The sequence below is a fragment of the Tursiops truncatus genome, chromosome 4 (assembly GCF_011762595.2).
Source record: "Tursiops truncatus isolate mTurTru1 chromosome 4, mTurTru1.mat.Y, whole genome shotgun sequence".
NCBI lineage: Eukaryota > Metazoa > Chordata > Mammalia > Artiodactyla > Delphinidae > Tursiops > Tursiops truncatus.
The window spans coordinates 56,200,934-56,273,022 of NC_047037.1; the positions used below are offsets into that span (position 1 = coordinate 56,200,934).

At 38.2% G+C, this 72,089-nt stretch overlaps 1 protein-coding gene across 5 annotated transcripts; it reads right to left on the minus strand.

Moving 5' to 3' along the window:
* Nucleotides 1–24,806: 24,806 nt before the first annotated feature.
* ZMAT3 (zinc finger matrin-type 3) lies at nucleotides 24,807–57,494 on the minus strand. Of its 5 annotated transcripts, none has more exons than XM_019946248.3 (7): nucleotides 56,687–56,911; nucleotides 56,422–56,511; nucleotides 52,850–53,176; nucleotides 37,227–37,346; nucleotides 34,349–34,515; nucleotides 34,132–34,232; nucleotides 24,807–32,200 (listed from the first exon to the last, which is right to left on the minus strand). In XM_019946248.3, the coding sequence occupies exons 3-7, from the start codon at nucleotides 53,117–53,119 to the stop codon at nucleotides 31,989–31,991; spliced, it is 870 nt and encodes a 289-aa protein (XP_019801807.1). In that variant the 5' UTR covers nucleotides 53,120–53,176; nucleotides 56,422–56,511; nucleotides 56,687–56,911; the 3' UTR covers nucleotides 24,807–31,988. The 5 variants fall into 5 exon arrangements, 4 of the variants coding, with proteins under 4 accessions (XP_019801807.1, XP_004313955.1, XP_004313954.1 ...); XM_004313907.4 differs by having other exon boundaries at nucleotides 24,807–32,197; nucleotides 56,687–56,909; XM_004313906.4 differs by lacking the exon at nucleotides 56,422–56,511 and having other exon boundaries at nucleotides 56,687–56,912.
* Nucleotides 57,495–72,089: the final 14,595 nt, after the last annotated feature.

Sequence of the window (72,089 nt, forward strand, 5' to 3'; positions counted from 1 at the left end):
CAAGCCTGTTCTAGCTTTTACTTCTCGGCTGCAGGCCTCAAGTTCATCCAGGGGTTTGTGAAGAATTCTTGAGCATGTGCAAAGCCTTGGGCATGTAAGCCATCTTCTAGACCACCAAGAATAAGTGGGAGTTTACCAAGACCCACTGTGAACTGCCTCATTCTCTTTATCTCCCTAGTAATTTTCTCACTAGTCTGTTGGTTTCTTGTTTATTCCAACTAGGAGCACAACATCAGGCTAGCTGCGTCATTAACCTTCCCTGTTTATTTGCCATTTCTGACAATAATTGAGGGCATGGGGTTTCCCACTCTCCTCTTCAAATCAAGTCAGGCCCCTCTAGTGGCTAACCTGCTCTTTTTCATGGTTTGCTCCACCCTGACCAAACTATCACATGCTAGAACTGTGGGAGGTGGAATGGAAGCAGCCCAGGTTAATACAGCACAGACTCATTGCTTGTACCCGAGGTTCAGCAGTTGTTGTAAAATAAATACTTATCAATTTGTTGTATGCCCTAAGTCAATTTACAGATCTCTGAAATGGTTGTTTTTGGTAGTGTTATCCAGTTTTATCATTGCTTTCTGAGAAGAGGATTTGCTATGCTCCTTACTCTACTGCTCTAATCTCTCAATATTAACTAAAAATAGAGCCATTGGGCTTCCCTCTTGGGGCACTGATTAAGAATCCAGCTGCCAGTGCAGGGGACACGGGTTTGAGCCCTGGTCCAGGAAGATCCCACATGCCTCAGAGCAACTAAGCCTGTGCACCACAGCTACTGAAGCCCGCGTACCTAGAGCCTGTGCTCTGCAACAAGAGAAGCCACCGCAATGAGAAGCCCACACACAACAGCGAAAAGTAGCCCCCGCTCGTCACAACTAGAGAAAGCCCATGCGTAGCAATGAAGATCCAAAGCAGCCATAAATAAATAAATAGATAGATAGATAAATAAATACATGTTAATTAATTTAAAAAAAATAGAGCCATTGCCACATTGCAACTGTACTCTCAGTAGTGAAAGGCGAGAGGCAGAGAAGTCTCCAGAAATGCTCTCTCTGCACAGTTGGGATGGGACTAGACGGAGCAGGAACAGACAATAGTTTCTTTTTCCCTTCAAGCATATTTATTGTCTACATTTCTCAATATCTCAATAGTAAAAGAAAAGAGTATTATTGCCTAAGCCTATATTTTATAGATGAAAGGAAGAGTTCAAGATCTAGATAAAATAATCCATCCATCAAGATGCAAATTGCTACAGCAATTGCAGGTTACTCTGTATACATAGTCAAAAAATTCTCACCTATTGTCATTGTCCAGGGACCATACTGATGCATTTTAAATATTTATGAAGGTTTGTTTTAGTTTTATAGATCTATAAACCTGTTATTATGAAGTTTCCATAGCTCTTCTTTCTGACTAGGAAGCCAAATCATTGAAAACCACTCCTATTTATAATATAGTCCAGTTAAAAGGTGATAAATGCAATCGTTCATTATTGACTTTGGGGCTATTAAGGTACAAAGTAACTGGATCTATTTTTCCATCTATTCTTTCACCTGCACATGCCCATAAACATAACTGCAAGATAGTCTTTATTTCAGAGGCTACAAACTAGTAAACTCTGGCTGAAACAGAGGTTTTATTTAGCTCTTATAATACATTTTAAAATATCGAGCTAATAATTAAAAATCCTCATATTTCACATAAAAAATGAGCACCTGCTTTTATTTTGAAAAAAGGGCAAGCAGTCTCCAATATGTTGCAACCTCCACCTGTCCCGGTAGTTTCCCTGACATCGAGAACCAAAATCAGCTGCCATCAATCACTTCACTTGCGTTATTTTTCTTTTTATGGTAGAGAAATATTTTTTGTAAAAATGTCTTTATTAAAAATGGGAAGACAGGGCTTCCCTGGTGGCGCAGTGGTTGAGAGTCCGCCTGCCGATGCAGGGGACACGGGTTCGTGCCATGGTCTGGGAAGATCCCACGTGCCGCGGAGCGGCTGGGCCCGTGAGCCATGGCCGCTGAGCCTGCGCATCCGGAGCCTGTGCTCCGCAACGGGAGACGCCACAACAGTGAGAGGCCCGCGTACCGCAAAAAAAAAAAAAAAAAAAGGGAAGACAAAATAGAAACTAAGAGGGCTATTTGATTATCCTTCACCCAGTTCTCTTCACTTAATGCCCTTTGTCTAACCCCTATAGGCATTTGAATTTGTGATCTTCCCTTTTTGTTCCTAGATTAAAACCAAATAATCTCTTGAAATAAAAATAATTCAAGATTGTGGGGTTCTTGCTTATCAGGTTGGCCTACGCCAGAAGGTAGTCCAGAAGCTGTCCAAAAATCAATTGATTGCATAGTATAGTGGTTACATGCCTAGATCCTAGAGCCAGATTATTTGAGTGCAAATCCTGACTTTGCCACTATAGATTTTGTGACCTTGGGCAAATTACTTAAAGTCTCTGGGATTCAAGTTGTCCTGCCTGTAAAATGGGGAAAATAATAGCATCCACCTTGTAAGGTCATTTGAGGGTGAAATTAAGTGCTCAGAACTGTGCCTCGTAAGAGGTAAATGCTATATACATCTTTGCTATTATTCTTATAGAAAAGCAACCACCCCTATAAGCACTCCCACATTGTCGAGTGTCAGTGGGAACAATCATGCTTTGTAAAACTAATCTATCCCCAGGACACATATAAACATTTTAATGAAATTATGTCTACACAATTAAAATTGGTTAGAGAACAAAGCAATTATCTAATAAATTGAACTAATGTAGACAGTTAATTTGCCTGGATAATTAATTCAGGTCTTATTTTTTTTAACCTTTCAAAGCAACTAGTAGAGCTTGGATCCTGAAATGTCTAAATATCTACATCAAATCTCCAAATTACTCACTTTGCCTACATATTCCTAGTTGGTTATTTTTTTAAGTAACTTGTTTAAAAATAATAACAATTATGTCTTCAATAAAAAGTTGAAGTTCTACAAATATTAATTTCTCATCTAAGTACAATTCCCTTGAGCTCCCTACTCTACCTCTGAATTTTTCCTTTCTGAAAGGAGGTGCTTACAACTCAACTTCCTTCCCATTGTCCTCAGAACCACTGCTTGGACGGTTAGAGATTTATGGTAATCTGAGGCAAGGAAAGGAAAGAAAGTAAAAATGTACCTAATTCAAAGGAATGCACAAAGCATCATTTATAATTTAACAAAAATAGATCAAAGGCAGCTGTTAGATTCCAATACATGCATTCCATTAATGCAGTAAGGGGAAAATATAAGGGCATGAATACCACTGAATAACACAGAGTGAGTCTTAATTATCTGTCCTGGAAGCAACCTATTCGCTTAAACATTGCCCAGCAATACAGGGAGATCCCTGCACTTCAGCCCTAACTAGAGCCCTAACTATGAAATCTGTAGTCCCAGGAAGGACCCATCCTAGGCCATTCTGATTTCCAAAGGCTCTACTTTCAACTTCAGAATAATTTATGATGTCCACTGGAGACTCCGAGGGCAAAACTAGACATTATGTTGGTGGATTTGATCAACCAAATCAAAATAGCTACATCAAAATGTAAAAGATTTTTTTTAAATTACCAATTAATGTGTGCTACAAACATTCCTCATCTTTACCCCAATCCTGGAGCTCAGGGATAGAGGGTCAGCTTCAGGAATGATATGTCTCACATGACAAGGAATTTTTTTTCTTGCAAGTTTAATGGTTCTCAGAAAATGACCAACTTGGGTGTTCTAGATGCTCTCATAGAAATAGAGAGGACACTACCAAGGGCCAGTTTTAAGTTTCAAATGGGGCCACTGATGAAGATGTTAATAAAGCAATGAATACCAGGTTCTGACCATACAATAAGTATTTTAAAAGTCCAGGGGTCAAATCTGGAGCTAACTTCCTACTCCATCTGTCCAACAGCTCTTCCCTGCTTTCAAACTCACTTTGCCCTCACTAAATTAATTATTTCATAAAACTGAATTAAGCACTGCCAGGTGAAACAATTTGGACTCCTGGAAAAGAGGCAAAATATATTTTTCTGCAAAGTGTTCACCTAGAGAATCAAACTACCCGCAACACTATAAAACACAGACAAACAATATATATGCATGAGCAGAGCAATTTAAGGGTCCCATGTATTTTTGGATCAATGCAAGCTTTGGACCAAGCAAGACTGAGTGAAAAGAACAGTGAACTAAAAGGTAAAAGAATGGGCTGTAATCCTGAATGCTTACACAACACGCACTGCCTGTGTAACCCTGCATGGAACATTGTTCCTCTCTAACACCAGTGAGTGAAGTGACCAGATTAGATAGAAAAGTTCCCTTTTAAGGAAATTAATTTTACAATTTTCTATGAAAGTAACTTATCATGTGTTTTCTAATTATTTTCTTTTCTGAGATGTTTTTATATTCTCACTTTTTGCCTTGTTTTACATTACATTTCATTATTTTGTGGTTCTGTTAGCTTGATAATTTATACTTTCCAAAAGTAGCCTTTTAGTGAATGCCTTAGATTCTACACATACCTCTGACTTTTTAAAAAAAAATTATAGATGATCTGAAGTTTTCTTTCATATTGAAGTACCCCAGCAAGTGTGCTGCTAAAAATAATTTTCAATTTTTCCAAAAGACATTACTATTTTCAAATAATATTTATAAATGATATATAGAAGTGGTTAAAGTTTGTTTCTTTAGATATCCAATTGTTGCAGTACCATCTTTGAAATCACTTTTATCCCTCTATTAAAGTACCTTGGCACATTTGTTGAAAATAAATTGAACATGTATGCATGAAAAAAAAAAAGAAAAAACAAGAAAAGTTCCCTTTCGGCTCTGACTAGAACTTAATACGAAGAATACCAAAGACCTTCAAAAGGCTTGTTGCTGTATTCCATAATGGTATGGTTTAAATTATTAGGAAAATCCTGAGCTTTTCAGTTCAGTGGTGTTTCTTATAACAGGCTTTGTCCAGGATATCATAAACTGAGCCTTTAAATACACACAGAACGTAGAGTAAAGAACCAATTAGTGTAAAGTAGAATTAAACATGGAAACTTCCTAGGGGCATAATCTGTGAAAGAAAGTAGACAGTATGTTTAAAACTACAAATCTCCCCCAGAATAAAAATACACAGACACGCATTTTGCATACAATTTTAGAAGACTCACTGACCCTTAGAAAGTTTTGAGAAAAACTGGAATCTGAACATGAGAAATTAAGGGGACAGAGGAGGGTGACCTAATGAGGGCTACCTAGCCAGTGTGGGAGAAGGGTATTATGTGATACTTTGCTTAAAGTCTAAATGCATTGTAGTTGACAGCTACTTTATAATATAAAAAGTTTATTATGACTAGTTCAGCTAGAAGGCAAATACGGCATTTTTAGTCACATTCCAGCTTTTGAAAACATTAACATAATATTTTCATTCATTCATCCCAAAAAGGAAATGCTGTTCATTTTCATTCAAAGACCAGTTTCCTTTTCATTCTTAAAAAAAATAAATAAATCTGACAAAAGGCATGATGAGGTGCCCTCTTCTGTTTCTAAACAGTTAATGCAGGGTTATTGAATCCAAGCAATTTTTGGAGGATTTCATATTAAACTGTGAACACAGCAGGATTTTAAAATCCTACTCTATTGACCTCCAGCAATTGGAATATCTCCTTATGCAGCAGAAGTTCCTCTCTGCCAATTAAAGAGTCCTCATTCCTCTCTCTGTGTAATAGTATACCCTGTTCCTGTCTGAGAAGAAAATAAAATTAACCTTGGGCTGGAGGCCATGTGCCTGATTTCCCTGGGTGAGTGAATGAGCTCACCAAATGTATAAATAATGTGCCCAAGTCCCCTTGTTGCTCAGTTTTTTTATATTCACTGCCCACAGCCTTGAGCACAATTCCAAACTGTTAATGTGTTAAATATTTTCATCAGGGCTTGATTCCAGTTGCTGAAAAACCAATAAGATAACAGTAAACCCAGAAGGGCAGCCCAAACTTCCTGTTCTTTGTTGGCAGAGTTTTGCTGTGCAACTTGCAAAGTTTGACAAATTATGCAAAGAACCAAATGTAAAAGGAGAGTTCCGAGATCCACATCGAGGTGCTGGAGCACAGTTTTAGTGGAACTGCTTCTGGGCCGCTGCCAGTAGCATCTGGGCAGGAAGGAAATGCAAATTAAAAGGAAAAATTAGGCCATTTTAGAGCAAAGCCATTTTTCAGCAAACGCTCAGTGCTAACACTAAAGAATAAAGAAGGCATTATGTAGTTTTAAATTGAATTGATGGATTCTTTTCCTGGGTTCTTCTAAATTGCTTCTTTCCCTCTTCCCTGGAGGCACTGAGGGGTTTTGATAAGAGCAGCGGGCTGTTCTCATCCTTGGTACTTCATACAACCTCTTCTCATCTCATTCAACTACAGAAAGTGAGTTTGTCCTTATGTAAGATGTGTAACCTTTGCCAACATCAAAGCTATTCGCTTTTTTTTTTTTTTGTCTTTTAATCATCTTCAAAACTAAACAAATAACTCTAATCTAGAAAACTAGACTTTGGAATCAGAAGTGAATTTTAGACACCTCTCTACTACTTACCAGTCCTTTGAACTTTTAAGATTCAGAAATAGATGTTTCCTGTTACACTATCAAGTGGCTGTTAAGATAAAATGAGATTATATATGGAAGTTCACTTTAACACTATTCTTTGCCCTTTATATTTATTAACTCATTTAATCCTCGCAACAGATTTACAAAGTGAAGACTATTTTATTCCTATGTTACAGATAAGAAAACTGAGATAGAGAAATTAAGTATTTTGCCTGAGTCCTCCCAGCTACTGATGTCAGAATCTCTGACACTCAGACCCAGGTAGTCTGGCTCCAGAGCTCAGACTTTTTACAACTACGCACACCGCCTTCCAGTATGGATGTCAAGGGTTGTCATTCATTCATTTGTTCAGCAGATATTTATTGGCCATCTACCATGTGCCACACACTCTTTGATTATAAATGAAAAATGATCAAATCAATAAGATTTTTATTACTTTTCATTTTCACTTTCTTCACCCTACAGAAAATGAACAAAACGCAGAAGGAGAAGAAGAAAGAACCCATCACTGAGACCCTTTTCAAGATAGTCTCATAGAACCTTACGATGCTACTGTTCCGAGGAGAGGACCCCTCTGTGGCGCAAACTCAGTTACTGCTGATAAGAGGGTCTAGGGGTGGGGGAGACAATGGGGCACAGCAGACAGCCTCCCTCTCCACAGCAGGTGCGGAGGGGGGAAGGCCACAAAAGCACAGGCAAGCTAAATTGGGACGAGGATTTCCTGCTCACTGAACAGCAGAATCACTAAGCAGCAAACCCCAGAGCCCCACTAATCTTCAGCCTGCTTCGTTAGGTTCTAGAAGATCCAGGGAGACAACGTGAACTGTGAACACACTTGCTGGACGGAAAGCGCTTACGGTGTTAGATGTAATGACCAGGTGACCTGTAGAGAGTGACCCCCACCTCAGCAAGGACTCCAAAATTGGTAGCTCTCTACAGGAGACATAGAGGTAGTATTTAATTTGTAAAATGAGGGAAAGGAGATTCAAGTCCCAGAATTTACTTATAATCATCTAGAAAAAAAAATCATTAGAAAAAGGATAATTAATAGTTTTAACGCTAATAAGGCTTTCTCTTCCAAAGTAATCAAGAACATCAAATAAGTTTAACTTCATTAGTCAATCACCTTCCCCTGTAGTAAGTTATCATGGCTATTATTTACCCTACTTTTAAGAAAGGGAAAATTTAAATGATCAAGAATAAATAGGATTGTGATATTGTGACATAATAAGAGATAGATATTTGGACTTCATCCCTGATTACTGGCACAGAGTTTCTAAAACCCTTCTAATTTCCTAAGTCATAGGGGTGAGAGGAGTGTCTTTTGCTGTTCATAATAAGCCCCTTTCAACCCCACCTGAGTTTATGCTAATGAGGTGACACTCAGCAGACTGCTAGATAGTTTCAGGATGGGGCTGGTAACCAGAGTAACCAATAGTGTGATTAGAAGGTTGGAACTTTCAGCCCCACCCCTGACCTCCAAGGCAAAGAGAGGGACTGGAAATTGAGTAATCACCAATGGCCAATGTTTCAATCAGTCATACCTACACAATAGAACCTCCATAGAAACCCTAACCAACAGCGTTTAGAGAGCTTCTGGGTTGGTGAATGCATTCATGTGCCAAGAAGGGGGCATATCCCAAATTCCATGAGGACAGAAGCCCCTGCGCCCTTTCAATCTCACCCTGTATACTTCTTCATCTGGCTGTTCATTTGCATCCTGCAAAATATCCTTTATAATAAACCAGTAATAGTAAGTAAAATGTTCTCCTTAGTCCTCTGAGCTGTTATAGCAAATTATCGAGCCTGAGGAGGGGCTCAGGGGAACCTCCAATTTGTAGCCAAGTCAGAGAGAAGTCTGGGTTACCTGGGGGCCCACTACGTGCAATTGGCTTCTGAAGTGAGGGGTAGTGTTATGGGACTGAGTCCTTAACCTCAGGGTTTTCTAACTCTGGGTAGTTATTGTCACATTGAGTTAAATTGTAGGACAGACCTATTGGAGTCCACAGAGAATTGGAGAATTGCTTGGTGTGGAAAACCTACACATTTGGTGTCAGAATTGTTGGTAGTAAAAACAGATAATAGCAGAGACATTCAGGCATTCCTACAGGAAGTTACAAAATGTCACCTGCCAGGAAAAAGATTCCCCTATCAGGGAACGTACACACTTTCTTCACTTGAAAATGTCGATTCCTTTTTGAAAATTCTGGCTAAGCATGGGCTCTGTCCTCTCCCATAATCTGCCCTTCTGATGAATAGTAACAGTATTAACTTGGAAAGTGCAACATCCCTCTCTCACCATGCTTTTTGCCCCATCTTCTAGGACACTTGGAAAGAGGAGGATCTTGGAGACCATTGTTGTCAATCAGTTCTCTATCACACTACACAGACACACACACACACACACACACACACACACACACGGAGTGTGTGAGTGCATATACACCATCCTGACCCTGAACAAGCTGGTAATCTTCAAAGACACAGGTGGAATGAGTAAGAGGTGCACTAAGTTCACAGAGGCCAGTCAAGCAGTCCAAGGGTAATCCTGGGCCTCAGAGTTCAGACATTTACTCAAAACAACACATCAAACTTATCTCAGAAAAGTGGAAGAGTAGACAGAAATAACCACAGATATTATTCAAAAGCAAACTGAGGGGTTAATGGTGTGGGGGATTATAAATTGGAGAAGAAGAGTGAGGCTTCATCGTCAGTGGTGCTTTTCTGCTGAGTAGGGCTGTCATTTAAGAAGCAGAAGGAAAACAGAAAGCATCCATGACACTGTGATGCCTGGAAACTTTTCAAATTCAGCTTTAGATAGAGGTTTGGGGTCCGAAGGAGGCTCAACGTATCAAGAGGGATTTAGGTCTCATCTTTAAAAAGCACCTGAAAAGAGAGAGCAGTTAACACACTGGTAACCAAGGGTTAACAAGAGAAGATGTGAATTCTGTAGATTTTTGGAACACACGTTCTTCCAAAGGCAGAAGAACCAATTAAATGACATAGGATCACAGATTCTTTGAAAATGTTTTAGAGATGTAGACCCTTGTTCCATTCCACAGGATTCTGTAGCCTTTGACTGAAAATTTTTGTTTGTTCATTGGGATGAAATTTGCCTCCATATAACTCACATTTACTGATCCTAGGAGTAGTGAGAATAAGTCTCTGTGACAATTCTTAAAAAATGAAGGCAGTTATCAATCCCTCTCCAAACCTGCTCTTCTCCAAACCAAATAGCTACAGTTCCCTTTGAAAGTCAGATGACATGGCTCCTAGGGTCTCTCAAAACCCTAGGAGCTCTGTTTTGGCGTCAAACTTCAGCGACCTAATAATCACCTGGAATGCTTGTAAAGATGAGAGGAAGCCTGCCAGCCACACCCCACCCCCATGTTCTGTTGTAGTCAAATATCTAGAATGGGACCTGAATCAGAATGTTTAGGGCTCCCTTCCTGATGCAGGTGGCCTAGGACCCACACTTGAGAAACTGCTAGTATATTCTTGCCACATTAAAGTGTGATGTCACAAACTGGATGTGGCACTTCAAACTCCCTCCTACTAATCCAAGGTCGAGTGAAACAATAACCCTCTCTGATCTGGACACACAAGCCTATTTTCAAAGCCTCACCTCTCTTGGATAAAATATTTTGTCAATTCTGTCCTTTGGGAATATAACTACAGAGCACACTAACTTTAATGTCTAAGTGAATATGTTTTATATGACCCAAATCATAACTGTGAAAGTTGTATTTGGAGTTTTATTATGATGGGAGCAGATATAATTCAAAAACAGATATAATTCAAAAACAGTCTTTTAAGTCCTGACCCTGGTCCTGCCTGACAAGAAAGATCCTGACAGCCTAGGAATATTCTTACACATTGATCTCTTTTTAGTTGAAACGTTTTTACTATTATTATAGTCTTTGGAGAATTATTTACTATTCTAAAACTCAATCATTTTATGTGCCTATTCTTACTTTTGATCAGAGACCACCCTGTCAGTACTCTTCATAAGTCCCCAGTGTCATAGGATCTGTGGACAATTATAAGAGCTCCTTCTAGGAAAAACAAAAGACAGAACAGACTCCATTTTCATTTGGGGTTAAATGGGTGGAGACACAATGTCCTACCCAGCAGCATAGTGAAGTGGAAAGTAGCAACTCCAGGTTCAAGTATGAATCAGGAACAAGGCATGAAGCAATGTCCTGGCCCGACATCTGATATGCCCAATAGGAGTGAGGCCTCCGCGTGACCAGAGACAAGTCCCCATATCAGATTTCGGGTGTGACAAGAGAATAGAGGCTTCCCTTGTCCCTGATCTAAACAGAGAAACTTTGAAAGAAACTAATTTAAGAGCCAGACTGGTTCAGACACACCAAAAGAATAATGTTTGTGAAAATAAAACAGAAGATACCAATCATCAATGTTTACATAATAGTTCAGAGAGATGCCATCAGCCAGTTTCCTCTACTAGTAACAATGTATATAACTACAGTACAATATCAAAATCAAGAAATTAACATGGGTACAATCCACAGATCTTATTCAGATTTCACCTGCTTTATATGTGCTCCTTTGTATATGTTTCTATGTGGGTATATGGTTCTCTGCAATTTTATCACATATGGAGATTCATGTAATATTATAATATTATGATATATTATCATGATATTATGATACCATATCATACCATAATAATATTATCAAGCTTTAAATCAGAACATGATTTATTTTTTAAGCTTCCATGTTGTTGGTGAAGTTATTGAACTAGTATTGTAATGAAGTTCAACCTCACTATTAATCAAAGAAATCCTGTGTAAAATTTTAAAATACTCTTTTTTCCTTTTAAATCAGCAAATTTTCCTAACTGATAATATTCAGCGTTAGAGTATAGTAAGTCTGGCGTGCTCATGGTCTGCTTCTAGGAGTCAAAATCAGTACAACTGTTCTGGAAACAAATATATATCGAGGGCCTTTTAATTTTTTTCCGCCTTCTGATCTAGCAACTCCCCTTCTAGAAATATATCCTAAGAAAATAATCAGAGAATTGGACAGTTATCAGGAAAATATGTTTACTTAATGTTATCTACACTAGTGAAAAACTGAAAACAGACTAAATGTCACAAAAAGGCCATTGAAGCAATGCTATGTTATACAACAATTAAAAGTGGTGCTTTTCAGGGACTTATAGCCTAAAGAGAATCCCTATAATAAAATATTAAGTAGAAATAGTAGCTATAGCTCATACCTCACATTAGTTTTGTGGAGATGTATTTTTAAAGCGCTGGGCTTCTGCTTCTGGGAAGGTGGGGAGGATGTACTTTTCTCTAGTCCTCCTGCTAAGTAAAATGTTATATGTAAGACAATCATAGGAATAATCAGAAAGGTGGAGAAAGGAAGGCCCAATGGCTAGGGACCTCAAGATGCAAGGAATGATATGGTCGTGAGTACCCTGGATTTTCTGTTTGCCTCATATATCTCAGACTTGTACAATAGCTAAGGAAGCCAGCTACTCAATAAATAAATGCAGATATTTAAAAAGCTCTGACAGGGGTGGGATAGGGAGGGTGGGAGGGAGGGAGACGCAAGAGGGAAGAGAGGTGGGAACATATGTATATGTATAACTGATTCACTTTGTTATAAAGCAGAAACTAACACACCATTGTAAAGCAATTATACCCCAATAAAGCTGTTAAAAAAAAAAAAAAAAGCTCCGACAAAAGCCTGCTGTCTCTAGCCAAAGGACTAGGAGAGGGGGAGCCAAGCAAGATAGTAAATGTTCAGACAGAAACAGCTATACTCTAGGCAAATACCACAGAAAAACCTGTGGTTCCCAACCCCACCCATGCCAGCCAAGGCTGAGTGGGGAGCTAGACTTCCACCCTCACCAGGCACCCCAACACCCCTGCCAGGGTTGCATCTGAGAAGGCCAAGTAGAGAACCTGGACTTGCATTCCCATCAGCCAGTAATGAGCCCCCACTCTAGCAGTATCATGGGAGGTCACATGGGAGCCTGGACTTCCATCTCCACTTAGTGCCCCCTGACATCCCCAGTGGCATGGATCAGAGGAGGCCTACTGATGAGTCAGGATCCTCACCACTGCCCAGCAGTGCGGAGGCCACTGGGTGTCAGTTGAGGCTGTCTGGGGAGCAATAACAAGGCACTCCAACCCCTTCCAGCCAGGCAGGTGTCAGTGGAGGCCAAATGGGGAGCCAGAATTCCCACCCCTGAAAGGCAGTAATAAAGAGCCTCCTCTTCAATGTCAATAGAGGCCAAGTGGGAAACCTGAACTTCCAGCCTCACTTGGCTGTCTCAGTGTTCTGCTGCCATTTCCCTGCTGGAGCAGGGCTTCACGAATCCAGCTGATACAGTAGGTTTAATTAAGATCCAAGGTCTCATAACAAAATGCTACCCAAATGTCCAGATTTTGTTAGAAAGTCATCTGTCATACTAAGAAACAGGAAGATCTCAAATGGAATAAAAAAGACAATTAATAGATGCCGACATTGAGATGACAGAATTATCTGACAAACATTTTAAATTATCTATCACAAAAATGTTCAATGAGCAATAATTAACACACTTGAAACAAATGAAAAAAATTGAAAGCCTCAACAAAGAAATAGAAGATATAAAGAAGAGTGAAATGGAAATTTTAGAAATGAAAAATACAGTAACCAAAATAAAAAACTCAGTGAATGGGCTCAGGAGCAGAATGAAAGGGACCGAGGAAAGAATCAGTGAAATAGAAGATAGAATGATAGAAATCACCCAACCTGAACAACCAGAAAGAAATACATACTTTTAAGAAATGAACATAGCCTCAGGGACTCGTGGGATGATAACAACAGATTGAACATTTGTGTCATCAGAATTCTAAAAAGGGAGGAGAAAGAGGAAGGGGCTGAGAAAGGACTCAAAGAAATAATGGTGAAAACTTCCCAAATTTGGCAGAAAACATAAACCTACAGATTCAGTTTGGGAGAAAATCCCAAATAAGGAAATCCAAAGAAATTCATACCAAAACACATTATAGTCAAACCTCTGAAAATGAAAGACAAAGAAAAACTCTTAAAAGCAGTAAGAGAGAAATGACATGCCATCCATAGGAACGAACTATTTGAATGAAAGTGTATTGCTTATTCGAAACCACAGAGGCCAGAAGGAAGTGGCACAACATTTTTCAAGTGCTGGAAGAAAGAACTGTCAACTCGGAATCCTATATCTAGCAAAAATAACCTTTAGGAAGGAAGAGAAAGACAGTACATTCCCAGATGAATGAAAACTATGAGAATCTGTCACCAGCATACCTACCCTAAAAGAATAGCTAAAGAAAGTTCTCTAAACAAAAAGGAAATGATAATAGTAGGAACCTTGGAAATACAAGGACCAAAAATATGGGTAAATACAATAGACTTTCCTTCTGCTCTTCAGTTTTCTAAATTATGTTTGAGAGTTGAAGCAAAAAATATTACACTGTCTGACATGGTTCTAAATGTATGTGGAGGAAATAGTTAAGACAATTATAAGGAAGCAAGGGTAAAGGAAAGTAACAGGGGTAAGGTTTCTACACTTCATTTGAAATAGTAAAAGGACAATACTAGCAAATGGTAACATTAGGTATACATAATGTAATACCTAGAGCAACCATTTAAAATGTTATACAAACAGATATCACCAAAACACTATAGATAAATTAAAATGAAGTCTAAACAATGTTCAAGTAACACCCAGGAGGGTAGGAAAAAGAAAACAGAAACAAAAAGCAGAGAGAACAGAAAACAAAAAATAAAATGGCAGTTTTAAGTCCTAACATATCAATAATTACATGGAAATGGTTTAAATACAATAATTAAAAGGCACCAGTTGGCAGAGTGGATTAAAAATCATGACATAACTATATGATGTCTATGAGAAACTCACTTTATTTTCTTTTTTTTACTTTTTCTTTTTTTATTGGGCTATAGTTGTTTTACGTTGTGTTAAGAAACTCATCTTAAACATAGCAATATAAGCATGTTGAAAGTAAAAGGATGGAAAAAGGTATACCATGAAAACATTCATTTAAAAAGCAGTAGTGGCTATATGAATTTCAGATAAGTCTTCAGAGCAAAGAAAATTACTAGAGACATTATATGATAATAAAGGGGTCAATCCACCAAGCAGATATAGCAGTCCTAAATTTAGATACACCAAATAATAAAGTTCAAAATATGTGATGCAAAAATGATGAAACTGAAAGGAGAAATAGACAAATTCACAATAGTTAAAGACTTCAACACTCCTTTCTCAACAATTACCAGAACAACTAGATAGAAAATCAGCAAGGATATAGAACTCAAAAACTTATCAATCAACATGATCTACTCATTCATAGAATATTCCATGCAACAGCAGAATACATATTTTTTTCAAGTTCCCAAAGAATATATTCCAAAATAAACCATATTCTGGGCCATAAAACAAACCTCGACAAATTTTTAAAAATTGAAATCAGGCAGGGAATTCCCCAACAGTCCAGTGGTTAGCAGTCCACGCTTTCACTGCCAAGGGTGTGGGTTTGATCCCTGGTCAGGGAACTAAGATCCCACAAGCCATGCAGCACAGCCAAAAAAATCAAGCATCATTCTTTGACCACAGGGTAATCAAACTAGAAATCAAAAATAGGAAAATCTCCAAACACTTGGAAGTTAAGCAATACGCTCCTCACTCTTAAATAATCCACGTCAAAGAGGAAGTCTCAAGGGAAATTTTTAAAAATATATTAAACTGAACAAAGTGAAAACACAACACATTAGCACTATAGCTGTGCTGAAAGTGAAATTTACAGTGTTAAATGCATAATTAGATACAAAGAAAAATCTCGAATTGATAATACAAGCACTTGCCTCAACAGTCTAGAAAAAGAAGAGCAAAATCAACTCAAAGCAAGCCTAAGGAAGGAAATACTAAAGAGAAGAGAAGAAATCAGTGAAATTGAAAACAGAAAAACAATAGAGAAAAATCAATCGAATGCAGAAGTAATTCTCTGAAAAGATCAATAAAACCAACAAAATCTCTAGCAAGACTGACAAAGATTAAAAAGAGAAAAGACACATATTACAAATAAAATGGAGCTAGCACTACAGATTCTGCAGCCAACAAAAGGATGATAAGGGAATACTATGCATTTGAAATAGTACATGTAACAAACATTGACAGTTTAGGCAAACTCAACCAAGTATCGAGATTTTGCTAGGTTACTCATTTTAATAATAATTCCAGCAATAAGTTAATTGAAGCTTGAAAACAATACCTTCTTTTCATTTTCTTATCTTTTAAAACAAAAACATTCCCTCTAAACCACTGTGGGTACTGCCCCCCAATCAGGTTCACCGTAGGTACCTGCTCAAAATGCAGATTTCTGGGTTCAAGCCAGACCCCTGAAGGTGGGGCTAAGGAACCAGCACCCCAGGGATTCTAGTGCACACTGAAGCTTGAGAACTCCAGCCTCACCTCAAGAAGCCCTGAGGTGAAAACAGCCTGATTGTTTTCAGAATATTACCTTTTGTTCTTCATTCTTGTTCTATCTTTTGTTACCATCCCATGAGTGAAAAATAATTGCCGTAACTAAAGGACTTTTAGTCTTGCTTCATAAAGCAAAGATGATGATGCAAACAAGATTTTCACAAAATTAAATATGGAAAAACCAGCCTCAATGGGCAAATGCAATTTCCCTTTCCCACATTTTTTTTCCCATTACTTTACCCATATATGCATCCACACTTTTGGTTGTTTGGTTTGTTTACTTCGATTTAGGCTCCTGACTAAATTTGTTAAACGTAGTTGAGTGTTGCATCCCTGAATCAGGCATATCGTCCTCCCATCACTCCATGCAGCTATATTCCTGCCTGTGTTGTGGTGAATCAGTTGTGCATGTCTTCACAGGATGGTTATGAGACAATGGAAAGATTCCCACAGACATCAAGCATGTAACGTTTATTTAATGGTAAGGATGTGAAAACTTTGAAGATGGTTGTGTAAAGCAGGCAATAACACAAATAGAAGCAAATACATTCCACGGGGAGATTCATGGCTGTGGATAAACCACCCTTCTGGGCATGAGAATTTGCTGGGCAGGAGACATCTTTTCCACTCTCATGGAGACTGGTGCCCCTCTGTTCTGGAAACCACCCGGACTATGCCAGACTACCAAACACCCCCAAATCCTTCCTAGGTGTTTACAGCAATGCTGGGGAAAGCAAAGGTACTTTTTCCAGAAGCATGTTCCCCCATGTTCTGGACAGTCTGTCCATTCCTGTATCATTTCCAAAATATGTCAGAGCCTCAAGCACTGTGGTTTCTAGAAATGCCACAAGGAAAACCAACAACAGAGGAATGATGCCATTTGGCAAAAGTAGAAGTTTAGTTGCCAAGAACTTGACAATGTTCTAAGAGGCAGGCACAGTGTTACTCATATTTTAGGAGCTTTTGAAAAACAAGACCAAGCCCAATTTATTCTTCCTTCTTTTTCACTTTCTAGTGAAATTCAAACAAGGTCACCACCTCCTACAATCACACTGGCTGGCTTTGTCTCCTGCTCCACTGGGAAAATTTAGGTCAACTAACATCACCCATCTCAGCTTTCTTTTCCCTAAGTATGTATTTTCTACATTAGCTTCCCTTAAGAAACCATGAGACATAGTGGAGAGCATGAACTTTGAAACCAGATTACCTGGCAATCTGACTATGTACCAGCTGTGTGATCTTGGGTAGTTACTTAACCTTTCTGTGTCTCAATTTTCTAATCTTTAAAATGGGGATAATAATAATACATACCTCACAGGATACAAGAGTCCTTGTGAGGAAGAAAGGCTTACACTTGTTAAATATTTTGAAAACACTCAGAACGTGCCAGGCACATAGTAGATAGTTTTTTGGCTATCATTACTCCTATCTCAGAGAATGAAGAATCCTTCACCTTTTAGAGGTAAGCACCTGCATCTGTACCCCTGATGCCCTTCCCATCATCTCCAACAAGAGCGGGCTCCATCAGTGTCTTCTCCCTCTATCTGCAATCTCTCCCTCTCTCCTAGTTCTTTCTCCTCAGCCTTTAAAGATGCTGGAGTGTGGAGGAGTTAGGTAAGGGTCCACAGAAGAATCTAAACTGAAGCTGGCCTTGAAGGCTGAGTAGGAATTTGCTGATGGAAGGAGAGGAGCAGGGAATCGGCATAGGGCTGCAGGAGTGGGGTTTCAAGCAAAGCAAACAGCACTAGCAAAGGGCTTTGATGTTGCCTGGAGTGCCTGAGGACTTACTCCGGGTGGTCATGGTGTAGAATACCTGGAGTGAGTCGCTAAAGGAGAGTCTCTAGGGCACGGTCACAACTGCAAAGACCTGCAGAACCAGGAAGGTAAACTGAACGAGTCAAGTGGGCTGGTTAAGAAAATTGGGAATGGAGGAGGTCTTAGCCTTGGTGCCCACCAAGCAGAGCCTGCGACAGGGGCTTAAGTACAAGCAGTTTATCTTAAGGAGGTCTTCCCAAAGAATGAGAGTGAGGGACTGGAAAGAGTGAAAACGAGGAGAGAAAACCAATCCAAGAGTGAAGGTGATCTGGTTACTGCGGTGGAAAACTGCAGCTCCGTTCCACTGGGGACTCTCCAGGAGCTATGGAGAATTACTACATGGAACACAGCTTGGAATTATCCCCCCAAGACATAAAAATAGGGAGCATTTATCAGCTGGCTCTTGATCCTCATTACCAAAGGGCTGCCACATAGGTTATTAACACCTTGACGCTCACAGGTTTGCACCTATAACAGAAAGGTTAGAGTTCCTTCCTGCTTTCCATCCTGCAGCAGCAGAGGAGCTGCGGGGCAGAGAGCAGGCTTGTAGTTCCAGAAGCCCCAGAGGAGTCCAATAAAGGGTGGAGGCCCGGCTGTTTTTGCAAAGTGGAGAGCTCATGCCCCATCCAAAAAGTGTAGCCACAGCTCACACATCATCTTCTGACTTACACAGAAATGCTGCCCAATATGGCCAGAAATCCAAATTTTTATGGTAAATCCATTGGCTTTAGTCTCTTAGGAACTAATTCTAATTTTTCTAAAACACTGTGGGGCTAGAGAAAATATATCTGCAAGATGAGTTCAGTCTTAGGCTGCTGGTTTGTGAGCTCTACTTTAAAAAGACTTTGATTTAATTATATGACAACAGGGAAGCAGTGAAGGTTTTAAAGGCAAAGAATGACACGGCCAGATTTGACTTAGGCTCCTTCCTCAGATGCTTGGCTCTTACTCTTCAGGGCATCAGTCTATGAATTCCAAAAGTGGCAACCACCTGTGATAGGGCAATTACAAGGTAGCACATAAATCTCTCTTGAAATCCAGCACAGGCCACAGTTTTTCTAACTGGTAGTGACTCTGTAGAGTCCTTGAACCCAAAGATGAATTCCTGTTTTCCTCGCCAGCTACCAAGTGATAAAATGGTGATCACACGCAAAGAAACACGAAGCTGCTCATTTTCTTTCCTGGTCCACTAAGAAGGACTTGGCAGGAGGGCATGTGGATGAAATATATGGCGGCATCAGGCAACAGCCATTCTGAGAGTGCCCATCTGCAGAACACAATGAGCATTTCCTAAGGCCTTTGCTTATGAACCCATTGGGTGGATACCGTGCTCCAGTAATCAAAGAGAATTCCTAAGGAACAAATTTCATCATCCTCATACACAGGTGGAGGAAGGGAACAAAGGAAAAACAGCATCACACTCAGCAAACGAAAATCCCCCAGGCTGCTGACTGCGAGCCACTGGCACTAGAGGAAAGCGACAGTAGGTCCTCACACAGAAATAGAGGCACAGTTCTTGTCCCAGGGAAAGGCTTTGCCTTATAGTTTTAACCATCCAAAACAGGAAACATACAACTAAGGTGTCGCTGCTTGCCTTTTAAAATACAATTCTGCTACAGCAGTGAACTCTTCAGCTGTGGTCACTTGTTTTAATTCTCTAGCGTGTATTTTTCAGCTGTAACGGGGGTGAATAAATTCATATCTAGTGTCACACATGGAAGAATTTAGCAAATCTGGGCTAGAGATGAGAACATATGGTTAAATAAGAAGCACTATAACAGACACTAAAAGTAAAGGGCTTAGAAAACTTCTCCAGTAAAACATAAAAGCTACATACTTAGAGATACAGTGAAATAGGTTTGGAAGGATGCACATTATGCTGGTAGTACGAGTTACCTCTAGGAAGGGAAAAGTGGGGTTGGGGAAACGGGGATTTTAAGGAGCATTTTCCCTTTTCAAAAGTGTTGGAATATTTGACAGTGAAAATATTTGTATGTCTACTTACGTGATTAAACATGAACTTAAGTAATGGGAAAAAACAAATTTTTGAGAAAGTTCCTTCAGGTCACATAAATACACTTCAAAATAGCTGATCCAGTTGTGATTTAATGCTCTGTTCTACAACTTATTTGCAAAAATGCAGCGTAACTGGATAGGTGAATTCCCAAGACTCCACTGAAGGTCAGAAATTTTTCCAATTTTAGTGTTGGGCAGAAAAGCCCACATCACTAAAGGGACAACGTCCCAAGTTCTATTTCTTTGGGAAGCGGCAGTTTTTATGCACTCAAATCCTATGCCCTGTCCAGTAAGTGGGTGGCAGCTTCCCCCAGGAAGAGCCCCAGACTGGATGCTGAAAACAGAGTGCTTCACAGCCCGCTGAACACAAAGCACAGAACCTCAGCATCCTGCAGTGCGATCTTCCTTAGGACTAACGTATTCTGACTTTCTGTCAAACTGCACTTTTTCACTCAAAATTCCAAAGTTTTCTTAAGTGGAAAGGAAATTTTGCAACAAATTTTAAGAGAGATAACATTAACAAAGTGCTCTTTCGAAGATTATCTGATATATAGTTAGTGCCTTACAAGTGTGAGTTAAGCAAATTAAGCTCTATGGACTAAGAACTAATTGTACTTAAAATAGGACAAAGCATTTGCTCAAGTGTTTTGAAAATTTCCTGCAATACAAATTCCATCATAATATCTACCTGCCTGCTCTAGCCCCTTGTTGGTAAAACTGTCCTTTCGAAAGAGCCATCCCAGTAAAAGCCCAGCGACACACACAACGCAGCCACGGCTGTTTTGGTCCAAGCAGTCATTCTAAATCTTGGCTACATATTATAATCACCTAAGAAGCTTTAGAAGTCTCTGGAGACTCAGGCACGTCCTAGAGCAATTAAATCAAAATCTCTGGGGAATGACCCAGGCATAAGTTTGCTGTTATTGTTATTGCTGTTGGCTTTAAGTCCCCAGGGGATTCAACTGTGGGACTGTTTGAGGACAACTGATCAAACTTTAATATGCCTACAAATCCCCTGGGCATCTTGCATAAAGATAGGTTCTAATTCAGGAGGTCTGGAGTGGAGTCTGGGATGCTGCATTTGTAACAAGTTCTGAGGTGATGAAGCAAGGAACCAGTTTCTAGAATCTGTTGAGATAAATTTATAAAATCCATTGCAGTATTGTTTCTAAAAAGGAAATATTGAAAAACCACCTAGACGTTCATCAACAGAAGGATGAATTCAGACAGTGGGACACTATATAGTATTTAAAATCAATAAATTATAGCTAAATGTATATCGATAAATCTCAAAAACAATGATGAGAAAAAAGAAAAATACAGATATCTGTATATTGTGATGCCATTTATATTAATTTTGAAAGCATAAACAATATTATATATTGTTTATGATACATGTGATATTAATATAGTAATGTACGTGGAATAATAAATACCAAGTTCAAGATGTGGGTTTATCTGGGGAGAGATGAGATTAGAATTGGAAAAATGTGCACAGTGGGCTTCAGCTGAACCTGTACTTCAAACTACCAGAATAAAATATGGCAAAATGTTAAGATTTGATAGTGCTGGCAAGCTTTGTGATGAGTATATGTATATCTGTTTGGTTTTCCTCTATATTGCATATATGAAATAATTCATAATTTTTAAAAGTTTAAAATTTTTGTACACCCATGTTCATAGCAGCATTATTCACAATAGCCAAAAGGTAGAAGCAGCCCAAATGTCCATCAACATTTGTCCAAATGTCCAGATGAATGGATAAACAAAATGCAGTATATACATACAATGAAATATTATTTGGCCTATACAGGAAAGGAATTCTGACACATGCTACAACTTGGATGAACCTTTGAGGACATCATGCTAAATGAAATAAGACAATCACAAGAAGACAAATACTGTATGATTCCACTTACATGCGGTACCTAGAATAGTCAAATTCATAAAGACAGAAAGTAGAATGATGGTTGCCATGCTCGGGGTGGGGTGGGGGGTGGGAAAGAGCATTTTTTAATGAGTTACATAGTTTCAGTTTAGGAAGAAGAAAACAGTTCTGGAGTTGGAGGGTGATGATGGTTGTACAACAGTGTGAATATACTTAATGCCACTGAACTGTAGACTTAAAAATGGTTAAAATGATACATTTTGTTATGTATATTTTACTACGATTTTTAAAGGTTTTTAAACTTAAACAAATCACAAGAATATATACATCCATCAGTAGAGGACCAACAAAAGAAATTTTGGAAATTATACAAGGGAACACCACACTGTCAAAAAGAATGAGATCCACATGTGTTGGTATAGAATGACTGCCAAGGCACATTGGTCACTGGAAAAAGTGTATGAAATGCCACCATTCATATTGCATAGAATATCTCTGGGAAAATAGCTAATAAACTGGTAACTGTGATCACCTCTGGGGAAGGAAACAGGGAAGCGTGAGATCAAGACTTATCTATTCAAAAAACTCAGTTAACTGAGTTTTAAATGATCAATTCTCTAAACTATCCATACTACTAAGAGGGATGAAAATAAATAACTAGAATTCACACCTAATACCCCAATTCTGAGTAACTGAATGTTAGAGAGGTTAAGTGACATGCCCAACAGCACACAGGTAACAGAACTGGAACCAGTTATCTTAGTATGTACTTTTCTAAACGTTTGAAATATTTAATAAAAGACTTAAAAATGTCTCTTTATGTACTGCTAGCTTACTGAGGCAGAAAACATTATGTTCTCCAAAATAAATTATGTTTGAGAAAACCTCAGTATTACCTAGTTTAGTTTGTATATTGTCAGCATGATTTACACGTCTGTTAACATTTGTCCCTGTATATAATTTTTAAATTTTCAACAATCTTCTTTGATGAAAGATTTTTCTAGTCCTTTCCTTCTAGTTTGGGACTTTTGTTGACCATCATTTTAATGTAGTTTCCATGCTTGTTGTTCACATACCCAAAAATGTATGGATAATGGATTCTTTAAAGCAAAAATAGACATTTTTAAAACATCACAAAAAAATCATAGACACATATGCCTATATATACAGACATATACATACATATGTATCCTGAATCCAGATCTGCCACTTTTCCCACTCTGCACACTTTAGCAGATAAAACTGTAAAAGAATACACTCCTCAATATCTCCCAAAGACATATCTGCCTTTGCTTTATTTACGGATGAAAAGTCCTTTCCACCACTAGGTGTTTTTTAGCCAAAGATCCTGCTTCAAAGGTAGTGTACCAACCACATTCCAACTGCTAACTGCAAGATTTAAAGAGTCCACAGGGTGGCACTATATACCTTTCGTCAAAGTCCATAACCTGGTAAACCGTTTCCAGAAAACAAGGATAGAGAAGAGCCTCTATCATCAGCAAAGATTAAAAAATTGAGGCTAATATGAAAGACATCTTGTTCCTGTCTGGAGGGATGGCTGCCAGCCAAAACACATTTGAAGCTCCAATTACATACTTAAAAACTTATCCAAAATGCCAAGCAGAAGTTATAGACTGCCTGTGGGGGAGCATATTTCTTCCAGTGGCAAATTTCCGTCTGTTCCTTTGGACATACTTCACTACAAGTATTTGATCATCTTAAACATATTTCCATCTTTCCATCTACTCCCCCCAATACACATCTCTCTCTCTCTGTCTCACACACACACACACACACACACACACACACACACTATGGAGTGTATTTTCAGGTGACTTTTGTTTTCTGATACAGGGTAAGAACTCATAATCACATCTCTATTAAATAATATTTATACTTCAAAATAGTTACCTGTCTTTATCTTTTTCTAAGTTCCCAATTTTCAACAGTTTATGAATGTCTCACTAATAGGAATAAAACTTGGTGGGTTAAGTTTCAACTCAGATGATAAAAATCTTAAAACTTATCACAAAAAGATCTATTTATGATCTTAACAATCTTGTATCAATTTATAACAGACTGGGAAAGTTCAGTGTTAGTCTTTGCCATACAGGCAATTTTAAAAGATAACACCCCATGCTTGACCTTGAATAGATTTTCAGCAAACACATAAGCCTCAGAAATGCCTGAAGAAAGAAAATCTGACAAGCTCAAGTGGTTTAAAACTCTGTTTTTATGCCCATTATCGTGGCTTTCTTTTAAGCTAAAAATCTCCTGTAGATGATTTAATAAAATGTGACGATGCCTTGAGTATTTTACAACACACAGACAGATTCAATGCAATCTGTTCACTTCATTCAGAAACATTTTTTCTGTGCAGACACAAGAATTTTTCCCACGACAGTAAGCGTATGTGTCTTGCATCCCAATTAAAAAAACCACAACAGCACCTTCCAGGCCTATAATCTTCTTTTTAAAATAAGCATTCAAGTTCAAAAGCACGTTGCATACAGTTAACCAGGGTGCTTAAAAGACCATACCCCAGTAATATATTGTTTATATAAGCTGATTATATTTGCAAGAGTATTTTATATGTGAAATACACGAAACATTAACGGGCATATACGCCTTTTAATATGTGTTTATTTCCAGAAGCAGCAGTTATGGTCCCGCTAAGCAACTTTTCTCAGAATTTGAAGGAAAGATAAACTTCAAAATACATCAATAAAATTGAGAACTCGCTCCAGTCCCAGGTGAACTCCAGTGATGGGGGAAAGGGGTAGGTAGTGTGGGCAGCTGGGTCAATACTACTACAAGCCCAAGTAGCTGACAATACTCTGCATGAGTTCAAGAAGCAGGTGGTAGAGTACATGCAGACTGATGAATCCACAGCCATCAACCATCTGCATCAAAAATAACACCTCAGCACCTCAGTGCTGACAATGTACCTTCTTTCCTTGATCTCCAACTCATAAGCAAATGATGTGCAGACAAGACTCAGAAACTCTTTTATTAAATTGAACGCAAAATGACTGTTATAATAATGTCAAGCCTTTATCAGAAATCAATACATAAGTGAGTATACACAGCCAAAATGAGCCATCAACATAAGCAGTGTAAATTTTAAATAACTTTCAGATTTCTCTATCCAATATGCTGAAGAAAATAAAACCAAAAGAGCAATTTCAGTTTCACAATTCACAGTTGAGTGGTTTTAATCCCATGACACTTTTGTCATTTATGTAGCCTCAGAACACAAACAGATTTCCAAAGTGGTGACTGGCACATAGCATATACAGCATATACAGATGTTAAACCCCTGTATGACATTTAGGGAAAATTGTAGGAAACAATCCCAATTTCATACAGTGTTGGCTGGCATTTTTTAGCTATATCCTTTACCAGAGACCTTGTCCTAGTGAAACAGTAAAAGCAGTTTTAAAAGTTTGCCATGCCATTAAATGAAGGGTTCTAAAGCCTCCTTGGTTTTCCACGATTTTATTCTCTAATTTAAAACAATGACTGCGCTAAAATGCAACATTAACAGTGAAAGCAAAATCAGTTTTGCTTCTGGATCTAGAGCATACATCCAAGAGAGGCAACTTATTGTCCTAGCAGATACATGAAATGCTTTAGAGCAGAGTCTGACATACTCTAGTAAGGCATTTCAAAGCAGACACACCATACCCAAAGTAAATTATTACGGCAGCCGAGGATACCACAAGGTGAACACCAATTAATACAGAATAACATGAAATTCTTACAAAACGACACACTAATTTACAAAACCACAGAAATATGCTCAAGTACCAAAAGAAGGCAAAACAATGACCAGCCACTCTAAAAGAGTTTTGTTCCCATAAATGCCAGATTTTTCAGAGTAGAAATAAACTGCTTTATATGTGCTTTGCCCTAGGGTAATATCGTTCATCCAGACACATGGGGTTACTTTTCCTTAAAAAAATATATCATGTAGAGAATATACATATAATCAGCGATATAGAACATTTATTTTCACTAGTGAGGGGGTCACTTAAGCACTTACATAGAAAGAGTTATGAATGAATCAAGAAAGTTATATAATGCAAAAGGAAATCTGATAAAACCTGTATTGTTAGTGAGATTTTTAGCAGTTGCATTGACTTAATGAGGAACTCTGACCATGGAAAAATCTTGAAGCTCAAAGAACTGTGAAATGTCTAAAAGTGAAAGTCTAATTAGTAAAAATACATATTTTCATTTTAAGGGCCCCAAAGGAAGTGTTATTTTGAAAGCCATGAATTTTATCAAGCAAGCACAAGAACATGCATCAGGAATACTGACGTTTCAGTTCTGACTTACCCGCTGAATCTTCATGACCTGCAATAAGTCACTTAAATTCTTCCGATTTTGTCCACAAAAAAATTGGCATAAAAATAAAGGCATATGTCAAAACTTTTTCCTAAACAGTACTAGAGTAAAGCTGAAGATGGTTACTAAGGCTCACAATTTCAACAACTCATCGTACAGTACAATCATTTTTAATCCTGCTAATTATGGCTAAGAGAAAGCACGGGCAATTACAATTCTCAGGGAAGTCAAAGGCTTTAGATAAATTAATGGTTCCACTTTCTAAACTACTCAATCTGTTCCTGTAGAGTTGATTAAAACAGCTAATAGTCTATGGGGTTGACTCTTTACTCCTCTCTACTTTCTGGTAGAACATGTGAAAGTAGTAAAAGAAGTGATACCACGGAGAAAAGCAGCAGTAGATTGAAATGAGGTATAGCTGATTTAATAAACCCCAATCAGTAACTTACAGTTTTCTAAAGAAGCTGCATAGTTCAGCAAAAATACATCATAAGAGGAGGGGTAAAGAAAAAGTTCTTGTCATGAAGCTTTAAAATGTATGACAATTAGCATTTAAAACGACCAACACCAGAAAACTTCAGTTTGAAAAGGAGTCGTCTTCCCTCACTCTAAGCACATACAGAAACTGAAAGTGGTAGGCTAAAGTCCACAGGAGAAAAGGACATATGTTAATTGGCTCAGGTTTTCAACTTCATACACAGCTTTTTAAAAGATGTTAATATGCAGACAAATATTAAACTACAGTTAATGCCACCTATGCTAAAGTGTTTAAGGGAAATGTCTGAAATTTACATTAAAATGTGTATTTTTTTAAAACTCCATTGTTTGATGGATAAATAGAGGGATAGACAGATATGCAGTAATACAAGTACTGGAAAATGTTGATGGTAGAATCTAGTGGTAGTGTATCGTAAAATTCTTCAACTCTATGTTTAAAAATTTTCATAATAAAATGTCAAGAAAAATGTTAATATTTCTACAATAAAATTAATTTAGCAGTGTGTTTTAAAGACTCAAAGTACTCAGGCAATTTAAAATTTTGAATTAATTGAAGCAAGGAAAATTTTGCTTTAAAACACCTTGAACCTGATTTGTGAAGATGCCTGTTTTTAATGTAGAGACGAACTAGCACAATTAATAAGTATTGTGAAGACAGTCTCTTCACACACTTCATTTGCAAATACATAATTCTATCCTCTCTACAGTATTAGATAAGTTTGAAAAAGACACTGGAATAAAGTTTTTCCAGACTTCAATATCAAGCTCTCCCAATCCACCACACTACTATTCACTAAATATAAATGTAACACAGATCAAGGCGAAAAACAAAAATCAATGACTGTTGCCAGCCTGGGACAACTGGATTCATTTTCAGGATGTATGGTTCCTGATCAATAATGATACAGTCTTACTCAATATCAAATTGAGATTGCATAAATAAAAAAAAAAGATGTAGAATGCGCATAAAGCTTTGTTATTCCAAGCTCCTGTTTTATGAATCGTGATTAATGGCAATAATTCTATCATCTCTTCTCTCTGTGAAATGCTAAAACTTGCTAAAGGCACTCATATTCTGGGCTTATCAAAGACAGGGTCACATGGTACCATAAGCCGGTTTTTTTTGGTAGCTACCCAGAAAGGGAGTTGATAAATGATCCTCCCATTCATAACAAGAAGGCAAAGTCAAACAGCTATCAGTAGAAATATCATATGAGAAGCTATTTACACAGCTATTTGTCCATTCAGTTAGATTGACAGTAATAGCTCACAATGGCAGGGGTCCACCACCAAAAAACTAAAGCAACAACAAAACATTCTTTATGATGCCTGAAGCTCCTGAAGGGAGATTTTGCTGGTTAAATAAAAAAAGTTGGTAAGGTGGAGTATTTTTAAAATACCTGTTCAAAAGCCTGCATTAAACTTTTGCCTATACTGACAAAACATTTCTCTATCTCTAAAGCAGCTCTATTGTCTTTAGTACATGTCCCAACAAGTTTTTTTAGAAGGTACTTCCAGCCTTCCAGTTCTGACATTGAGGAAACAAAACAGATTAGCTTCCAAATCCATCACTCCTAGGCCTCTCTGTAGAGGATATTATGCAGAACAGTTACCTGTCTCCCCTGACACAAGCAAGACTCGTTTCACATGGGTCACTGGATAGTCCTCAAACTGTCGTTGCTCATAATCCCAGCCAATTCAGGAGTGAAGGAATCATTAATCCCACCACTAATCTATCTACAGAGGAAGATTTAACCAGATATAGATATATACATATATCCTTTTATCCTTGTTCAAAGTGTAGATAGTGTAGCTACAAGCAAGCACACCAGTACTGGAGAACAGCTCTGTAAAATAAAGTGGAAGATCTCATGCTTTCCTTTTAGTTGTTTAAGTAAGAGGGACATGGGGATGATCTCTGATAGCCATGGTTCTTCATTTAATCTCAGGGTTTCAAAAACTCTAAATGGTTTTCTAAGTTTACCAACTAATGAAAAGGGGCAATAGGGAGGAGAAGTTGGAGGCAGAACTTTTTCTAAATGAATCGTATAAAACAAGTATTCACCTTGCGGAATTCCGTGCAATAAGAAACAAGCAGACGAACATCATAAACAACATGCACGTATTTACAAGTTGTAGTACGTGATACACAAAGACAAGACCAACACAGTGTTTTCAGTGTGGGGTCCAAAGGATAACATGGCACACTCGGTTCTGTAGCTGAACATTTTTGAAAAAACACTTCGAAGGCATAAGCAATCCAATCTTTTAATTGGAACACCAAAATTTTTCCTTCACAACTTCTTGCCCTCAATATCTTAGAAGAGTTTCTAATTGTTATCTTCGAACACTGATTTTTGAATGACAACTTACACAAAGATATTCACAGAGAAAAGAGACGTTGATGCTCTGAGTTCTTCTTGCAGATGATTACTGGAATCTACTTACTTGACTAAAGGTTTTCCATTGGTTAGGCCTCTGTCTGTCCTTATATACAGAATATAAAAAGATACTAACATGATTCCTGGGGAGCACAGAGTGCAAATTCTAAAGCACAATAAAGAGCAGGACTCGATTTCACTAAATGAAACCAAATGAGATCACGTATCACTGACTGCAGTAGTAACAACAGCCTTCTTTGACAGGGGGGAAAAACCCACTGTCTGTAAGGAATGCATGAGTATGAGAAATTGTACCATGAAGGGATGTATTTATTTAGGCATTTCCTTTCTGACACCTTTGTCACACTTTGTTTCACCTATGGAACACAGGAGAATATTGCAAGGTAACAAGCTCAAAACATAACCTACTGTCACAGAGATGTGTGATTTTTTTTGGACGTGTATGTAACCTTTATAAATGATCATAGAAGTTATTTATCAACTTCCTAGAGTTTGGAAATTAAGGAGCAAACCCAGCTATTGTAGGCAATATGGTATTTAAAGTGTCATATAAAACAAACACATCACTCTTTTTTAGTGCAAAGAAATATAACAAGTAAGAATTAACACTACAAATCTAACTTTTTTCTTTAAAAGAAAATGAGTTTATGGATTCATAACATCCATTAAGGGCACTGAGATGAGAAACCTGAATATGCAAGGCCAGGAAAAACATTAAGGCCTTAAGTCCACTGCTGTTATATATATATAATGAAATTGTTACGTGGGGAGAGTAGAGGGAATCCTTCCTTTAATTTTATCTGCAAAGGAAAAACCGAAAGTGGATGAATGCCACTTTTATAAAATGTAAATTTTTATCCACAATCTTTTACTGTTATCTAAGGATTCAATGAAATCTTCTCTATGGTATCACATAAAGCTATATGTACATAGTTTTATACATATATGTGTGTGTATACATATAAATACATATATATACACACACACATACCTATACATGTGTATACATATATATAGTCACACATACAGAGAGGGGAAAAAATGAGATCTTTAAATAATCACAGAACCATGTGGCCAGAACTGTCATATTAAAATCTACCAAAAAATTATACTTAGCAGCAAAATGAGTAACCTACTGACCAATAAGATAAGCTCTAAATTGCCCTAAAATAATCAATTATACTTTATAGATTACTACAAAAAGGGTTATTATACTAAGAGTCACAGGTCTACATAGAACCTCAACAGAATATTATTTCATTCTTTTGTTTCTGGGAGAAAATAAAATTACTAAGCAATTTTACTTTTAAAAAAACCACCACTTCAACAGAAGGGCAACTTGGTGGTGTACCAGAGGTTAATCACAAAACTTAATTTTAAATATGGGTCTAGTATTTAAAAATTGTTCAGAAGTACTAAAGGAGAGGAATGATGATTATAATTTTCCTTCTTCTCATCTCCTTGCCTACAGAATTTTCAAGGAAAAATAGGAGTTTTATTTTTAATTAATAATATAAGCAATCAAAAGTGAATTTACCATAGTACACAGATACTGCTCAATATAAACTACCTGGTGAACATGGCCTTTCAAAAGAAGTATTGATGAGCACCAGTCTTATCCATGTAAATATAGTAAATATGTAAAATATGGTTAATGAAAGTTCGTAGAATCCTCCATTATTTAATCTAGATATAACACTAGAGCTTCTCATTTTAAAAACAAAGAACAAAAATAATAATGCTGTTGAAATTATCAGATATGAAAGTAATCCATAATATATTTTTATTATCTTCAAGGAAGCTAGATTATAAAGAATAATACCAAAGTTCAGGTATTTTTCTATTGGAAATGATGATACTAAAATTTGATTAACTTTTTAAAACAATTCTTCTCTATCTCAGAAATAGTAAAGGTGTGGTATTTTTCAGGACAGTCAACAAACTAGCAAGACAAAGAAGAATGTAAGTAAAACATGAGGATCTGTTTACCTAAAAAATCTACCAAAACAAACATCAAGGGATCTGAACTTACAGTTGAGACCATCATATAAGTACATGTTATTATCATCAAGTAACTCTAAATTGAAATATCAAACACATTTCATTTCCTAAAACTAACTGAAAAAAACGTATACTTTTTTTAAGTCACATCTATTCTAAACTCATTGGATATTCAAATGTGAGGCTTGGAAAACCCACAACATAGCTGGGGCATGAAAATGAGCTTATTGGATAAGCTAATTCAACTGGGGGAAGAAAAGAGGTGGGAAGAAGGTGAATTTAAATTTGTGAAATTCACAACTGGAAATGAAGTTTCACTGTTTGGAAGTACACAAGCACATTAGAACTGTCTGAATCCAAGAAAACCTGCATTTCAATCATTGGAGGACATGATAAAGAGAAAAACTGTCCTGGGAAGGACTCTAATGCAGTTTTACATAGTATATCCTACTGACAATGCATTGAGTTGAGATGGTGATTCCAAAGAAGCCTTGGGAAACTAAAATCTTTGCTTACCTGTTTTTACTATGATCTGAAGCAAGAACTCAATAAAATTATTTATTTAGCAGTACGTAACACTAAAATTGCAGAAAAAGATGAAGTTTTTAAATAGCTAAAGCTCTAAGTGGTCAGGCTACTAGTTGACCAGAACTTGGTCAAGATAAAAAGTTATTTCTCATGGGATAGGTAGGTCACAGGCTTTAAGCAGCTCAACACAACTGACCTGAAAAAGCATCATGACTTAAGCATGTTCTCTTCCTTCCCCAGTTTTGACACCTTGTGGTACCACTGCAGGTTAGGTGTATTAACATTAAGCAGAGGAATGTACTCATATCAAAAGAACCACAAAGCAGAACATGTTGACAGAAGGCAAACAACAGGCAGGACAAGCTGCTCTATCTGAATATGACAATCACTATACATATCCCAGATTCTCCATCTCATTCCTGTACCGCTGTTCAGACACCTTGCTTTTATGTTGCTTGCTCTCTAAATGCTGCCGGAATTCCATTTCTTCGCCGGCCCCAACATTACACATGGAGCAGTAAAACTGGCCACTTGGAGTAACGCACATGGCCAGATCACGTGGAATTCTCTGCCGAGAGCGGGGGTTGAAGTAAGGACCTGCTAAAGCAAGAGGCAAAAGTAATGTACTCACTTCAGCATACTAAGTGAATGGTGGTCTGACCAATTATCACCGTAATTTGTAATTCTAAGCTCAAAGTATAAAATTCACAGATTCCTAGCTTTAAAAGAATGTAAAGTTAATGGGTGTTTTAAATTACAATTTTATACAGGTTCAACCTAAAAAGCTAAAATGATTCCTCCAACTATCGTCAGAAATGTTACTGTAGAGCCAGACCCAAACTCTAAATGGCAATGTCTCTGAAAAGTAAATATAATTTAAAAAATACTTTCGTTTCCAAGAATTATATAAAAATCTGTATAATTATGCTAATTCTTTAATCCAAAAATTCTAAGAATTATACTAAGAAAATGTTGAGAATTTTTGCATAGAGATTTATGAGCAAGGACATTTATTTCATCAGAGTTTATAAAAGCTTTTTTGGGAGGGTGAGGGGAAAGGAAAGATCCAAAAATATAACTCGAAAAATCATGGTAATGAATGCAATGAAAAACTATACAGTCACTAAAAACAAGGTTATAGAAAACTCTTTAGTAACAATATTTGATTATAATATGCTATTAAGTAAAATAAAAATATCACAAAATATGATTACATTTCCATTTTACAGAAGTAACATACACGAAGAATTGGAATGATGTATACAAAAATGGTGGAATTATTGATAATTTTTTTCTTTATGTAACTGACTTCTTAAGTTGGACCATTAGCTCAATCATTTTCTGCTTTTCCTTTCTACTATAATAATAAACATTTAAGGCTTTTCTCAAAATGTTACTTTAACTGCATGCTACAAATATTGATGTATTTTTATTACTATCTGGGTCTAAGAATTCTCCATCACCAGTATGATTTCTTCTTTGGCCCACGAGTTATTTAGAAATGTTTAAAAACTTCCAAACACATAAAAATTTTGTTTGCTTTTTTATATTTTTATTATTGACATCTCATTTAATTGTACTCTGATCAGAGAACATAAGTCTAAACCACCTTCTATCCTAAAGTTTTTTTAATCTAATATTAAGAGACCTACCTCAGCTTCCTTCATTTCAGCTGAATATTTTTTACCTAATCTTAAAATCTTTGTCTTTTAACTGGGACTTTAGTAAGTTTACATTTATTGCAATTACTGATATATGTGTAGATTTTCATTAATCTTATTACATTGTGCTTTCTATATGTCCCTTTTTTCTATGCTTCTCTTGCCTTTCCAATTAGCTTTTTGTTGTTGTTGTTTGTTTTACTGTTCACATGAGTGACCTCTGCTCATATATGTATGCATTGGAGGCTGGGGTAGGGAAAGGATGAGGGACTGCTCAGTCCTACTCCCCCTACTGAAGGTAATCAGAAAATGCAGGAAATATTCCTAAAAACTAGTAATTCTGAACTGAAGGTATATATCAGAATCACTGAGGAAGCATTTTCAAAACACACATATGGCTGAGTACCACTCTAAATTTACTGATTGAAAATCTCTAAGTCATGGTTCAGCCATGTGTATTTTATAAAAACTCCCCAGATAATCTGAGTCACTATCCTGGTTGAACACCACTGCTATAATTTTTATTTTCCCCAATAAATGGGGATTTAATATGGTGCAACTTTAAACCAAACAGCCCATTTTTATGACGCATTTAAATGTCTCAGCTGACAAATACCAGAAGAAACATAAAGGTACTATAAGAGACCTTAAAACATAGACTTGGTTTAAAATCAAAACAAATAATACTCTAAATAGGAAATAAATAAATAAGACCTGAAATAAACACCAGCTTGAAAAACCACTAGACCAATTCCACAAAACAACAGCTAACCCCAAATTCTCAGGGCTATCTATTACCATTAAAGGAAATAAAAATAGAGGAGACCATTTGCAGAATGTAGTGAAGGTATGTGGAAATCCACAGAATACCTGAATTATTCTGTACTGCATACATATTTCTCCTATTAGGCATCATCTTATATTCATTCCCTTCTTTCCGGGTCCGCCGTTGACCAATCTCTGAGGATTCTCTGGAGAAGAGAAATTTTAAGAGTGAGACTTCTAAACAAGGATCCCTTTCAACTCTTTTCTCTCTAGAGACAGTCTCACATAACACGCTGGCCTAAGAGAAAACAGCAATACCTACGAGAATGAGTTACTCTGAGCTTCCGCCAGCCGCAGCCTCTTGGCATGATTCTTCCCTTGATAGTGAGCCTGGGCCACAGCCGGAGAACTGAAGGAGGCATCACAGAGCTTACAGTAATCATTCTCTGTGGCCAGAATCACTCTGCCTCCTGGCTTAAAGGAGCTCATCTGACAGCAAAGACACGAGAAACAAGGTTTAAAAATGTGCACTTTATTCTCTTCTTCTCCTCAAAGTTCCTTCCTTCTAAGAGTTGAAAAATAACCGAACGTTATGGCATGACCACGAACACTCAGCTTTATAAGGACAGGAAATAATTCATTCCAGAAAGAAAAAAAGAAAAAATGGCTGGGAGACAATCGTGGTTTTGCATTACAATCACCTGTGTACCAAACTGATGAATGCCTCATTGCTATCTCCATTGAAGAAATTTTAGAAAAGAAGTTTAAAAACCCAATATGGAAGATTTAGGGCAGTACAGGTAAGGCTTAAAATCACATTACCAGAAAGAACAAAGTCCTCCCAGAATCCATCAACAAGTATTTACTGAATGCCTACTGTTTATAGGGCTTGCTACCTAATGCAAAAGTGATATACATACATGTATTTAAAAAATGAGCCCCTGTCCTCAGAGTCTATAAATTAGCTACAGATATAATATAATTAGGGGGGAAATAACCAGCAGATCCAGACAATTGTATTCAGGTTGGGAAACAATGAGTTAAGGGAAACCTAAGACAGTGCCTGGAAAACAGTATGAACTCAGTAAGTATTGCTGGGTTAACAAAACATGACACATTAGATTTTGGCTAAAGAAGAATAAAATATACAATAAAGAATCTGGAAAGCATATCATATCAGGACCAGCTGAAGGAAATAGCACTGTTTCACCTGGAAGGGAAGATTTTTCTGGGGACAGGATAACTGTTTTCAAAAATCACAAAGGGCTATGCTATGAAAGAAGCCTAAGGCTGTTTGCCCAGGAGGGTGGAGCCAGTTGAAAACAGTCCCTAACAGGAAGCAGCTGTCCATTTTTAGAGCAGCCTTCAGGTATTAGCACTGTGACAACTGCTCAGCCTGAAGATCTCTCTGGGTATTTTCCTGTCCTCTGATTCTCTTTTTAACATATCTCATTTTCCCCACAAACTCATGAGGACATGAATAGCTGATATTGCTATCCACACAGTAAGTACTGAAAAACTGACACTCAGAAAAGTAAAATTATACCATGGTGTTTAGGAGTAGAGGTCTAAGGTCAAGAGAAATCATTTGCTCCACCACTTTATAAAATTTGTAACACGATGGACAAGTTACTTAGTTTACCTGGGCTTTTAATAAACTTCCGGGTGAAACCAATGCTGCTGGCTCATGGATCATACTTTGAGAAATAAGGTCAATACCTCTGACTTGTTGCAAGCATTAAAAGAAGTCAGGACCCAGGCCAAGAATGAGGCAAGAGAGGCACTTGCCATGGGCACACAATTTAAGGGAGCATCAAAAAACTCAGCAATCAGGATTAAAAATACTTAATGGGGAGTTTCCCTTGTGGCACAGCAGTTAAGAATCCGCCTGCCACTGCAGGGGACATGGGTTCGAGCCCTAGTCCCGGAAGATCACACATGCCGTGGAGCAGCTAAGCCTGAGCACCACAACTACTGAGCCTGTGCTCTAGAGCCCACGAGCCTCAACTACTGAGCCCACGAGCCACAGCTACTGAAGCCCGCGTGCCTAGAGCCGTGCTCTGCAATGAGAGGCCACCGCAATGAGAAGCCTGCACACCGCAACAAAGAGTAGATCCCGCTCGCCGCAACTAGAGAAAGCCCGCGTGCGGCAACGAAGACCCAACGCAGCCAAAAATAAATAAATAGAATAAAAGAAAAATACTTAATGGAATATTTTTATCAATCAAACTTATTGCAAAAAAATCAATGAGGAACAAAACAAAAATCAAACTTTTAAATAAAGACAGGATCAGCAACAGTGCCATGCCAAGCCACATTGCTGCCTAAGGCAAAAGGAAAATTAATAACACTTATCCTGTCTTTAAGTTTTTGACATTTTGTTCACCATTGACTTTTTCACGTTCATTTTGAATTTTTTAAATATCACATCTTGATTACTTGATTACTCAGTATTTTGGCTCCCTCTTAAATTCTGTGCCTAAGTCAAGTGCATCCCTCATCTCACCCTAGGCCCAGCTCTGAATGAAGTAATGCATGAAAAGTGCTTAGCAGAGTACCTGGCATAGTAAGTACTCAATTAAAGTGATTATTATTTATTATTATTTATGACCTATAGAAAAATAATACTTCAAAGACAGAGTAGCATCCATACTTCAGAGGCTACTAAAGTACAGGAATATCTTGCCTCAAAGCACCTGATCTATCTCCCAAAGAGTGAAAGGAACTTGGCTCTCAAGTGTGTGTCACGATACCAAAGTCCAGAAAGAGTTTATACAGGCTCTCTTCATGGAGGTAAGAAAAGGGCAGCCTCAAGAAACTGATCTTGCTGGAAGGCAAAATATAAAGTCAATGGGATTAACTGTGATAGAGATATAAATGTTTAAAAATCTCTCATTCAGGGCTTCGCCTAGACATTCAGGGCCATTTAACCCAGAATTTTGAGAACTGCATAGAGAAAGACTCATGAAATAATTTTTCATCATTTCTTGCACCGTAACCAAAGCCAATGAGAAATCTTGGGATTCATGGATTTTTGCATGCATTAAATCCAGTACCATGGAGTTCAAGGAGTTAAAAGCACTAAGTAGGACCTTTTAGGAATATTTGCTCAACTGTACCTTGATGGGCACATAGACAACAAATTTTACCCATGACCATCTGTGCATAGGACAGTGCCCACCTTGACACACGTGTCTCACCTGCGGAGGGACTGGAACAGCTGGAGTAGCCACAGGTTCCACTGCATTGCTCATTCTGGCAGGAGGAGGACAGCTGTTTGCTGCATAGTAATTTCGGAGTTTCTTACCATGATTTTTACCCTAGAAGTAACATGAAATGAGAAATCACTGTGAGGAAAATTTGAAAAATTGAGTTAATGTATTTATTAATAAATAAATTTTATTCTTTCAGAGATATGCAACAGTGGGATAAACAGACCACTAGCTAGATTTGATTATTACATCTTAAAGTAGAAGAGTCTACTACTCTTTGATTCTAACAGAATGCTTAAGTTTATCTGGGAACGATAAGAGAACAAAGCCAAAAGACATTAATTTCCTATATATTTCTGGAAAAGTACCACATTTTCCAGATCTGTGTCCTCTCCCAACTTGTTGCCATTCATATGCCACTGCCTAAATATGAATTTTATGACACTCTGATCTAATCTACTTTGTAAGTCAGTAATGAAATGGATAATCCAATTACTTTTACAAAAATAGCACTTACAGAGCATCTTTTTACTTACAAAGAACTCTCATATGCATTAGCTCATTTGCCACTCACAAAAATCCTGTAAGAGGAATTTGTTAATGTTATCCACATATGACAGCTGAGAAACTGCAATTCAGAGAGTGTGGGGAACTTGCCCCCAACACCTTCAGGAGGCCTAGCAATGGGGCCTGCCTTGAGGCAGGCCTTCTGAATCCAAAGCAAGGCCCTTTTTCAGTACAGCATGATGGCTTCAGGATACACTGTGAACCTCTATTAAAATGGCTTTCCTCTCTCATCATGTTTCGTTTAATTTATTATTCACAAGTTTATGGCTGAGCTGATACAAACGGGTGGGAAGGGTCAGTGGTCTGAAAGCATTCTAAATGAGGGTAAAACCGTGTATTACTCTTTAAACTGCACTGTAAAATCCAAACCTGTAGACAAATATTTATTCACCATCTACTACATGCTTAGCCCTAGAAATAAATAGGACTAGCATATGGTCTAGAGGAGGAGACAGATACATAAGCAGTTAAAGGAATGAGCTAAGTTCCACTTTTTGGCCACTGGAATGCTGTAAAGGTGCTTTTACCACGGTCACAGTGATCTCCAGGAGTCAAATACAACAGTCACGTCTGTGCGGTCATTATGCTCTAACTCTAAGAAGCACCATACTATTCATACTCCCTCCTTCTATTGTCTTCTATGACTACCTCTTACCTCCCTGCCTCTCATCCTCTAAATGCTGCAGCGTCCAATGCACTACCCTCAGCCCTCTTTTATCTCCATCTATACACAAACTCTAGGTTATTTTACCCAGTTTCCCAGCTTTAAAATATAATCAATAAGTTGGTGACTCCCAAAATTACCTATATCCATCCCTGTTATGAGCTAATTGCTTGTGTCCCTCCAAAATTCCTATTTTGAAATCTAATCCCAATGGGATGGTATCTGGAGGTGGGACCTTTGGGAGGTAATTAGGTCATGAGGGTAGAGCCTAATTAGTGCCCTTTAAAGAAGAGGCCAGAGAGCTCCCCGGCCCTCTTTCCACCATGTAAGGATATAAGGAGATCTCCTTATATCCTTACATATAAGGATATAAGCCTGTCTGCAATCTGGAAGAGGAGTTCGCCAGAACCCACGCATGCTAGCTCTCTGATCTCAGACTTCCAGCCTTTAGAACTGTGAGAAATAAATGTTTGTCGTCTAAGCCACCCAGCCTATGTAATTTTATAGCAGCCCCAACAGACTAAGACAATCCCTGACCTTCAGAGCCATATACCCAACTGCCTTCGTGCGATCCACACATTGCATTCTTAAGAGGCATATCCAACTTAAAACATCTAAAACATAAATTTGGGTTCCCTCCCCACCACAGAACTTTCTCATCAGTGCCACCACCGCTACTCATCCACATGTCAGTAAATGGCACTCCTCTCCACCCAGTTACTCAAGAAAAGCCGAGGGGTCCTTTTCTTGAGTCCATCCCTCCTTAAAGCCAACACATGCAGTCCATCAGCAAGTCTTGTCAGCCTACCTCCAAAATATATTTCCTAAGTCATTCCATTTCTTTCCATGGACACTCAAATGCCACAGTAATCTAAGCTACCAACTTTTTGCACTTGTAGTAGGCAGCACCTCCTAATGGTCTCTGCTCTACCCTCTCATCCCCCTAGCATTCTCCTCATAGAAGCCATACTGACAATTCTAGACATAAGTCACATCTTGTCACCTCTCACTTAAAATATTCCGATGGCCTCCCAGTACACATAAACTAAAATCCACAACTCTTACCTGTAAGTCCTATTTGATCTGGTCCTGTCTATTCTCGGACTTGATTTCACACAGCACCCCTTCCTCCTCATCATGTTCCTGCCTCACGGCCCATCATGCTGTTCCTTAAACATGCCAAACACATGGACTCTAGGGCCTGTGTACTCGCTATTCCTTCTGCCTAGAATGTTCTTCTTTCCAATCTCTACATGGCTGGCTCCTTCTTATCTTTCAGGTCTCAACTCAAACAGCATCTCACTCAACCTGAGGTGTCACCCCCATCGCCCAAACCCACTCCCCACACACACTCTCCGTCACACCACCACACTGTCTGCTCTCACTTTATCATAGTGCTACTTATCACTATCTGAAATAATGTTTGCTTATATTTTTCTCTTTCCTACCCTCTGGAATGTAGACTCCTTGAAAATAAGGGCCTTGTCTGTCTTGTATAGCTCCAATTTCTAGAACAGTTTCTAACATATAGCAGGCAATCAATCAATATTTGTTGGATAAATGAATCACTATTATAGTGGAGATAAGGAACAAACTGCTTAGGAGAACACAGAGAAGGAATGGCTTACTTCTGCCTGAGTGTGTCAGGGAAAGCTTCCCTGAAAAGGGGACGTGTGAGTTATCTTTTAAAATGAGCAAGTTTACTAGGCAGGTAAGGAGTGAGGGGAAAGAAAATTGGGAAAGAGGAAATAGTGTGAGCAAAGGCCCAGTCTGCTGGAGAGATGGTCTTCAGGATCCTTTGGAAAAGAGGTAGGAATTGATATACACAGGGAGCTACTTATTCATGGTTTTGTCCATGATACAGAACTCAGACTTTAGAGGCAGTAGGGGGGCCTCTGAATGACTTTAAGCAAAGCAGTTACATGACTGGATCACATTTGATAAATATCATGGGAAGCGTGAAGACAGAGAAGAGAGCCAAAGACAAAGCCCGAGGATGGTACAATATAGTGCAGTAGAGAATGAGGATCCAGAAAAATGAGATTGAGAATGCCTGGTTTTGAAGTAAAATGAAAACCAGAGAAGTGTGGCATTGTGGAAGTCTAGAACAAGGTGTTTCAAAAGAAGAATCTAGGTATATACATTATTAACCCAGGAACTTTTACTTCCAGGTATTACAAAACAGAAACACACATATAAGGAGGTATCTATAATAAATGTTCCCAGAAGGACGGTTTGTAACCACTGAAAAGTGGAAACAACTTGACGGTTTGTAATCACTGAAAAGTGGAAACAACTTAAGTGTCCAACTACAGGATAATGGATAAACTGTTCATACAATGTAACACTATACTGTAGTGAAAGTACACATCTTAGGCCATGCGTGTCAACATAAATGATTCTCATAACAAAATGCTGAATAAAAAGAACATGTTGGAAAAGAAGATATGTAACAGTAATCATTTTAATCTGGGGGTTAAAATATGAAAACCACTACATTTTTTTATAGGAAGATACATATGTAGCAAAAGTTCAAAAAAGTGTGGGGCATGAACAATAAATACCAACTTAGTATAGTGGCTACATCTGGGAGCATAGGAGCATCTACTGTTGGGAAAGGACACAGCTTCAATTGAATTGATAATTTTCACTCTTGAAGCTAGATGGCAAATACACATGTTCATTATATTATTTTAAATACTTTTTATGTCTGAGGGACTTGAAAATGATTTTAAAACACCAATAACAAAAAAAGGAGTGGTTCACCAGGTCAGGACAGAGAAGTAATACTTGGATTTGAAAAGACACAGGTCAAGAATAACTTTGGTAAGAACCACTTCAGTAGAGGAGCAGGGGATAAAAGGTCATATGAAGTGGCTTAGAGAGAGAATGGGAGATGTGAAAATGGAGACAACCCATATAGGCAGCTATATAGAAGAGTTCTACCATGACAGGGAGCAGAGAAATAGGGTACAGAGTTAGAAGGGGAAATGGGTCAACAGAAGATTTTTTTTAAGATGGCTTAGGCTTCTTTGCATGACAACAGGAGGAAGTCAATAAAAACAAAAGAACAGATGATGCAGGAGCTAAAGCATAGCTACAGAAGCACAGTCCATAAAAAGGCAGAAGAAGATGAGGTACACAGGACTACAGGAGGGATCAACTTCAGATAGTGTCAAGCATTTTATTTCCAAAGCAGTAACCACAGTAGTATTCGAGCAGATATTGCATCCATACATAATGATAATAATGGCAATTAACAATTTTGAGCACTTATGTTACAGGCAGTATTATAAACACTTCATAAATATTATCTCATTTAACCTTCACAAAATCCCTATCAAGTAGGTATAATTATTATCCCTATTTTACATATGAGGAAACTAAGTTCAGAGAGTTAAAAATTTGCCCAAGAGCTTTCAGATAGCTAGGTAGAGGCTGCCCAGATTTGCATTTCTACATATATCCTCTATGAACAATATAGAACAATAAGAAAAACAAATAAAACTGCACAAAAACCATGTCCTCCATACAACTAGAAGCCACAGAATGTCCAGACTCCAAAATAACTGTAAGTGAAAAAGAAAAAACATCAAATCCCAGTGAGTAATCACTCATGCTCCTGCCACAAGCCTTCACAGTAAGTAAGAGCAGTCCAGCAAAAACTGAAGGACAGAGAAAAGAGGAAGCTAGCAGCAGGCCTAAAATTGCTTTATAACCACTACCAGAAAAAGTAAATCCCTTAATTTTATAAATACTAAAACATGATCCAGTCACTGACTGCTGGAGAGGGACTTAAATGTACACATGATCTGAAGTGGGTATCTTCAAAGTGGCTTCTAGAGGAGAAAAAAGGCAAAAAGGAAGGGAGAGGCACCCTTTGGCAACTGGCAGGTGAAAGGGAAAAGAAGCAAAACAGGAAAAGTTAGCGTCCTTCAGGACAAAACAGAACAAAGCAAAAATCAGAGGACATGCAAACACTCTCCTGACCACCGTAAAAAAAAAAAAAAACAACACCTCACAAATTATTAAAGAACTGGACTTTAATACAGTGATAGAAGAGGTTGCCATTGAATAAAGAATCTCATAAACTACCCAAAATCCACATAATGAATAGACAAAAACAAATCAATTCTATACAAAGTTACTACCAAAAAAAGCAATACATCTCAGCAAATGAACCACCCCTCAAAAAAAAAAAAAACAGGGCTTCCCTGGTGGCGCAGTGGTTGAGAGTCTGCCTGCCGATGCAGGGGACATGGGTTTGTGCCCCAGTCTGGGAAGATCCCACATGCCGCGAAGCAGCTGGGCCCGTGAGCCATGGCCACTGAGCCTACGCATCCGGAGCCTGTGCTCCACAACAGGAGAGGCCACAACAGTGAGAGGCCCGCGTACCAAAAAAAAAAAAAAAAAAAAAAAACAGAAGAAAACAACACTCCAAACTGAATTAAATATAGTATTCAAACAAAACTTTGAGGATATAAAAAATCACCTTGAATCAGGAATTCAAAATGTACAAAGAAAAATGGGCAAAACGTAATGAGAAATGAAAAGAAGGAAAATTAAACCCAGGAAAGAAAAAGATAATTATGCCAAAAATGAGGAGTAAATACAAGTGTCAAAGAATAGACTCAAATGAAAATGTAATAAGAGGCATTGAAGAAAGACAGAAAAGCAGTCAAGAAAATAAAAATGATACAAAGAAAAAATGTTAATGGGTCAGAGAGGAAGCAATGGAAATGAAGACAAGTAAAGAAGGAATAACTTATGTAAAACTGGAGTCCCTGAAGAAGAAAAGCAAAACAATCAAACAGAACTAATATTTGAGGGACTTCCCTGGCGGTCCAGTGGTTAAGACTCCACACTTCCAGTGCCGGGGGTGCAGGTTCAGTCCCTGGGTGGGGAACTAAGATCCCACATGCCACTCAGCATGGCCAAAAAAAAAAAAGAAAAACTAATATTTGAAACTATAATTGTCCAAAATTGTCTAAAATTGTCCAAAAGTAAATGAAGATCTGAATCTACATACTGAAAAGGCATACCAGGTATCTGGGAAAATTGACCCAGAACAGTCAAATCTGGGGTAGATCTTTTAAAAGGTATGAGACTTCAAAGAAAAAGAAAAAAGTCCTCAAGCTCTCCAGGCAAAACGATCAAATAACTTACAAAGGCCAAAGAATTAGAATGGCATCCACAATATGCAAAACAAGGCAATAATGGAGCAGGATTTTTAAAAAAATAAAGTGTGAAACAAGGATTTTATGTCCAGCCAACTCTTCCTATATCAAGTGTCAAGACTATAGAAAAACAGTTTTAAATATATAAGACCTTAGGAATTCAATACTTAAAAGTCACTCTTCAGAAACCTATTAGAGCTTCATTCAACAAAGAAATGACTGGGAAAACTTCAGCAAAAAGGCTGATGGTAAGTATTTTCATATGTCTAATTGTATCAAAGACTAAATAAAAGGTGAAGATGAGGGTGAAAGATCAATGTTCAAATATTATACATTATGATACAATGGAAATAATGCAACAAAAAATGGGAAGAAAAAGGAAAGAGGAAAGTAGAATAAGCTATTGATTCTGCAATAGGCAACTGTCGGGATACCATTAAAAACTGACAAACCAGACATTAAAACATTAAATAACCAAACAGGCTGGTAAAATCATTTTAAATAGAAATAAGAAAGATGAATAAGAAAATGAAATATGGACTACAAAGGATGGTATGGTGTGACACTTTTCTAAATATACCTTTAGGTATGATTCTGACTTCTAGAACTATGTTAACATTTTACAGACTTAGAAAAAGAATCAAAGCCAACAAGAATTGGGGAAGACCCGAAATGAAATACATACAAACAGAAATAAGCCTAACTATATGAAAAAATAAATACCATAACCGCACTGAAGGCAGAGGGAAGAAAAAAACTATTCACATAGTCTCAAAGTATCTCCCCCATGATACTTATTAAGCACAAAAAGAAAAACAGTAACTTTACAAAGGACAGACCTAGCAGGTAGCACCTTTGTAAACTAAGTAACTTTGTAAAACAGTATTTTGACTACACACTGTAATGCTAAAGACAAAAAGAACAATGCACAAATATTTTCCTCTCATTAGTAGGCTTGTTTTTCAAAAGGACATAGATTATCAATCCCTGAACTACTTTATGTGTACTGTGAGTGAATGAGTGTGTGTCTGTGTTGTGAACAATGAAAGTCCAGGTTTCTCACTATCAAAGAAAGGAGTTAAACATTAAGATAAGGTGGAAAGCTGGAATGAACACTGTCATGTTGTATTGAAATTTTAAGCATCAGCCTGAACTCAGTTTTCAATATGTGTACGTATAGATAAATACAAATGTATGTATACATACATATATATTACTAGCTCTGTCATGAGAAGATCTAGAAGCAATGACACTCCAGTACCAAAGGGCACACCTAACACTTAGATTTTGGTTTCTAAATACCATTCTCCAATAAAAGAAACCTGGCTCCTTGAAGAAATGGTTGGCATGGGGAAGGTACAACAAAATACTGGAATATTTTGTATTGTCAGAAAGTAAGGAACTATGCAAAAAATTATGGAGACCTATCAGAAGAACATAAGCAGCAGCCTGAAGGGACACACACTGGTCAAATGTGAGACAGTTAAAACATCAAAATAAATTACAGTAAGTGTTTATATCCCTGGAATAAAATAAGAATCCATAATCCATAGTGATATTCATTAATTAATTAACTAATTAATTAACTAATTAAGAAGAAAAAAGTTCTTCTTTAAAGTAAAATTCTAACTATAAATGTAGAAAGAATGATTAAAACAGAAAAATCACCATTTGGCAAACACCACAGTAATAATCGTTGCAGGGAAGAATCATCAATAGATGCTAAAATCACTGAGTAAAAATATAATGAGAAATATTCACGTAGTCTCAAAGTATCCCCTCATATGATACTTATTAAACATGAGAAGAAAAATAATAACTTTACAAAGGAGAACCCTGGCAGGCACCACATTAACCAGTGATCAAAGTTAACAGCACCAGTGATGCAAAATATTCACATCATGTCCTTCCCAAAATGAGGAACTGGGAAGGACACAACCTTGGTTCTATGGTATTCCTGTCCAAAAGACCACATAACCTGAATTTAAGCATGAGAAAACAACAAACAAACCCAAATTGGGACACTCTACAAAACAACTCTTCAAAAATTGCAAGATGGTAAAAAGCACAGGAAAACTTAACCCATCCAGATTAAAGAATACATAACAACTACATGCAAAATTTTATCCTGGATTGGATCCTGGAATCAGAGAAAGTACATTAGTAGACAATTGGTGAAATGTAAACAGTCTGTGGATTAGATAATATTGTTGTTATCAGTGTTGATTTCCTGATTTTGCTAATTACACTGCAGTTACATAAAATATAAAATTTGGAGAATCTGATGAGGTGCATTCAGAAATTTTTTAGAAGTGTTTTGTAAGTTAAAAGTTACTCAAATTAAAAAGTTAATAAAATAAAATAAAACTTGCCCAAAGCCACAAGTAAATGCCAGAGCTGGGAACACGCTTGTTCCAGAGCCCATACCAACATGCTCCACTGCACCTTAGGACAACTAAACACAATTAAAGACTAACTCAGGTACCAGGAGCTGTTCTAAATGCCTTAAACATACTAACTTGCAGGTATTATAAGTATCATCATTATCATCATCATCTTCATGAGGCATAGAGAAATGAGGAAATATTTCCAATATCATACATCTAGTAAGTAGTAAGACTACAACTTGAACACTAGCTTAACCCCAAAGTCCATGATTTCATGTTCTTAACTAATATCCTATAAAACAGATGCTAGAAAAGAAAATAATAAGAAATCAAAAGATCCTTAAAAATTACAGATATGATTGTCAAAATAAAAAAAAATTCAACATAGCATTAGAATTTAAGAATATCTCTCAGAAATTAAAGAAATAAGAGAGAAGAGATAAGAAGTATGAAGAATCAATCCAGCTAATCCAAGATAGAGCTAACAGAATTACCGGGAAAAAAAAAAGAGACAGAAAATATAGAGAAGAATATTATCAAGGAAATAGTACCAAAGAAAATTCTCCAGAGTTCAAGAGAAACAGGAGTATGCAAACTGAAAGGATCCACTAGTGCTGACAGCGACAAATGAATAAAGACCCAGACCTAGACACATCCATCATTGTGAAATTTCAGATACCAAGGATAAAGAGGAAAGCCTAAAAACTTCCAGAAAAAAAACGTCCAAATTAAAGTGGGTCACCCACAAGAGAATAAGAATCTGAATAAGATTTCTCTTCAGCAACACTAGGAAGACAAAAAACAAAACAAAACAAATCAAAACAAAACACACACATACACAAACACAAAAAAATGCAGTATAGCCTTTAACATTCTTAGGAAAATAATTTTCAGCCTGGAACTGAACTGTCAAATATGAAGATATAATACAGACATTTTTAGAAACACAAAGGCTCAGAAAAATTTATTTCCCATTCATCACTCCATCACTTTTTTATTTTATTTTTTTTTTGAAGATTTTTTTTTGATGTGGACCATTTTTAAAGTCTTTATTGAACTTGTTACAGTACTGTTTCTGTTTTATGTTTTGGTTTTTTGGCCACAAGGCATGTGGGATCTTAGCTCCCCAACCAGGGATCAAACCCACACCCCCTGCATTGGAAGGTGAAGTCTTAACCAGTGGACCTCGAGGGAAGTCCCTCCCTCACTTTAAAGAGAGAGATGTGTTGTAATACAAATTTATATTTATCCTTTCTTCCTTCAAGTAAGGTGAAGATGTACTCCAACAAAACAAGATTAAAAAAAAAAAAGAAAACATGTATATTTAGAAATAGTAGCCTAAGCCATAGAGTAATGAAGAGAAGTTCAAAATTAACAGCTGTGCAGCAAAGCCAGAGGGCAACCAGTTGAGACTGGAGCAAGAAGATAGAGGGATCCAGAAGACGGGGCGGGGGGAAGGATCCCACACAACAGACAGAGTGTTCAAGAGTTGGAAGGGAAAATGAGGATATGATAAAAATACATTATGTAAGAAAAAGAAAGGAGAAAAGAAAAGCAATGAAAAACTATAGGGAATACAAAAATCTACACAATGAAGTCATGATCCAAATGTAAAATATCTAGTCCAAATTAGAACAGGAATCAGTGGGTTTCATGAAGATAAGTGAAACGGACTGTAAACAATAAACAGAAAGATTAAGAAACTAGTAGATTTTTTTAAGGCATAAGATTCTTCTCTGTATATTTTTTAAAAGTGTGAGAAACTCAAAGAAAAACAAAAAGCTATTTCAAAGTTATAATCCACATATGAAGCAAACTAAAATGGACATGATTTTGAGTAACTGGTGACTTAAAAGAAAGGGCTACCCATCTGAACACCTCTTTTAAGTAGCATGGAATCATGACATTGGACACAAAGAGAAAGAAACAGCTTTGCAGTGAATATTTCCCTACTGTTAATAATGCAAAAGCTGAATATCAATTTTCAAAGGTCGGAATCACCTGCAAATACGAAGCATGGGAAACTTAATTTGATTACAGAATAAACAAAAATGTGATAAACCTTGATAGTGTCAAAATAAAACTACAGCCAACCCAAGATGGGAGGTAGAAAGAAGAATGGAGAAGAAAGAAAAGGTAGGGGATGGATAAGGAAGGGAGAACAGGTGATTACTGCTTTTCATTATAAGTACTTTGTTCTATAGGCATTATTTTGCGAAAAATATCTTTTAATGTTTTAAGGAGAAAGCTGTTACCAGTGCAAATGCTACAAAGAGGTCAAGTGAGAAAGCTAGATCTGGCCTGTAAAATCACGGATGACCTTGAAAAGACCATTTCATGAGAATATTGGCATGGAAACCAGAGTATGGTGGGCTGGGAAATGAAGACCTGAAGAGGACAAGTATACCCAGCAGAACTCTAAGGACAGGAGAGAAGAAAAGAAAGGTTGCTAACAAGAATTAAAAAGAAAGGGAAGGTTGTTGTTGCTATTTTTATTTACATGGGGAAAAAACCTGAGCATGTTTTTAATTTGACTAAGGTAAAGAAGAGACGACAGGTGATGAAATCCAGAGTACAGGATGAGGAATCAGCCTTGCACAGAAGAAGGGATATCTATTCTTCTGAAATACAAAGAAATGAGGTAGGGATGGATTCAGTTTGGGAGGCGGAAAGGCGGTGAGATCCAGCTAACAGGATCACAAAGAGCTTCTTCATCCACTGATGAAGTGTATTTTGACCATTCTCAGTACACTGCAAGCTCATATGAAAAACAATCAGACAGGAAATTTTTGAAAACATAAAAATTAGCTGAAATTAGAGATTATGCTATCCAAAGCTGGGTGATCAATGTGAAAATGTATGTGCCAAAGTCAGTACTTTAAATTTGGGGATAACATCAGATGTATTCTCTGTATTATGAATTAAGATCACTACTTTCAGTATTACAATTCTAGAGCTACTTTTTCCTCCTGTGTTCTATCTCTCTTTCTTTCTTTCTTTTTTTTTATATTTTGGCTGCATTGGGTCTTCGTTGCTGTGCGCGGGCTTTCTCTAGTTGTGGCAAGTGGGGCCTACTCTTCATTGAGGTGCGCGGGCTTCTCATTGCAGTGGCTTGTCTTTGTTGCAGAACACAGGCTCTAGGCACGCGGGCTTCAGCAGTTGTGGCACACGGGCTCAGCAGTTGTGGCTTGCTGGTTCTGGAGCACAGGCTCAGTAGTTGTGGCGCACAGGCTTAGTTGCTCCACAGCAATGTGGGATCTTCCAGGACCAGGGCTCGAACCTGTGTCCCCTGCATTGGCAGGCAGATTCTTAACTGCTGCGCCACCAGGGAAGTCCCTATTTCTCTTTCAAATTAACCTGATTACTATGATAGGCTATTATTTGGCTACTAAATATTACAAATAGAAATCTATGTTTATGACAGATTTTTAAAATTTACCTTGAGTAACTAGTTCTTTTTCAAAAGAGTACAGGAATTTACAAAAAAAAAATGGTTGACTTTATTTTAAAATGTAGATGCTTTAGCAAAATTTATCCATGCTTTTTGCTTTTTAAATTTCTGTTAATGACCTTCCATCCTAAAGTAGTTCTTCCTCTAGGCATTTATGCTGCTGAAACAGTGTTACGTTACTCCATGACAGGCTTACCCTAAGTAACCTGAAGCCTGCAGACGAATTTTAATAAAATGAAGACATGTTTTTCCTCCAAAGGTTTTACTTTAAATTATAACTAAAACCATAATTTTGAGACCACAAAAATATGCACCCTCATTAAAAATTAAACAACAGCTAAGGGTATTTTGAAGCAAGCTGACTGGGTTAAAAAGTCCTGGGAATAAAACTAAATCTGTGATGATCACTGATACGCATGGGTCATTGCTAAGGCAGCCCCAACTTAAGAACACAAGGATGGCAGGGAAAGATCGCAGTGAGCTTAAAGGGAAGTATTTATTGAGCAGTTTCCATTGTGGGTCCTGGATTACTGGAACATGATACAGTCAGACTCTAGTGTAACACCACTCAAACCAGACTAAGGGTTGTTTACAATACCCTGGGCAATTTGAAACTTTGAGATTTCAACAATGGCATCAACTAACTAAAACATTTTGAGTAGTGTAATCAACTGTGATTTATTACCTCACATGAATGTGTTTCTAGCTTATAAATAAGCTACCACTGACCCCTTTTATCTCACACATAATTGAAATAATGAATTTGTAGTCTTGGTATCACTCTGTATTAAAAATTACAAAGCAGGCGTTTAGAGTTGAAACAAAACTTTACTCCCACCATCTCACCAGCCATTAGCTTTATTAGTCTACAATCATTGCCTCTGCCTATTTCTGGTTCGCAATAAGACTTACTCATTAGTCTTACTCCTGTCTTTAGCAGCCTTTTAAAATCACAGCCTATTCATGTACCCTTGGTGTAGTCTCTGATGCATCTTTCAGGCTAACATTTCTATGCTTTCCTTCTATGTTGGTTCATCCACCTCTAGGTTGTGTTCATGTTCTGATTGTTTATTATTCTGACTTACTCTTTGATCCACACTCTCTCATCTTGACATTTCTATCCCGTTGAAATCGAGATTTCACGTCTAAATTAGCTTTTGTCTATGCTACCCTAATGAAATTGCTCTGTACTTGTATATATGAACTGCTTTGCTTTGTTCCTCTGCCGAAAACTTCTTCTTTAAGAATTACCAGTGACATTGGTTTCATTCAAATCTTTGCTTCTAAGCTCTTAGGAATAGGCTTTTATTACACCCAAACATTTCATTTTCCATTAGGTTCCACTCTCTTGATACCTGCTTGCTTCTTCTCTACTCTAACCTTCCTTAGTTTTGGGCTGCTTAAATTGTTTCTATGACAGGCTATCCTTTCCTCCAACTTTTCCACTTAAAAATTCTGATTATTGAGAAATTTATCTAAAATTTACTTCCATTTTCTTATATTTTCTAATTTATATATTCAATGTATCACTGAGGGAGCTGAAATTAAGTATATATTACTCATCAGCTAAAAAGTTCAGAGTGTACACACACACAAATGTGGAAGAAAAGAAAAAATCTAAATAAATGTTGATTCTCTTTCTTATTTAAGCTTTAGAATCCAACGACCCTGCTCAAACTGAATTCTCTCTATGTATAACCAAAAGCATCCATCACTGTCTATAAAGTCACAAAGTGATATTAGGAGAAAAACAGGCAGGAGGTGTATGCACAATCCATGCACACATATTAAAATTACACATTGCCCGAGAGTCTTCCCTCATAAAAGTAAACAACTCTTCTGTAAAGAGTAATTATATGTTTGTATGACACACAAGTGGGCTTGCTCCCAAGTTAATGGTTTACTAGGGGCTTTACACAGCTAAAAATTAAAACTTTAGAACCCAGGCTTGATTTTTCATAGTGAGTCGTAGGCCATAAAACTGAATATTCCACAGGAACAAATGAAGACAAAAATTAGCACTGTGTCTTGGATTTGAGATAGATTATCCATCCTAACAGACTCCAACCGAATGGCAAAACAGGCAAAGGAAGACCCTGTATCAAACCATCATCGTGGAGAGTGGTACACAGACAGAATGAGAGTAGGGGTTGGGGAAAAGGAAAAAAATGTAAACTAAAACCAGAAGAGGCCTTTATGAACCAATAATGACATGTGTCAAGATCTGGGTGATAATCAACTCAACTTTTTGCACCAGAGGGCAAAACAAACCCAAACAACAGGAACTCCAGAGAAGTAACATATCATGTTTCCCCCTAAATCCCAGAGAAAACAATTCACCACCAAAATGTTTCTGATGTACAATCACAAAGTGACACAATTATCACTCTTCAAGATCAAAACAAAACAAAAAAGACCTGCACCCAGAGTAAATAAAAGCTTTAAGTTGGAGAAAGTTGTAGAGGCACAATAGAAGAAACATCTTTGTAACAGTCATCTTTCTACCATACTGTCTTATTATTTTAGATATTCATGCAGAGAATAGTCAAATCAATGATGACCCAGAAGATACACTTTCATTCAATGGCATTTGGCCTCAATTGCTTCTTTGAGCTCTTTTCTCAAAAAAAGGATATAATTTTATATACAGAAAACAATCTAGAATAAAAAGAAATACTGTACTCTCTTTCTAGCCAAAATTTAATTTTCCATTTGTTCTTCGGTAATAACATCCTTTAAAATTGTCCTTTCCACTAGTTATTCTACATGGAGGTGGAAGCTTTACATCTTAGAAATAAGTAACAGCTCATACTAAAGGCTAAAAGGAGTCAGAGTATGATTATTAAAAATGAAGAACAGGGTTCAATACTGCAATGTCATTTTATTCTCACTACAGAAAGATACCTGTGTTTTCCTTAGCAGTGACAGAGGTCACCAGGAAAAGCATAAGATTCATATACAGAGAATACCCTGAACTGATACAAACTGTATTAGCTAGAAGAGAATATTTATAAAACTAATTCTTCTAAACAATTTTGACACTGGATTGAGTTTGGTACACCATGTTTCAAACAGCTGTTCTCCTTAGCATCACAGGTTCAAACGCGCATAGACGATTTACATTTAACAACTGGTAAGCTATCAAATGCCACACAGCTAAGTGTAGGAGGTTGAGAGAGACGCCATCCTATGAAAAGTGATGCTTTTTTTTTAAAGTAGGAACATTGTGTTTTTAGCCAAACAAACTAATACTTAGCCATCTTATTATTCCAGGCACAACTGGTCATTTCAGAGACAACTCTGAATTGGGCAGAGCCCTGAAATGTTCTCCCACTAAATGCCTGATTTTTCTCTTCTTCCCTTACCTGATAATGAGCCTGGGCTTGCTGTGCTGAGTTCAAGGTGACATTGCAGAGCTTGCAGTACAGGGGCTTACATAGCTCCTCCAGGGCAGTGTCTTGCTCCCCTCCCTTAGGTAACTCTTCTTCCCCGGCCAGAGGCAAGGAAGCCTCCTGCCCAAAAGACTTCTGCGGCGGAAGCGGCAAGGTTCCTGTAGACCTGGCGGCCACTGACATAGGAGGAGAGGATGAGGGCCGCTTAGGCGGAGGAAGCCCAGCGTGTTGCAAGAGGATCATTGGGTAGGAAAGACTTGGGCATAATCCAGTGGGTGACGAGAAGTCGGGTCTTCAAATCTGAATCAACAGCAAAAAAATACTTAAAAATGTGTCCTCTGCAATATGACGTGTAAATTGACCACACCATCTGCCCCTTCCTCTACTTCTCCAAACCATCTTTAGGACTCCTTTCCTTTTACCTCATCCAGCAGACTGCCCCTGTGTGTTAATCCACACTGACACAGTGCTCTTCCACTGAGAACAGCTTTATAGATCTGGCTTGATTTTGCTTGGCACAGCTCCAAATGCAGTCCCTCTGGCCCAGGAACATTATTAACAGTATTGCATCCGTGGCTAATTAAATCTAAAAATCACATGGCTGAAATGGACATCAAAGGTCACCCAGTCCAGACCCCTTCCCTCAGGCACACTTAAACACTCCTGACCATAATCATGCATAGACAAAAAAAACAACACCACCAGCAAAGAACCTTAGCAAATATCTCCTTTCCATGCAAACTAGTCTTTCTATCCAAATGATATCAAAAAGAATGAAATAAAGAGTGTCACTGCTCAGATTACTGCCAGCACTTCTAGAACTAGCTAAAATATCACGGAACTCTAGGAAAAAATCTGAGTTACCATGTGACAAAAATAAATCAAAGTGTACCTTCTGATCAACTAGTAATATTTAAATAATTGAGCCAATGACTCCTCAGAGCAGAGGCTGCAAGCAGACAACCTATACGCCACATGCAGCCACAGATGTGCTCTGCTTGGAATATACAGTGTTTTGTTTTGCTTTCATTTTTAAATTGAATTAAAGTCAACATTTAAAAATCAAAAGATTTGTGGCTCCTCTTGATAAAAGGGTGATCTGGCAACACTTGGCCCATGGTCCTACATGGGCAACAATTAGCTAGTTAGTGCTGACAGGCACTGTCCCGGGGTAGCCAAGCTTGCCTTCTCTAGGCCACCTCAGTCTGCACTCAGCCTGCTGCCTATATTCATATTACTTGCCTGCTCCCCGTAAGCTTAAGACCCCACCTCATATAGCCTTAGATGGTATTCATGAGTCCACTATAAAATCAGAGTATTTTCTCTCCCTCTAGAGGTAAATTACCTACATGAAATAGTGTATCAAGTAAATGTCCAATGGCATACTGAATCACACTACCACAAGCCCCAATATAATTCTAGTTCCTCAGTCTTTCGACTACTTGCTTTCCCCTTCTTATTAAATAACTGATAGTCTCTATTCTGTTTCCCTCAGAAAAGACCCAGTATGTTCCAGTCCCACTTCAATTTTATCTATGATTTCTCCGGTCTCCCACCCAGATGGCAACTTCTAACCCTGAGTATCTCAAAATGAACCACAGTATGCACTTTGAGTTCCCACAATTCTAATTAACCCAAATTAAAATCCTTATTTCAAACTCCTCTATTCTTTTCACTCTCAATACTATTAAAACCTCTTTTCTTGGTCAATAGAATATGGCTATTTTAAGCTGCTGAAATTTTCCATCTGCAATAGAAATGTGTACATTTTATGACAATAATAGATTTACTAAAATTAACCAAGAACATTTTGAAAAGTTAAAAGTCTCTTTTACCACATTTAATAAGTATATACACATGGAAATTGCAACCAAGTAACAGCTTTTATACTAAATTCAGGGTCTTGGGGCAGCAAAGGACATCAGTGCAATGGGAAAATAATATAGTAAAGGACAAAGTACATAAATTATTAGTCATAGTACTTAACAATACTTCTCATTAAACATAATATTTAGAAATACAACAATATTATTTTATTCTCAAGCAGAAGTATGCTGTCCATTTCTCTGAGAATATTTTTTTAAAAAGCAATACAGATTTAGAACATTTAAAAAGTCAGGGTCTCTATAACCATATTATTTCTCTCAATTAAGTCAAAGACATTCAGAAAGCAGATACAGATATTTTGAAAAGGGAAACTAAGGAGACAAAGACCACTTTTTTTAAGTTCAACTACCTAATTATAATAATTCATAATATTAAAAAACTACACATACCACCTGTACAGAGACATACTGATACCAAAGTGCCAATGACAAGCTGTCAGCTCAGAAGAGAAATGGTGGAGGAGGGTGTCAAAACATCTGGATAAAGGAAATCAGCAATATAAACAGAAAATCAAATGCTACCAAATGCCTAGACATGTCTGGACTTGTTTTATGAAAGTTTACTCCCACTTGAGGAAATACCAGCATGTGTCTCCCCCAGTGTTGTCTACAGGCTTCCATCAAAATAAAGGCCTGATAAAATCCCCTGAATTGAAGAAAAAATTCTCACCAAGTACAGACTTACCCATTATTGCATCTTACCTTTATAATGTTTAAAGAATAGCTAGATAGTCCAAAATTCTTTCTTGTAATATTTAACAATCGAAACGATGTCAACTCCCCCCAAAAGCGTCTATGCATGACAATTACATCAGGTATTTCTATACTTGCAAAAAAAAAAAAAAAAAAACTAGCGGAAAATAAAAAACTAAAAGAAATACTAAAACGAAGCCTTCAGTGAAAGCAGGAATGGTGGAATATAAAGAGACTCAAAGCACTTGCGACTCAGATCTGCTCAACTACTGCATTAGATTAAAAGAAACTAACTTGATAGCTGATGTAAATAAAATATTCCTTGGATCAAAAAAGCCATTCAATTTGATGCTTGAAGTGGCATAATGAAGGATTTATGGTGGTTAATATCCCGGTTTGGAAGGGGTTGAGGGGCAATAAAGAAAATCAAAGCTTCAGTGTACCCTATTTAAAGAAAACGAATGATCATATAGCATAGTTTTCATGATCGGACTGGGGCCTACTCTTCACTTACTGTATTAAAGACAACCACTTTCTCATTTGGAGAAATCTTCTTAGGAAAGGGAACACAATAAAGGAACAGGTTACTGGCACCTCAATAAACTAGGGAAGTCTGTAATTGGGAATTCTGGAAACGAGGGAAAGACGGTGAGTGTTATTCAAAGGTCATCAGAAAGCAGCGAGAAGGAATGAGAGAGAGGAAAATAGAAAAATAATCAGTTGAGGTAAGGTATATCACATAAGGAAGACCCAAAAGAACGGAAGAATCTGGGGGAGAAGAGGCCTTGGTAGATTGGCGAATGTTCTCTAGGCTCAGCTATGACGGTTCCTAATCCCAGGGAACCTTTCACGTTATTTGAATCAAAGCTACATATACTTCAGCATCGCCCACATATACCTTACATTCTTAAAATGTGCATGCATACACACGAGCGCGCACACACATACATACACATACACACGCACCTCAATCCCATAAGGATGCCATCACGAAACATGGAATCCCCGGTCTCCCACGGGGCGGGGGCAAGCGCGAGGGCCAAGGCAGCTGCACGCCTAAAATGATCCAAACAGTACACGTGAAATGCTTATAAACAAACAGATAAATAAAAGCAGCGCAAGTCTGTCACGTGGAGGGCAGGTGGAAAGACCGCACCGGAAAGGAACTCCTAGTCCCGTCGCTCCTGTGCTCGTCCTAAATGCCCCGAGGCTCGCGATCGCCCGCACTTACCGGAACCCCCAGAACGCTCCGGGAGTCTGGGCGCCGCGTCTGCCCGGGACGCCCGCCGCCCTCGGTCCTCCGCACCCCGCTCGGCCCGGTTCAACTCCGCCTCCCTCCCCGCAACTTTCTCGCTGGTCCCGCCGAGCCCCCTCCGCAGCTAAAGGCTGACTGTCAAAAGTCAGTCCAACCGGACCCACAGGGAAACAGCTGCAGGAAGTGACTGCGGAACCCGGAGGCTGCGGAGGAGGAGACTGAAGGCGCCGGCCCGGCGTCGCCAGTGCGCATGTGCTTGGTGGAGCAGGCCCCGTGGCGGCGGCAACTACAGCGGCGGCGGAGGCTCCAGCCCCGGGCTGGTGGGGCGCACGCCCGGCAGGTGCGGGGACTGTGAGCGCAGGGGCGCTGAGCAGGAGCGGCGAACCAAGGCACGAGTCAGAGGGAGGATGCACCACCGCGAGTCCTAAGACCTGTTCATCATATAACCTGGAAAGTTGATCCAGAGCAGAAACCTGGGCAGAGTTTTTGCAACTTTCATCTCCTGTCACTGAGATCCAAACCTTTTTCATTCCAGCCCCACCCTCAGTCCGCTGATTGCCGGCTAAGGCGGCAGAGTGGAGTGGCCAAAATATCCAGGTTCTTTTAACCTGCTGCGACAGAACCTTTAAATTGCACCTTTCCCCAGGAAGGAGGAAGACTAGTCCGGCTGCCTACTCAGTGGTCTCCAATCACACAAGAAAACACAGAGGGAGAGGGAGAGACAGAGACAGACAGACAGACTTGCCCTCTCCCCAGCATCAGAGTGGGCAAGGGATAGAGAAGACCTTCCCTTGAGCGCGCGCGCGCGCGCGCGCGCACACACACACACACACACACACACACACACACACACACCAGCCGCGCCTGCAAAACAGGAAAGACTAGGAAGAGACTGGCTAAGGCCAAAATGTCACATCCTCTCATAGTCAACCTCAACACTTTCAGGGTTGACATTGAAAGATGAGCTGAGAAAATTCCAGCTCTAAAATTCTGTTAACTTGTAAATTAACCCATAGGAATATTTCCGGGGGGGGGGGGGCACGTAAAATATACATAACATAAATTTACCATTTTCACCATGTTAAGTGTTCAGTTCAGTGCCATTAAGTACATTCACAACGTTGTGTACTTATTTTTTAATCATTAATTAAAATGTCAAGGAGACCTACTTATAGAAAGATGTGCCTTAGTAGTAGGCAAACCACTGCAGGAAATTAAAGCTGTTTCTTTGGTTGAAACACACCATCCAGTGCTACCACCAACACACGAAATTGACTGTTTTCTAGAAATGACTTAATAAATACATTGACTGTTTAGCAATCACACCCACAGCTAGTGTACACAGGCCATTTGGGGAGAGTAATCCATCATGCTTAGGTAGAAAACAAATTGTTTTTCTGAACTAATTTTCTGTTTATATATACATACTTTATATGTCAAGTTTTTAAATGGCCACATTGTTTTTAAGTAGTCTGGTTTGATTCTTCCATATAAAACTGTCCAGTTTCCCCATCGCCATTTATTGAAGAGGCTGTCTTTCCCCCATTGTATATTCTTGCCTCTTTTGTCATAGATTAATTGACTATATAAGTATGAGTTTATTTCTGGGCTCTCTATCCTGTTCCATTGATCTGTCTGTTTTTATGCCAGTACGATGCTGCTTTGATTACTGTAGTTTTGTAGTATAGTCTGAAGACAGGGAGCATGATACCTCCAGCTCTGTTCTTCTTTCTCAAGATTGTTTTGGCTGTTCAGGGTCTTTGTGTTTCCATACAATTTTTAGAATTATTTGTTCTAGTTTGTGAAAATGCCATTGGTATTTTGATAGGGCTTGCATTAAATCTGTAGATTGCCAGGGGTATTATTGTCATTTTAACAGTACTAGTTCTTCCAATCCATGAACACAGTATATCTTTCCATCTGTCTGTGTCATCTTCAATTTCTTTCATCAGTGTCATAGTTTTCTGAGTACAGGTCTTTTACCTCATTAGGTAGGTTTATTCCTAGGCATTTTATCCTTTTTGATATCATGGTAAATGGAATCGTTTCCTTAACTTCTCTTTCTGATAGTTTGTTGTTAGTGTATAAAATTGCAACAGATTCCTGTATAATAATTTTGTATCCTGCAACTTTATCAAATTCATTGATTAGTCCTAGTAGTTTTCTGGTGGCATCTTTAGGATTTCCTATGTATAGTATTGTGTCATCTGCAAACAGTGACAGTTTTACTTCTTCCTTTCCAATTTGGATTCCTTTTATTTCCTTTTCTTCTCTGATGGCTGTGGCTAGGGTTTCCAATACTATGTTGAATAAAAGTGGCAAGAGTGGACATTCTTGTCTTGTTCCTGATCTTAGAGGAAATGCTTTCAGCTTTTCACCATTGAATATGATGTTGGCTATAGGTTTGTCATATATGGCCCTTATTATATTGAGGTATATGCCCTCTGTACCCACTTTGCTGAGAGATCTTTATCATAAATGGATATTGAATTTTGTCAAATGCTTTTTCTTCATCTGTGGGGTGATCATGTGATTTTTATCCTCCCTTTTGTTAATGTGGTGTGTCATGTTGATTGATTTACAAATACTGAACCATCCTTGCATCCCTAGGATAAATCCCACTATATCAAGGTACATGATACTTTTAACTTATTGCTGAATTTGGTTTGCTAATATTTTGTTGAGGATTTTTGCATCTACATTCTGTGATATTGGCCTATAATTTTGTTTTTTTGCAGTGTCCTTGACTGATTTTAGTATCAGGGTGAAGCTGGCTTTGTAGAGTAAGTTCAGAAGCATTCCTTCCTCTTCAATTTTTTGGTATAGTCTGAGAAGGACAGAATTTCTTTAAATGTTTGGCAGAATTCATCTGTGAAGCTGTCTGGTCCTGGACTTTTTTGTTTGGAGATTTTTAGATTACTAATTTAATTTCATTACTGGTAATTGGTCTATTCATATTTTCTATTTCTTCCTGATTCAGTCTTGGGAAATTGTGCATTTCTAGGAATTTATCCATTCTTTCTACATTGTCCATTTTATTGGCATGTATTTGTTTGTAGTGATCTTTTATGTAATTCTGTGGTGTTAGTTGTAACCTCTTTCATTTATGATTTTATTTATTTAATTTTTAATTGGTTTCTTGATGAGTCTGGCAAAAGCATTATCAATTTTGTTTATCTTTTCGGGACTTCCCTGGTGGCACAGTGGTTAAGAATCCGCCTGCCAATGCATGGGACACGGGTTTGATCCCTGGTCCAAGAAGATCCCACATGCCGCGGAGCAACTAAGCCCGTGTGCCACAACTACTGAGCATGCACTCTAGAGCCTGCGAGCCACAACTACTGAGCCCACGTGCCACAACTGCTGAAGCCCACACGCCTAGAGCCCATGCTTCACAACAAGAGAAGCCACTGCAACAAGAAGTCCGGGCACTGCAACAAAGAGTAACCCCCGCTCGCCGCAACTAGAGAAAGCCCGCACGCAGCAACGAAGACCCAATGCAGCCAAAAATAAATAAATTTTTTTTAAGTTTTATCTTTTCAAAAATCGGCTCTTAGTTAAATTAATCTTTTCTATTTTTTAAGTCTCTATTTCATTTACTTCTGTTCTGATCTATATTGTTTCTTTCCTTCTACTAACTTTTGGTTTAGTTTGTTCTTCTTTTTCTAGTTCCATTAGGTGTAAGGTTTTGTTATCCACTTCATGTGAATGCAAATGTTCATGATCCTCTTTCCTCACTGGGATGGAAAAGAATTTATTTACCAAAATCAGTGACCACAAATAATGTACCTGAAGCCACATTCATCTGTTCTAACAAAAATACTACACCCAGCATGACTACTGCAGCAAGGCTATTACAGCAAGGTAGTCTACAGTTATTCTGCAGGATCTATATGGCTCCTGCAGAGGCCAGTCTGGTGGATTAAATCGAGATTATCATCTTTGCATCTTTTAGATATTTAAGGGACGCACTCCACTGTCTTCTCTGGGATGCAACATTGTTTTTGATTCACTGTTTTGGCTGGGGGTAAGGGTGAGAAGTTTCAAAGGCTTCCCCTTAGTTTTCCCTGGTATGATATTTCTTACCTCACAAACCAAGACCCATTATGGGGCTATGACACGCTTGACATAACCAAGAATGTCGTTCCCAGTTTAGCAACATGAAAATGAACACCAGGTGGGTCTGCAGTCTAATGGGTCAGTGGGAAGTCCCACTTTGTTCAAGACTCCATTCATTACCTGCCCCCCATGTGCTTCCAAACTAATAGGGCGTATTATGGACTGAATGTTGGTGTCCCTTAAAAATTCATATATTGAAGACCTAGCCTCCAGTGTAGCTCTATTTGGAAATGAGTTCTGTAAGGACATAAGTAATTAAGATTAAGTGAGATCATAAGGGTGGGGACTTGATCCAATAGGATTGGTGCCCTTATAAGAAGAGACAACAGAGAGTTCATTCTTTCTCTCTTCACATGTGCACACAGAAGAGGTCATGTGAGCATACAGGGAGATGGTGACCACCTACAAGTGAAGAGAAGAGGCCTCAGAATAAAACCTACCTTGGGGGCTTCCCTGGTGGCGCTGTGGTTGAGAGTCTGCCTGCCGATGCAGGGGACACGGGTTCGAGTCTTGGTCTGGGAGGATCCCACATGCCACGGAGCAGCTGGGCCTGTGTGCCACAACTACTGAGCCTGCGCGTCTGGAGCCTGTGCTCCACAACAAGAGAGGCCGCGATAGTGAGAGGCCCGCACACCACGATGAAGAGTGGCCCCAGCTTGCCACAACTAGGGAAAGCCCTCGCACAGAAACGAGGACCCAACACAGCCATAAATAAATAAATTAAAAAAAAAAAAAACCTACCTTGACATCACCTTGATCTTGGACTTCCCAACCTCCAGAACTGTGAGAAATATATTTCTGTTGTTTAATCCATCCAGTCTGTAGTATTTTGTTATGGCAACCCAAGCAGACTAATATAGGGGCATTATGACACTTTGGGTTTCTGTTTATCAATGTCAACTCATTTCCTGCAGCGTTAATAGTCTTCAACATGTCTGGACAGTTCCCTTTCCTCAGTGAACAGAACTGTCACCTGAATAAATGGCCATAGGTCCATTTGGGCGAAGACTGAGGCTACCATCAGGGCATGTACTTCTTGTGGTATTTCAGAGAACTTCCTCCTGGGAATCTAGCTACCTCTTCATGTAGCAGGTTCTGGACCTGAACACTGACTCAGGTCTGGGCAAGGGATCATCTCTTTTCAAATTAAGGTAAGATTTACATAGCACAAAATTCATCATTTTAACCACTTTAGAGTGTACAATTTAGTGATTTTTAGCACATTCACAATGTTGTACAATTATCACCCCTATCTAATTCCAAAACATTTTATTACCTCTAAAAAGAAAATCTGTACCTATTAAGTAGTTGTCACTATTTTCTATGCCACCAACCCCCCACCAGCCCCTGACAACTACTAATCTACTTTCTATCTCTATGGATTTGCCTATTCTAGACATTTCATATAAATGGATTCATATAATATGTCACCTTTCATCTTTACTTTTTAATGGAAGATAACCCTCAGTTTCCTGCTTATCCATTGCCACTTTCTTTTGATTATATGTACTAAACAGCACCTTCATTTCCTGCTCATCTCTTTTGTCTCTAGGGAGGCCATGCTCTGTTAACCATCTTCACAATGTTACGTGGTTCAAGCCTGCCTCTATGAACTGAATGTTTGTGTCCCCACAAAAGCCATACATTTAAAGCCTTAATCCGCAATGTGGTGATATTTGGAGGTGGAGCCTTTGGGGAGTAATTAAATTCAGATGAGATCATGATGGTAGTACCTCCATGATGTGATTAGCATCCTTGTAAGAAGAGGTGGGGACCAGAGCTTCTTCTCTCTACCATGTGAGGATACAGCAAGAAGGCTGCTGTTTATAAACCAGGACGAGGGCCCTCACCAGAAACCACCACACATGCTGGCACCATGATCTCTGACTTTCAGCCTCCAGAACGGTGAGAAATAAATTCCTGCTGTGTAAGCCACTGAATGTATGGTATTTGTTATAAAAGCCCAAGCTGACTAAGACAGCTGCCATTCCAGCCCCTCTGGACATTACAATAATTGTAACACCCTGGCTTCTGGCAGATAAGCATCACCCTCTGGCCTCTATAACTTTGGGGTCCCATTGTTCCCATTGCTATCATGAGCCAAGCTCTGTGACAACTTCTCCTTCCATCAGTTATAACCTACAAAGGAGAGCCACCACTGACCTTGTTAGTTATTCTCCTCTCACTTATGCACTCATGATGGTCTTGGTAATGATGTGTCCTCTGGGTCTTGGGCTATAATTCCTTGGTGGGTTTTCTGGTGGTGCATAATATAAACATTTTGGCATGCCCAGTCCCTAAGCCTTTTAATCCCTTCCTCCACCATCAGCCATGGTAGTTCAGGCATTTAAATTTCATTCAGCCTGGGCCATTGCCTTCTCCAAGCTTCTAAGAGTCATCTTAACTCTGAGTTTGCACCATCCTCTGGCATCCTTGTCAGGATGTTAAATCTGATATCCTAAGAAAGTGGCCCCAAGTCAATAACCTCTTCCTTATCCAGTCTTAAATTTTAGTCACTTTGATCAAGAACCTTCCCTGGCTCCTGTCAGTACATGCTGACTCATTTTTGCAGCTCCTTTGGTTGGTCTCTTTCTTTCCATGTCAAGTCCAGCATGTCCTTGGATGGGTTATGTTGTGACTTAATCTTAGCTATTGGCCTGGAAGCCAGAAGAGGAAGCAAGGACAGATCTTGAGGGAGCCTCCACTGCTTTGCAGAAGAGAGTCCTCTGTAGTGTCTTCCCACAGAAGATAGGAGTACTAGCTCTTAATACGGAGGGGCGGGATATCTCTGCAGGCTCTGATGGTTCAGAGGAATCTGGGGATTCAAAATCTTTGAGGTTATCCACACAAATATCCTCATCCCATACATCAGGGACCCAAGTTTTCCAACCAAAGCCCTCACCTTGACATAGCAGTCCTGCCTTAGCTAAGAAGTCAATTGTCTTTGAAGACCAGTGACTCAAACTAAGTACTGAGTATGGTTTTCAGCAATTTTTGTTCTCTCATTGCAGGAGATAAAGGCCTTTTGTAATTACCAAAGAGGTCTTATGACATTCACACATAGTTTTCAAGTGCTTGTTAAATTCCCTCAACATTTCTTTAGCCCCCTGTAAAGTATCAATGCAACTTACTATCAGTCAGCAAATTTCATGTCATTGTTTTCATTGTTCACCCACTACCACCCTGGCACTTTTCCAAAGCTTGAATTATTGTACCAGTCAAGGCATTCTCCACCAGAACATTTTCCCAAATCACCAATGGTGAAAGTGTAAACAACTTGGCTGCCAATCTTGTGCTAGAAACTATCTTTGCCACACATACCACTTGGGATGCCAGCCAAATGATCCAATTCATAATCTTCACTGCTGGTGCCTTACTGCATCACTTCAGGTCCTTGAGTAAGCAGACACTAAGGTAGTATTAGGAGTGCAAGAGTTTTATTGGAGGGTGAGATCTGTCAAAGTTAGAGGGAATAAAGCAGGACTAGGCAGGGAAACCAATCAAAAACCAATGTAGATCCGACAGTCTTGGCATACCCAGTGGGGCTCTCCAGAATAAAAAAATGCCTATTAGAACTCTTGTATCCTACTTTATGATATGTTTGTTTGAATATAGAAACAATGTTTTGAATTAGTCATTGCTAGGGAAAATTTTAGTAAAAGCATTTCTTGTGGTAAACTGACAGAATTCTGTAACAGTGAACACCAATTTGAAAAATTGGATTCAAGCAAGCTCCTACCAAACATATTTTCAATTTCTTCTCAATTTTCTCTATTCTCTTGAGGTAAGAATATTTTGGAGACCCAGAACCCCATAAATGTGTAGGTAGGGATAACAAGAGGTTTGTTTGTATGTGTTTGCTTTTACTACATTTCAAGCTATGAAGGGAAATCATCAAGAGGAGGCAGTCAGAATGCAGCTACAAAGGTAAGTGGGTGCAAGCAGAAACATCAGGCTAATGTTAGACATTCTGTAAGAACAAGTCACTAGTGACATAAGAAAGACTGATAGGCTCCTTAATCCAGGGTCAGTATATTTTACAATTTGGGGATTACTTGTCAAAAGACATTTTCAATAAAGAAAGTGAGATTTTACCATTAAAGCTATAATTTTCAATCACATGTATATTTAACAGTCTCAAATGGTTCATGACCCTCAAGATCAACCTTCTTCTTCAATCCTCAAGATTTACCCTCAAAGTTCATTTTTCATTGAAGCAACACTATTGTTTTCAGTAAAAACATTCACAATTTATCATTTTTACCATCCTGTGAAATGTTCTCAATAAATTCTACAGTATTAGCTAATAAATTCAGGAGATAAGCACCTCCCAGCTTTATATGTGATAGATTTCACCACATTAATTTTTTCAGTTTCTATTCTGTTCACTAAAAATTCATCATCTTGTTGAAAATATTTTTGTTTGTACTTTGCAAATAAATATGAATTCACAAATATTCTCACTGTAAACAATAGTAAACAAAAATCAATGAGAAGCTAGATCAATAATGTTTGTCATCAACATGTTTGCATACATGTTTTGAGCATATAAAAATGTGTCCTTCAACAGTATAGTTCAGAAAGGTCAATTGTTTCAGCTTGGATACCAATTTTTGAGGCAAAACATATTTTAGCTAAATCTGCAGTACCAAACCTTCTCCAAACTTTCTCCCATTCAGTAGCATCGTTGTCCACAAGAATTCTGAAAGTAATTTCAAAAGCAGCTTTAATTATTTCATTTTTGTTTAAAACTTTTAGTGATTTTCTTCATAATTTGTGGGGTTGGTTTTTAAAAACCACTGAAAGATGGGTCATTTTATGCAGTTACTCTGACTTTATCCCCGTAAGTCACACTAAGGTTCAAGCTATTTTGCACCTCCATGATAATAAGACTCATGCTTGAAGAAGCACCAATGGTAGAGTCCTGTACTCCTCACCAAATATACATGTGCTACTCCACATTTCCTTAGACACTTGCAGTTAGATAAGCCTGTGTGACTAGCTTTGGGTTGGGAAAGAAAATAATATATGTCATTTCTAACTCAAAGCTTTTAAGAGCCAGTATGTGATCTTCCAATCTGGAAGCCAGGTTTTGAGATAACAGTCACAATACGGAAGCAAACTAGATTCTTGAGTCCCTGTTTGGAACAGAGCTGCCCTGCAGAGCAACTGGACCCACAGTTGACTGGTCAAGTGAAAAATAGTCACTGTACTCTTAAGCCACTAAGATTTTGAGGTTAATTTGTTAACCTAGCATAGCTTAGCATCTGGGTACATTCTACAATTTTTTTTTTAAGGGAATAGTTTTTTTTGGTTAGTTGTTTTTAATTTTACTAATTTATTTATTTATTTTTGGCTGTGTTGGCTCTTCGTTTCTGTGCGAGGGCTTTCTCTAGTTGTGGCAAGTGGAGGCCACTCTTCATCGCGGTGCGCGGGCCTCTCACTGTTGCGGGCTCTCTTGTTGCGGAGCACAGGCTCCAGACGCGCAGGCTCAGTAATTGTGGCTCACAGGACTAGTTGCTCCGCGGCATGTGGGATCTTCCCAAACCAGGGCTTGAACCCGTGTACCCTGCATTGGCAGGCAGATTCTCAACCACTGCGCCACCAGGGAAGCCCCATTCTACAATTTTTGATTACTGCTGACTCTCCCTACTGTGATTGGAGTAATGCTAATTCTTTTATTTTCTGCCAATAAGGTAGTCTTCAGGGAAAATGCCACTCGCTCACAACCTTTGATCATTTCAGTTATTTTCTTTATTCGAGTATGAATAATTTACATATTCATAGGTTTTAAGCTTATACTGTACATCAAAATTTTCATTTGCCACTACCCATGGGTGGCCCTAGTTGAAAATACAATTTTAAATGTATAATATTACATTTTTAAGAAGAAAAAGAGAGGCATTACAGTAATTTTTAAAGCAGAATTTCAGGTATATTTGTATTATAAGGGAACTCGCCGCCAAGGAAAGTAAAACTAAGTTTCATATTTATAAACAAAAGATTTAATTATGGGAAATTATGTTAGGAAGTTGAGCTGATTTGTGAGAAAATTATTTTCTACAATCTAAATCATATATAAACAAATACACAAACAAATGTATGCAGGGGTTTGAAAAGAGGCTACCTTTTCAAAATGCTAAATGTGTGAGCCTCGGCAGGGTGAATGAAAAATCACATGGTCTAGATCTAGGGGGCAGAGGATGAATAATAGAGTAGAAGTGGGTTCACAGCAAAAATGTACCCAATTGGGCGGGGGCAAAGGGGCAAATAAACAAGGTTTCCTTAATGATACAAAAGTCCAAATTTCCCAGTAATTCCCGGTATATAAAAATATTAAAACATACAAAACTTGAACAAATGTAAAACATAAAACTGGTAAAAGACATAAAAACACAAGATAACTACTGATTTTTCTTGTGGACTTATGTGACAAAATGTTTTAATAAAAAATATTCACGGGCTTCCCTGGTGGTACAGTGGTTGAGAGTCCGCCTGCCGATGCAGGGGACACGGGTTCGTGCCCCGGTCCGGGAAGATCCCACATCCCGCGGAGCGGCTGGGCCCGTGAGCCATGGCTGCTGAGCCTGCGCGGCCGGAGCCTGTGCTCCGCAACGGGAGAGGCCGCAACAGTGAGAGGCCCACGTACCGCAAAAAAAAAAAAATCCACAACTTTCCCCCAAAATCTTCACATAAATTTAATGCTTCAGAAAGATGAGACATGTTAATTCTTTGGTTTTAAGTATCCCCAGTACGCTGATATATATAATCCCAGGGACAGAATTACCTCAATTTGAGAAACGACACTCCAATTTGCCTAAAGATTATTCTGTATTACACTAGTACATCTGAACACTTTCAATTTTGAGTGTGTAGATTTTTCATATCAGTGCTTTCACTTAGTGATATTTTGTTTCTATGCCACCAGTTTACATTAAGGGGTACCAGACAGTTCAGGTTGCTACAATAGAATATCATAGCCTGGGTAGATTAAACAACAGAAATTTATTTCTCGCAGTTCTGGAGGCTGGGAAATCCAAGATCAAAGTGCTGGCATATTCAGTGTCTGGTGAAAGCACTCTCTTCCTGATTGGCATATGGCCATCTTCTTGCTGTACCATCACGTGGCAGAAAGAGAGAGAGAGGGAGAGAGAGAAAAGGAGAGAAAGCGAACGCTCTTAGGTCTCTTCTTATGAGGACACAATTCCCACGGTGAGGACCCCGCCCCCCCCGTGACCTCATGACCTCATCTAAATTTAATTACCTCCCCAAAGCCTCACTTCCCAATATCATATAACATATATATGATAAATTTTGGAACATAAAAAAAAATTCATATGTAACTCATACCTGAGCTCTTTTAGATATATTGTTGAGAGCTTGTCTATGATTTCATATAATGTTCTCTTTATGCAGGTCCATGAAATAAATTAAATTTCTTTCATATCTCAATCTGGAGGGGGGGATGGGAAACAATTTTCTTTTTCCCACAAAACTGCTTTGTTTTTTAAATTAATAATGCTGAATCTTTTAATTGGATTGTGGTGAAGCCATTTGCCAAAACGGCCCCCAGTGATCCCCAATGATCATATTCTTGTGTACTTTCATCTCACAATGTAATAGGGTTGGTCTGTGTGACCAACAGAATACTACAGAAGTAATGGTATGTCATTTCCAAAACTAGATCACAGAAGGCAATATGGCTTCCTCTGTTGCCTTCTCGCTTAAATCGGTCACTCTGGGAAATCCAGCTGTCATATCATAAGGACACCCAGGCAGCCCTGTGGAGAGGTATGGTGAAAAATCAATGCCTTCTGCCAACAGCCAGCCAAGAACCAAGACCATCAGCCTCAGCCAACAGCCATGTGATGAACTATCTTGGAAATGGATCCTGCGGCCACAGCTGACATCTTAACTTCAGCCTTAGGAGAGACCTGGAGCCAAAATCAGCAAGCTACACCCCTCCTAGATTCCTGACCCTCAGAGATAATAAATGTTTGCTATTTTAAGCAGCTAGGTTTTGAGGTAATTTGTTATACAGTAATAGATCATTTATCAATCTGCTTCCCTCTTTCTTTTGACTGTTAGGAATTCTAGATTCATATATGAGGCTCACCTCTAAAATTTATACAGGACTCTCAGCATGTATTTTTGTGTTCTAACATTATTTCCTTATTTTTATTTTTCTCTTACCTCAGTTTCCTCTTCTATTTATATACTCTTATTACAATATATGCTAAAGCCACCTCAAATAGTTTTTATGGGAATAAGGCAAAGTATTTTTTATGACAAAATGAAGAAAAATAACCAGAGGAGGATAACAAGATGTAAGTTAAGTTACTATTCCATGCTATACCTAAGTTTAAAGCTTTCTTCAACATGGAAGAAACAAAGCTATTATCTGAGGCTTTCTTAAAGGATTTGAATGTAAGTTCTAGATAGGAAAAAATATTCAACAGAAGTATAAGCTATTTGAAATGAATGTTATGCTTTTATCCTCTGAGTAGTGATTCGGAACCACTAGTCCACAAAGATAATTTCACCAGTCTGCTAGAAAATAAGAAAAATAAGGGCAATGCAGTCAATTTTCCATTAAATTAAATTTATTTAACTTAAATTTGGCTGTTTATATTGAGATTATGTTCTTTCTAATCTTGATGTATCTTCTTTTAGAATATGGTAATGATAGTGTATTGTGGGGGGTTTTTAATGTTTTTAATCACACAATTTCCCCATTTCTCCCAATATTTATGTGATTTTGTTTGGTTGTATCTTATTAAATGTTCCCTGTGCATGAAACCACTAAATGCAGAAACCACTGCTCCTAGAGAAGTATTGAAGGATGCTGGTGGAAGTGGAAGGGCAGTGCACAGATCTCAAGCCAAGGCCATGTTTGAGGGACAAAAACATACATACTTTCAGTATACACTTTGTTTTCATAACACGAACTCCAGACAAGAGAGCTCAACCAACGTGCACCTCAGGCCCTCCCCCTGGAGATAATACAAGAGAATATACAACACTTTTGCTCACTTAACATTACCTACTTTCTGAAGAATGTCTACAGATAATATATGTACAGTAAGTCCCCTACATATGAATGAGTTCCATTCCAAGAGCACGTTTGTAAGCCCAATTTGATGTAAGTCCAACAAAGTAAGCCTAGGTACCCAACTAACACAATCGGCTATATAGTACTGTACTGTAATAGGCTTACAATGCTTTTCACACAAATAACACATAAAAAACAAACACACAAAAATAAAGAAATCATTTTTAATCTTACAGTACAGTACTTTGAAAAGTACAGTAGTACAGTATAACAGCTTGCATACAGGGGCTGGCATCGAGTGAGCAGGCAAGAAGAGTTACTGACTGGAGGAGGGAGAGGAGGTGGGGGATGGTAGAGCTGAAGGATCCTCAGCAATAGGAGACGGAGGGCGAGCTGCACTTTCAGTCACACCTGACGTTGATGGCACAGGTTCTGGTTCCTTGCTGGATTCAATTCTATCTACCCTCTTGAAAAAACAATCCAGTGACGTCTGGGTAGTAGCTCCTTTTCTCGTTGTAGATGACATGGTAGCACTGGATTGTATTCTGAATGACTGCTGCAAACTTTGTGTACTGTTCTACGCTTCGGTCCTGTGCCTCAAAAACTAACAGTGCCTCCTCAGATAAAGAGAATCCCCTTGCCATTTCCTGCATCGTGAATCTCTTCGGTTCTTCAGTTACTTCTTCCTCTTGTCTCTCTTTGTCCTTTCTCTGGGCCTCCAATTCCATCAGGTCTTCATTAGTAAGCTGCACAACCTAAGTACACAAAAGCACAACCACTTGCAGAGGATGCATGCATGCGACAATGTACGCCAGACATGTGAACTAACTTATGTGACTGGACGTGAAAAGGCACGTTCGCATCTTTCAAAGTTTGCAACTTGTAGGGGACTTGTACTATGTTTCAAATGCATAGAACTGCTAGGCATAACTAATCAAATTCTATTAAAAGTGGTCTAAATTTATGGCAGGTTTTTATATATGTGTCATCTTCTAATTACTAGATACAAAAATATAATTTCAATGAGATGGGCATAATAAATTTTTTTATGTTTTTAACAAGGGGCCCTTGCAATAGTGGGAAACTGGTGCTAAACAAATGTTTTTGAATAGGTTAGAGGGGCTTGAAAGCAGAATATAGAAAAGAAAGAAGTGCTTGAATCTTCTTTCCCATAATACAAGCTCCTGGGAAAAGTTCTTAACAGTGATAAACTCTCAATCTGACACATAACTTTTTTTTCTTCATAAGGTTAAGTGGTTCCTTGCTGCTATCGCCAAATGAAGTAAAATTGCCTCACTTTTAAAAAAAAGGTGAAATTCTTTCTTTTTTCAGATTATCTGAAGAATGTGTTCAAGTCTAATATCCTATTTATGAGATAATAATAAGACCAATTCCATAAACTACCTTAGAAAATCAGTAATTTCTTCACAAAAAAGAGCTCCAGTTTCCACAAGTAATATAAGTAGATGGCTACAGCCTGCAACTTGTCATAGAGGAGTCAAGATATTCTGCATCTCCTATGTGCTTTGAATATTTAAACATGCTTCCAGTACTTACTGTACCTTCCATTCCATTTTCTCTGCCCCCAGCTTTAGGTTTCTTTGTGATAAACTGCATATTATAAATATACATCTTTCCCAATACTGGATATTGAATCCTTTTAATTATAGAAACATGTTCAGACTTAATCTTCTGGATTTTTCTTTAACTGTGAGGATGAGGATATGTCTGAAACTATTTTGCTACCCTTTAGCAGATGGACTTAAAAGAAGAATGGCAACCAGTTAACTTTCCTTATTGCTCCAAAAATTCTTTCACTATAATCCCCCACCCTTCAGGAATTGTTTTCTAATCAAGGTTTGCATTCCCCTCAAAACTGGAGAATAAACAAAGCTCAGCAAAGTAAATAGCAAGAAAAATCACTGTATCTTAGAGACTGAAAGATAAAAACAAAACAAAACAAAAATCTAAACTCAAGCCTCGAATTTATAAAAGAGGACAGTAAGGGCCATGTGTCTTGATTCATGTCACACCACCACTTCCAACAGGAGCTAGAATTAGAATTCAGGTCTCCTGGCATCGGCTTAGAGTTTCTTCTATTTAAGAATTCATGGTGTTGATGGTACAACTGGATAGAGAATTGGGGAAAAGGAGAAAGATAAAATATTCTAATAAATCATTCCAATTCTAATTTGGTACTTCTCAGAG

Bases quoted from the DNA above. Each gene is read 5' to 3' on its own strand.
- ZMAT3 (XM_004313906.4), bottom strand. From the start codon at position 53,119: ATGATCCTCTTGCAACACGCTGGGCTTCCTCCGCCTAAGCGGCCCTCA. The intron at 34,516-37,226 runs GTGAGACACGTG...CTTTGCTGTCAG, and splicing joins CTGTTCCAGTCCCTCCGCAG to ATGAGCTCCTTTAAGCCAGG. The intron at 34,233-34,348 runs GTAGGTATTGCT...TCTCTTCTCCAG, and splicing joins GCTCAGAGTAACTCATTCTC to AGAATCCTCAGAGATTGGTC.